The following is a 72089-nucleotide window of genomic DNA, read 5'->3' on the forward strand; positions in this document are numbered from 1 at the left end:
AAGAAGGAGCATTGTGAGCAAACTCGTAATGCAATCCAGAAGGAGGGTCAAGTTGACCTAGATTTGTGTTGAACTTTGAAAGATTGAAACCAGCACAAGTTGCTACATTGAAGTCTTGGGGAAGGGAACCCTGAGACTGGATGAGGGAACCCTGAGACTGGATGAACTGCAAATACTGTCTTGAGGACAGAGCCTCAAGACCCCCTTTTTGTTTGAACTTTGTTGCATTGAACTTGGGGAAGGGAACCCCCGAGAATTGTGTGGAACTATATTGCCTTGAACTTGGAAAGGTAATCTTGAGACTTTTGTGGAACTGTCTTGAACTCGGGTAAGGGGAGCTGAAGAGGAAGCTAAGAGCTGGAAGAAGCTCAGAACTTTGGTTTGATCACCATTTCTATTATTATTGACATCCATACACATTGTTTAGCTTTAGTTGTGAGAGCAAGGATAGGTTTTTGACACAGACAGACTTCTAAGTTGAACTCTTTGACTCAGACGTTCCTTAGTTTCGTTCAGGTAGGGAAATCCCACATTAGGATAGGGCAAGTTAGGCCTTCAACCATCTTACATTTGATTTAATAAACCATTTAAGTTTGAACTTTGAATCTGTTGTCTGTGTCTAGCTTCATGATACCTTCACACTTTCCACCTTCCGAGTGTTGTTCTGTAAGACTAGTACCTGCAAGGGTCTGAAAATCCAGACACGTGTAAAGCATTCTGGAAATCCCTGCTATTTATCAGCCCTCTTGTCTCTAATGTCAGCGCTATTGGCTGTGTTCTCTCTATGACGATAGAACTGCTCCCTACACACTTCTTGCTTGACAAGTGCTCAATTTAGGCCTCAGTTTACGTCTATTGTCCAGGCATTTCCGACACACTCACAGTGATAGAAATGTACCAGAAAAGTAGTGGAACTGTTACACTGGATGGGAATAGGGTAGTAAGGAAGGGAGCAAAGTGCAACAAATTTTTCAAAGGTGCAGTCATGCTGGTGGACAGCCAATTGATTTGAAACAGATTTCACTTCAGCTGTAACTGATATCTAGTGGTAAAGTGGAGATGCATTCTTTAACTTTACTATAAGCAGATACAGGGAACAGCGATGGGGGCTACTTTAGCCCCAAGTATTGCCAACCTATATATGGAGGCATTCAAAAAAGACATCATCGATATGGATACCAATCCATTCAAAGAGAACATCCAATTGTGGAGAATGTATATAGATGATGTCTTTTTGATCTGGAAGGGGGAAGAAGAGGAAGCACTACTGTTTGTAACATGGACCAACCAACAAAAATCAACATCTCAAGTTCACATTGAATTATAGCAGGGAAGAAGTGAACTGCCTTGATATTACGATCAAAGCAGACACAGAAAATGGAGTACTCTTTGTGAAACCATACAAAAAACCTACAGACCGCAATGCTTTACTGCACTATAAAAGTTTTCATCTGACCCATGTACGTGACAATCTGCCCTTCGCGCAGTGTTTGCGGCTTAAAAGATACAGTACCAACATAGAAGACTACAGAGAAGGAGCCAACAAATTGAGGGAAAACCTACATTAGAGAGGTTACCACCGAACCTTACAAAAAAGGCAATGAAAAGAGCAGACAATAATCATTGTGAAGCCTTACTGGAACAACAGCGGAGACCTCTGGACAAAAACAAAGAGAGTCTTGTCTTTGTGAACACGTATACTAATTTATCTAATCGGATTAGAAAAATTATATAGTGGAATTGGAAGATCCTGTAAAAAGGGACCGTTCCCACAGAGAGACTATTAATTGCATTTCGGAGGAGTAAGACAATTAAGGACCAAATAATGCGTAATGACATAACGAGGCAAGTAAGGAACCAGCCAACATTGACAGAATCATGGGGAATGCAGGCGCCAAAAGGACATTACCCATGTGGTAATTGTACGTGTTGCCAACAAACTAAAAAAACTACAGAAATAGATCTGGGATTGGAAACCAAATGGAAGCAAGAAAGGTTGACAAACTGTAACTCGAAACTTGTAGTGTATGCAATCTGGTGTCCCTGCAAAATGACATTTGTAGGAAAAACAGACATAAAGGTTAAAACGCGAATCACGGAACATAAAAGCTGTATTAAAAACAGGACTCAGACTGCACCTTTGGTAGGACATTATAGCAAAAATGCATAAGGCAGAAGAACTTACGTCGTCTGTAATATATCAGATAAAACCAACTAATGATATCAACATGGATAAAAAGGAAACTTCTAATGAAAGAAAAATAATTAATTTTCCTAACGAAGAGCATGGAACTTGGATTGAATGAGAGACCAGAATAACAGCAATCTACAATAGTTCTAAAAAGATGATCAGTAACCCCCGGACTAACGTCTTATTGGGAATAGAAAGCTAGTATCTAAGTTTATTTTGGAGTACCAGTGACCTCAGGGCTAGTAATAGTAGATTAACAAGCTTTTAAGCAACACTTGGAACTATGTACAACAATAGGGGATAATTGTAAAGAGGACGGCAAAGGAAGCACCTATATGAACCCAGAAGACAGAGAAAAATTGTGTCTGTGAGCACAGTCGCACATCTGGAATTTATAGACACAAGTATCCTGGCCATGTGCTAGTGAATAACATGGTCCAATAATCGTGCGGATAAAAAAGTAAATTTAGTAAATTTATGAATACTGGGATTACGATTCATAAACCTGCTGTTTTACCCTGACAACATATAGTAAGACCAGCTAGGATGAGAGTAGAGGATCTTAGACCAACGTATGGTGACGTGGTGACATCACAAGAGCGACAACACTATAAGGAAAGATTTGTCTGAAAGCCGCAGTAAAATCGATGGAGCCAGAGAGACTATGACTAGAGGCGGCAGAACAGGAGAAGGAACTAGAGAGAGCAGGATTTGGAGTAGGATCTGAGATCCGAGATGAGTGTGTAACCACCTGTAAGCCTCAGGTAAGGACAGGGAGCAGGGTAAAATAAGATAAGCGCTTTACTAGATGCAGGAGAGTGTCAATGAGGAGGCACGAACGCAATTGGGAATAGAGAAGTGAAATGCTGTCATATTTTCACCCATTAGATTGTGACGCCATGGAAAAACAAGCGGTGTGGGACTAGGAAGCTAGTTGTATTATCTGAAGAGACCAGACAGGGATACAGAGTCTATTGGTTGGAGTATAACAAGGCATGAAAAGAGATGTGCTAATTAACCAAAACGTAGAGGTAAGGTGTTAGAGAATTAAAGGGACTAAGACCGTAGCCTAACAAGTGAAGGAGAAAGGATTAATGGAGTCCTTTAATTATCTTTGTACTCTAGGACATTGCCGTATGGGAGTAGTTAAGAAAAAAGAAAAAAAGAATCCAATCTGCGGACGTAGATGAGATAGTCTACAAAAAGATAGGGGTCAGCAAAAGAGTCACAGAAAAGACACAAGACCGACGATTCAGAATAAGGTAATTCAGAGATAGGTGACACGATCCCCAATACCCACCAATGCCAACGGTGGCGATAGGGTTTAGGATAAAAGTGAAAATAGAACGTTGGAGTAAAGAACTAGTTGAAAAGAAAAAAGACATATTGAAAGTGTCATATTGAAACTCGTTCCTGCACAAAGTTGGGGAGATGTAAGATAAGGGTGAGGAGGGAGGAATAGAGATATCTGTCCCCCTCCACTATAATTAAGATATAGGAATGTTGTATTAATGGAACTATACAGGAATACTGGTTACTAATTAAACCGTCTTGGTGTTAACTTGCTTTTCACAGACCATCATCCGCTGTCTGGTCTAGAGCCAAGATAGATGGGAGTGAGCTAGATTATCACATCCCAACTACGAATAGAAGACAAGAATGGTTTACATATAAACAACTGTTGTGTACTAACCCCTGAAGAATTTCCTGGTTAATTGTGTGAGACTTGAAATGAGGAATGAAACATGTAGGGTGTGTTGTGAATGTAGAATGGTTTGATGATTGATTGATTACACTAGGAAGATTGCAGGTGTGTCAAATGAGACAGGTGCATGGATAAGATCTTTTGCTAATAGGTTACTCTAAATTGTGAAAGAACTGAAGTACCATATGACAGATTGTTTATGTGATTGAACTGTTAAATGTACAAAGCTGTTGTTTCTATTTCGTAATATTTGAGTATGCTTGTAAAAAGAAAGAAAAAAGATGAAATGTAATTAATTAATTTATGTATTTATTTATTCATTTCTATTGCGCCGGTAACTCGCAAGTCTCGGGGTGCAGATACATGGACACATGAGACAAACAAGAATCAACGAGACAAAGGCAGGGTGCTTAGAGAGTGTGTCTGAGTAGATTTATGTGATAGTTTAGTTGAAGAAATGAGTCTTCACCAGTTTGCAGAAGCGTAGGTAGTTAGCTACTTTTCTTATGTTAAAGGGCAGGCTATTCCATAGTCCTGCTGTGATAATCAGAAAGGATTTAGCAGTCCTAACTTGCGTTTGTGGGTAGCTAACGCAATCCTGTTTTGGTCCACTGATCTTAGTCTGTGGATGGGTGGATATGTGTGTATTTTAGATTTCAGGTACCCTGGTGCCTTCCCGTGGATGCATCGGTGGGCTAGAGTGAGAGACTTCAATTGAATTCTATTTTCAACTCTGAGCCAGTGCAGCTCTTTCCTGGAGTTACTGATATGGTCGGAATTTGGATTTGTACTTGTTAATCCTGACGCATTATTCTGTATGATCTGGTAGACTTGGAGACATTTTTTGTTTGCCCCTTCTATCAGGGCATTGCCGTAGTCAAGGCAGGATAGAATAGTTGCCATAGTGGCACAATTGCCCTCCGACAGATATGGTCTGATGGCTTTGAGAAGTCTAAAATAGTAGTTGCATGCTTTTTTTTTATATATTGTGTCTGCGCTTCGGCCCCTAATGATGCTTCCATCATCATGCCTAATGTTTTAACTTTGTCCAGAACCTTACTCTGTGTGTTTTCAATCTGAAATTAGCTGTATTCTGGAGAAAGGGAGTTTCTGGCCTGGTGGGATCCGAAGACCATTAACTCTGTCTGCTTGCCATTCAGGCACATCCAATTTGTGTCCATCCACTGTTCTATGATGGAGTAGATCCTGAGTAGGTTATTGTTATCTTTTTTGTGATCCCCACAGAGTTCCATCACTAGCTGAGTATCATCAGCGTAGTTCGTAAAAAAGATATTTATGTGATCTAATAATAAATAATTAATAATAATTAATGTAAGTTTTTAGAAAGTGATTTGTTTTTGTAAATGACAATAAATTGATATTTTTTATATAGAAAAATTAGAAGTGGTATGTTTGAATACAATAGCAAGTGGCATACAGGTTTGGCCGACCATGGATGGGAATGGAAAAGCAAGGGACACTTTAAACATTTTTTTGTGTGTATTTTTGCTGTCTAAAGAGGGCTGTTGTAAGGTGGTTTAACTAAAGATTTCCTCTAGTCTCCTTAAGGTGTGTGAGTTTAACTTTACAAAGAACAGAAGGGTGAAAATGGCTGACAAAAGTAGTGGAATTGTTAACAGTAAAAAATAAAAGTAATGGAACAGTGTTCCAGACCGCTACCGCTCACTTCGACCATTGCCCACTCACTTACCCGGTGTGCCTTGTACATTATGGGATGTTCTGGGAGGGTGAAATGGTCTGTTCCAATCATTCTCTGGTTCTTGTGTGACTATGTTAGTTGGCCCTGGTTTGAGGTGCCCCAAACTTTGTCATTTTTTTGGTGAGTCAGATGAGAAACGTCAGGGGTTCAAAGCAGACATGAGCCATATGGAGGAGGGCAACCGGGCATTCATGCAGGGCCATTTTGTTCTATTTCCAGACCATGCAAAACAGAAAACATATGCATCCATTCTTTTCGTTCTGCCCATGGATTCCCCAACCCGTTCCTTGCCTCCAGCTGGGCACCCATCTGCCTCCCAGTCCCGCCCTCACCTTTTCCCCTGCCCACCAATTCAGGAGCAGATTGGTCCATGTGTCCCTCACATGTGACAGAAAGATCAGCAAAATGACAGAGCCTTTTTTCCGCGCTGAGGGAATCCCTCTGCCCATTCTGCTTGCATAGGAACAACACATGCTCTCGGTCAGCATTGGAATGTATCCATTCTTTTTGTTCTGACCATGGTTTCCCTGACCCATTCCTTGACTCCGCCCATTCAGCAGTGGATTGGTTTGTGTGTCTCTCTCACGTGACCGGAGGATCAGCAAAGCGACAGAGCGCTTTTATACATGCTGAGGGAATCCCTGTGCCCATTCTGCTCACATACAAACAAGGCGACACACGCTCTCCGTAAGCGCTGGGATTTATCCATTCTTTTTGTTCCGCCTGTGGTTTCCCCAACCCATTTCTTGGCTCCATCTTGGCACCCAGCGACCCTCCCAGTTCCCGCCCTCGCCTATCCCCCGTGCCTTCCCATTCAGCAGCGGATTGGTCCGTGTGTCCCTCACATTTGATCAGAACATCAGCAAAGCAACAGAGCCCTTTTCTCCACACTGAGGGAATCCCTCTACCCATTCCACTCACATACCAACAAGGCACAACACGCTCTCGCTAAGCACTGGGATTCATCCTTTCTTTTTTTTGCCCATGGTTTCCCTGACTGGTTGCTTGCCTCCAGCTCAGCACCCAGCTACCTCCCAGTGCCGCCCTTACCTCTCCACCTGCCCACACATTCAGCAGCGGATTGGTCCGCGTGTCCCTTTCTCTGCGCTGATGGAATCCCTATGCACATTCAGCTCGCATACCAACAAAGCACCACACGCTCTCGGTAAGCACAGGGATTTATCCATTCTTTTTGTTCTGCCTATGGTTTCCACGGCCCATTCCTCACCTCCAGCTCTGCACCCAGCTCCCCCCCAGCCCTGTCCTCGACTCTCCACCCTGACTGCCCACTCAGCAGTGGATTGGTCTGTGTGTCCCTCACACGTGGCTGCAAGGACTCCTTTTCAGAGGCTCACCCAGAGAAGCCTTGCCCAGGCAGCTGGCCAAGGGCCATGGCTAAGGGCAGCTCCTTTGGAAACTCCCCGCCCGTTTGCCTTTTCGCATTGTGAGCCCGAGCCCAGCGCAACATTTGGTCTACGATACAGGTAAGAGGCATCATTTCATAATATACTGTATTGTTTCATAGCTGCATAGTTAAGCAAATCCACCTCTACTTTCTTCGCCAATGGGTATCAGCACTATTAATTCCTGGAGTGAATATTTCACTTGGGCTCATTTAGTGTATATCGGTAACTTGCACTAGAGGCTTACTACATTCACTCAGTTTACTAGATGTTAGCTGCACAGTACTGCCTTCAACTAGGTGCCATTCAACGGCATATTAGAGTGGTGGCTTGAATGTAGGTGCCTTTTTAGACTATTGCCAATGTTTTGAATCTAGATGCATATTAGAGTGTAGCCTAAGTATTGTGAGGAACCAGGAATGAGACGCAGACACAGAGAACTCATGATGATTGGTATAGACTTTCATTAACTAATAAAGGGGTTGGAAAATGCCTAACTGTTCCTAAACTAGGAGGTATTTCCCTACCTCAGCCAAAGACTAAGGCTCTGTCCTTTGTCAAGATGTCCAAAGCAAAAATGTCCTGTGTCCGAAATCCTATCCTAGTCCTTGCATTCTAAAAGTAGCTCTATGGTGTTAAGTGTATTATTTTTGGCTTGGAAAGTGCACACATGTTCCAAATGGATAATGTTCACAGTTCCAGGGAATGGCTCCCTTCCCCAGGTTTCTCTCCACCAAAACACAAGTGCAAAAGAATAACGAAGTTCTTTATAGCCCAAGAGGATAACGCCCTGCTCTTGGTTTTGCAATCCACCCAGGTCTTTTCCACGTGCAATGCAATTCAAAATCCTAAGGGCATGAATCTTCCTTGGGATTCTCTTTTCAAGATATCAGAACTTGGGTGCGGGTCACAAACTCGAAAACACCTGGTATACTCTCCTGCCAGGCTCTCTCATTCATTTCCTTTACACAATTTGGGTGCAGGTCCCAGACTCGCAAAACACCTGGTATACTCCCCTGGCAGGTCTTTTGTAAAGTTCTTCTCAAGAAGAGGTATTGCTCTTCCATTCTGTCTCTCCAGCCTGCCTGTTATACTCTGCTGTTGTATGTCTGCAATGTTAGCTCACTTCATGCAGAACAGGGCATGTGTTTTTCCCAGGTTCCTCTTCTGTTGTGTTCTCTACTTCCCCAAGTACTCGGACCATGAAGATTAAGTGTAAATACATATAGGTATACTGTTGCTTCACACATGTACACGTGCCACAAAGAAGCTGTTTGATACAGAGATATAGTTAAACCCAACTCAAATTGTATTGTTGAGTGGTAAACATGTAATTCAGTTGGCCCTCTGTGATAACACGTGTTTCTGCATACACTATGCCTTTGTCAAATCAGGGCAAATCAAAAGTGAACCAAATTGTTTTATTTAGTGTTCAAAATAAAGTTGAAAATAAAACGAAAAAGAAAAGATTGTATACAAATTAGATAATTACATTTTTGAAAAGTGTTGACAAATTGTTTTCAATTCATTATGTCATTTGATCAGTACAAATATGTTCAATACAGTTACAGAAGTATATGCCCAACCACGTACCATATGTTCCATTCAACCATCCTATTATTCCATTTCAATAACCATATCATGTGATGAATATTCAAAGAGTGCAGTATTTCACATTAGTAGGTAGATAGTCCACAGAGAAGCGGGAGGAGGGTCAAGGTAAGGTAGTTTGGGAATTGCTAGAAAAAAACATTGGAAAAAAATGGGGAAAAGAAAAAGAGAAAGCATCTATGAGCAAAGGTGGTGAAATGTAAATTCAAAAAGTATCATTTCTAGCAATGTGTCTATTTGTAATGTTATGATGAGTCAAAATCTCCATCTTAATCAAATACCATTTACAGCTACCAAGGGAATAAATATATGGTATAGATGTCTTAGGGTGGGTTGCCACCTCTTACCCAAATTCTTGTTACGTATTGTCATCATGAAATCAAGTTTATTGGTCTTAAGAAGGTCAGCCTAGGACCAAGAGGCGGTAACCAAGAACTATGGTTAAGACAATTAGAAGCCAAATTAATTTGTAAATTTAGAACAGTGGAAAGAGGACTGAATTCGTCATTACCTAATTTGTATACAATCTTTTCTTTTCTTTTTCGTTTATTTTCAACTTTGTTTTGAATACTAAAGAAAACAATTTGGTTCACTTTTGATGTGCCCTGATTTGACAAAGGCATAGTGTATGCCGAAACACGTGTTATCACAGAGGGCCAACTGAATTACATGTTTACCACAATAAAATTTGAGTTGGATTTAACTATATCTCTGATTCAAACAGCTTCTTTGTGGCGCGTGTACATGTGTGAAGCAACAGTATACCTAATTATGTGACTCGGAGTAGAGGAACTCATGTCTCCGTTTATGCCATCACACATATGCAACACTTTCACAAGACTCTAAAGGAAACATAGGGCGCAGAGGCCAAGGAGTTGATATCCCCAAATAAGTTCCTCATATGGTTTTAATATATATAGGCATGTATCTTCCTCACTCTCGCACATCTTTCAGTCTCTTTCCATCTTTCCCCGGTATCCCATCCCTTCACCATGGGCTCACCAGCAGACTGGTCTTCTCCTGGATTCGCCCGATTTTGTTCGGGTCCAGTCTCCGCCTTTCTCGGAGTTTGGGTTCGGTCTCCAACTTTCTCAGAGTTCATGCAGCTTTCCTCGACAGCGGTCCGGTGCTTTCCTAGCATCCCTGCTAGTACAAAGCTCACATTGGCTTCGTGCTCCAGCGGCGTCTGTCGCTCCTCCTGCCTCAGGGCTCCGCTGTCTGCCAGCTGTGTTTTCTTGTGCTGCCGGTCCAAAGCCTGTGACGGCTTCACTCCTTGCTTGCGGCGCTTCCGAGCAACGGTTCAGTGTCCCGTCTTTTTCCTGGGTCACTGTTCTGCTAAGGAATCTTTGGGCTGGACTTCCTTCTCGTCACCTCCACTCCAGAGCCCTCTGGCTTCTGTCTCAAACAAAGACACCGTCTTTCTCTCGCCTGCTGCTTCTGTACCCTTCTGCACACCATTCACCATCTTCCCAGTTAGCACTTGGGGGGGTTACTCTAAGGCTCCGAGCTGTATGGGATTTAAACTCCTGTGCTGGTAAAGGAAGCCGACTTGCACCAATCAAATTTGTTAAAACACTAGGCTGCTCACTTTCGGCTCACCTGAGTGACCTTCACTCTGGCAGTCCTCTTTTTCGTCTCAGTATGTGTTGTTTTACTTAATATAAGATGTTTAAATGTTTGTCATCAGCTTTTGCGGGATATTGTGGGACACTGTCACAGTAAGCCATTAACTTTGTGGAGAATATGCCCTTTGATCCCAGTGAGGATTGGTTGGTAACCCTAGATGTAGAATTGTTGAACATCTCCATCCCGCAAGAGGAAGCTATCATAGTGATATCTCAAAGCTTCAACCTACGTGAAACACCTCATGCTGTCCTCACTGAGTTTATTTCCAGTTTGGCGACTGTAGTTCTGACTGAGAACTTTTTCAACTAAAATGGTACTTTTTATAAATAAGTACATTGCACCTCAATGGGTGCTGTATTTGTGCCAGGTTTAGCGAATCTATATGTCCAGCACTTCGAAGAGGAATTTATTTTTTCCCCAGCAAATCCATACAGTACTAACATTAAAGTATATCGTCACTTCATAGGCAATATCCTCATTGTGTGGCAAGGAAATTTTGCATCCTTGACAGTGTTTACCCTCTGGCTTAATTGGTTAAACACAATCTAAAATTCATGGTGACATCTAGCCAAAAGAACGTTTCTTTTTTGGATCTGACTGTAATGGCAGTCACCCATCACTTAGAGGTGACATTATTCAGAAAACCAACAGACAGAAACACTATTCTACACCATACTAGCCAGTACCCGACCAGTCTCAAGAACAACATTCCATTTAATCAGTTCCACCGCATTCGTAGGAATTGTTCTACGCTGTCTGAATTTTACCACCAAGCGTATATATTGTTTGATCGCCTTAAGGCTTGTGGCAACCCCAAGAAGTTGTTAAAACACTCACTGGAACAAGCGAGGTTCGTGCCGAGAGAAAGTTTGCTTGAACAACCTGTGAAAATACAACAGAAGTAGTTAGTCTTTGCAACTACCCTTTGTTATCGTGGCAAACCCATTCGCAATTTGGTATTAAAAAATTGGCATATTTTATAAACTGTTGAACCTGAACTGTCACACACGTGTTTCGCCTTCAAAAAGGGTGTCGACCTTGGACAGTCCCTTGTGCATGCAGCTAAAAGGGAAAAAAGTGACTACAATAAGACAAAATGCATCATGCTTGGTTTACCGCCCCTGAAAGGTCGCTATAACTGCAGTAATTGTGCAGTATGTAAATGCACTAGACAAAACACTACCTTTAAAGTGAACGGTAAAACATGGGTGTTGGATCGTTTTACAAACTGTAAAACTGCAAATGTTGTATACGCAATAGTTTGTAAATTTGAAAAGCTGTATGTGGGTAAAACAGCTCTCCCTGCTCACATTAGAATAAATGACCACAAATAAAGGATCCGTAATAAGTTGTTGACTGCCCCACGGTGCCCCATTTCTGTGACATGAACCACACTGAAGAAGATTTTGTATGATGGATTATCGAGAAAGTGGTGGTGGATAGAGACAGTGAAATATGTCTGGCCAGAAGGGATCAATTCTGGATTTACAAACTTCAGTTGGATGTGCATGGCCTCAATGAGGTGTTGGATTGGACGAAATTTTTGTAGGCATCGCCAGCCATAGTTATGAAGGTACACAGATGTCGATTAGTCCGTGCTATATGGCTAGATATAACTTTGTGGTTGCACCTGTTGCACTCGGATAGTGGCATATTTTTCAGTGGGCTTTTAAATTAATTTCAACTTCATTATAGTTGTTGGGAACCTTGTTTCCTTTTCTGTGTGTTCTGCCTATTCATTGTGAATATGGGAAATGTATGTGTTAAGATGGCCGCCGTCTGAGTGAACCCCTGTTACATAATGGGCACTGCCTTCAGTGTTCATGACTCTTTACAGCAGGCTAAATTATACACCTGCACTCTTTCACATGCCTTGAATGTTTACCGGCAAGCAGTGTACTGTTGGAGCAGTCAGCTGTGTGTAGGCAGAGACTTTTCCAAACACAGGTACTACGAGACATGTTGGTGCAGCCTTGCTAGCAAGTGGTTGTAGATCTGATCTACACCTCCTTTATATAGCCATATGTTTAATAAACACTCCGTGATCAGCAGTAGCATTACCAGTCACAGGTTATCTTTGCAGGCTACCGTTTCAACAAGGAGCCGTGCAGCGAGTGAACCACAATTAATGGTCGCTCTTACAGAACACGTTTTCCTTCAGAGCATGTGCCCATTTGAATTAACCGATATATAACTGTAGAACATGTGCCATGACCTACTGCTTTGGCAGAGTTGGAGGTTCTTCTCTGGGTGTTCCATTACGCTCTATTCGTGTATGTGAGCATCGCTACAGTTCTTTTTCCCCATGGCGGCACGCAGGCTTAAATATCATTCCTGCGCGTCGCTCGGAGTGTTGCAACCCTTTGAGCTGGTTTGGGTAATTTACGCTCCCTTGTTTTTCTCTTTTGCCCTCCTGTGCTCCCTCTCCAGTTTTCCCCTCCCTGCTTCTTCGCTTCATACCTTCTGCCTTACCTACCACCTTGCCTCTCTGCTCCTTGTCTATCTATCTTGCTGCTGCTCATTGTTTCCGCGAGACCGGTGCCGCGTCTCCTTCAGCCTCAAGCAATTCCTCTGCTTCTGCTCTTTCTTACTCCAGCGATCCTGCTCCTTCAGCCTTCTGACATCCGTCCCATATTGTTCTTTGGATCTCTTCTTCCCCTACTGGACGCTCTATCCTTTTGACATTTCCATCACCTTCCAGTTTTCTGTCCTGTTCTTCACGACGGTACCCTGTTTACTGGAAACGCTTTTCAAACACCGGATCTTCAAAAGGAACCCTGTTCCAAGAAGGTTTTTCTGCCTTTGTGGCTTTTCCTCCTTCACTTGATATGTCTCCTCGACAGCCCCCCGGTCCTGACTGTGGTATACAACGGTCGGGCAAGCTGGCTGCTGAGAGGAACGGACCCTTTCTCTTCAAGGAACGCAAGACAACTGGAAAAACAGAAGAAAGGGAAGAAGCCAGGGAAGGAAGAAGCTTTGCTAAGTTCTGCTGAACTTTCAGGTGAGAGTCAGGAAGAATTTGAGGAATGGCCTGTTATTGAGACTGTCCCAGCACGGTGAATGGCAGTCAGCACAGGTGCAATAGCACTAGCAATAGTTTACTTCAATAGTGTTTTGATATGTGGTCAACAGTTTTACTTGTGCTGCATGCCAATATTGATGAGAGGTTTTGGTTACATTATGCCATTTCAGGCTCTCGCGCAGTGCTAGCAACCTGATTTGCATTGAATATTGTTAATATTTGCTACCATTTAGAACCTTTTGAATAATGGGGCTTCAGATGCCTTCGATACAGGTACTTTTCTTTCCTTTAGTGCACAAACCTAGTTGTCTATGTCCTGTGTCTTGTGTTTGGTGTACGGTTGACCTTTCGAGTGTAACTCAGTAAAAGACTATGGAGGAATTTACTTCTTTCCCTAAATGAGAGGTAGGTTAATTGTTGAACAGGTATACACACATAGAGTTCAGAAATATTCATTCTGATATTTATTTTATTTGCATTACAGTTGGAGTTCTTCTGTCCCTGAGGAAGATGTTTTCATTGCTTCTGTCCGTCGAAACTAGGGGGCTTCTCCTGGCTGATATGATCTGTGGTTCATTGTAACCTCTAGGTTTAGCCCGAGTTGTAATAACATTGCTACTAAGGAACACTGGCAGGCCATAATGGCTATATGATCTGGTGCCATCCCCTGTGATTGCACCATCATTATAGCCATCTTGCCCGCCGGCTTGGAGTTATCACTTATGCATTTGCACTTTGTACATTTTATGCATTTGCACTTTCTTGATGTCTATATGGTGTTTTTTTTTATATTGGTGAATACATATTGCTATGTTGATGTGATGTGCATTACCTATGAATGAATTATAGAGAGAACCTATGTTCCTCACTTGTAAATGAATCTGAATCATACATATGTACATGTGTTTTCTCTAAGAGGACATACGTGTTTGCAATTTGTAGTTAGCCTGGTCTTCATAGCTGTTACAGGATCCCTGGTGTTTTGTATATACAGTAAGCCTTAAAGGCATGATGGATTAAGGGAGTATACTTAAAAGGAAAGGGTCCCATGTCTCATCTGATGATGTCCTTCCACCCCCTTGAGTGTAGCCTCCCCCACGTGGTCCTCCATCAATGGCCGCCCCCAGTGTCAGGATCAGGTGGCGGCTGCCATCCCCTGGCCACATGGGGAGAGGCTATACCTGGGAAAGGAGTGATTACATCATCAGATTCATCACAATAATAAGACCCAACTCACCCAATACAAACTTCACATTTTCAGAAATTAAACCTCTACTTCCTAGGGAATTATTTAATTCCCCAGTCCAAGATTTGGTATCATCACACATTGATGGGGACAGTACTCATCTGACTGGTATTCAAAAAAAGTCCCTTTATCCTCTTTGGTCGGCACCTCATTTTGTTGCCTGATTAAGTTCAAGGATGCACACATCTAACAGTATCTCCCTTGTGTTGACTACTCTCCACTGGTTACCACCCAAGAGAGGGTGTAGAATTCTCTTCACCCTTGGAATGCGCGATCCACAGATCTTTGAGACATGGCCATCCAAGCTACCTTGCTGCTAGGCTGCACCTCTTGGCTAAAACCCAGGTTTTGCAAAGTTGTTACTGACTCACCGTTCTGATCCCCAGAGTTGCTAAATCCCAGACTCAGAGGCAGGTCTTTTTGGTGGCCACTCTGCAGTTCTGTAACTATCTTCCTATTTCTCCCAGACTGGTTTGGACGTGGGAGGCAGGCCAAAACGGGGAAGGCTGTGTGTGAGACCCCAGGTAAAGCTACAGTTTTGGGCCAGGGATTAACAGACCCAGTGAGGGTGTGTTTTGTATGCAGGTTGACTGGGTCCCCCCTATGGCAATAGAAGGCAGGTTACCACAAAGAGTGGAAGCACCAATGACTTTACCAAAGTCTTTGTTCAGGTCAGAAATTATTAACAGATTTATAACAGGCAGAGAAGTAAACTTATTGCCGGAAGAGTACGTTAGGCACACTTGACACAGTGGTTTGTCTGTACAGGGCTGCGGGCACAAGGCAGGGCTTCAGTGGCAAGCATAGAAGCTTGGCCTACCCACTTTCCTATGTCCCAGGGGGCCTGCGGAGTACCCTTAGATGCAGGGGGGTCACGTCAACAAGGGAAGGAAAGGGTTGGAGAGAGAAAAGTTGCGTGGGGAGGCTGCTGGGAAGGTGAAGAGAGGGTCGGAGTGACTTGGGAGAGGGGAGAGAGAGAGAGAAGAAAAAATGGGCAGCTGAAGAGTGAGAGAGAGAGCACAAGGAGCGAGAAAATAGCCAGTGGGGAGGTAGTGGGAGAGGGGAGAGATGGGCTGGTAGAGAGAGTGGGGACTGATAGAGGGTACAGAGACTTGGCTTCAGGGTGGCCAAAAGATAGGCAACAGGCCGGTGGGGGGAGAGGGCTGATGGGGGTGAAGTGATAGGGAGAGAGAAAGAAAGAAAAAAGGAGAAAGAGGAAGAAAGATAATGAGAGAGTGAAAGAGAGAAAGAGAAAGCGAGAGAGAGAAAGGACGAGAGAAGGAGAGAAAGAGAGAATGAGAGCGAGAAAAAGAGGAGTAAAGAGAAAGGGGAGAGAGGAGCAGGGGCAGAGGCAGCTGGGAGGATGGCCGGTGGCAAAATAAAGTAGGTTGGGGAGAAAGGGGTACAAAGGGAAGGAAATGGGAGAAGGAGAAGTACAGGCAGGGAGAAGGGTACCTTCTAAAGGGCCTCTGCAGCTTCTCTGCCCCCCACCTATGCATCCAGCACACCACTGCCAGCAACCAAAATGCAAGTCCTGTCTCCACATGCTTATGAGGCTGTCGCTTCCCCCTCCAGAGCCCGCCAACACTCCAAGGAGGCTTGGTGGGAGGAAGGCAGAGGGCAATCACAGGGAGTAGGGAAGTGGGCAAACACAGGCCAGGACAGATTTTCTCTCCACAGTTGTCGCTTCCCCCTCCAGAGTCTGCCCACACCCACTCCCCATGATGAACACAACTGTTCCCATGGCCCAAGGAGGCTTGGTGACAGGAAAGGAGCGGGACATCACAGGGTGTAGGACAGGTTGGCTAACACAGGCCGGGACAATAAATGATTGTTAGGTTGCTATTACTGGGGAGGCGAGGAGGTTCTCAGGAAGAGAAGAAAGGGCCAACCCTAGGCTGCATATTACAGTGGCTGGGCTGGGAACAGGTTTAGTTTTCGGTGGAGGTTGGCCGGGATTGGGAGGGAATGGAGTCTCTGCATCTGGGCAGAAGCATGGCTGGAGTTCCACCCCACCCACTTACCCATGCTTACATACACAGATACACACAGTGCAGGGGAGCAGGAACTCAACACACGTACACATAGCAAGTTAGGGTCCCACATACACCCACACTACAGACACAATGTGCCTCATTATAAGTTCGCCAGTCTGGAACCAAGGGTGTTGGTAAACTCACTAGCACCCTTGTTTCCTGACCGGCAGAATTCAAGTCTGCCTGCCGGGGCCGCTGTGCCCAACAGGTCTGACCCTGCCGGGAGCAGCGGTCAGGGTAGGCCGACTTTTCACTGGAACACTGGCACCGTTAGCAACGGTGCTGGTGCTCCTGTGTCCCCATGGGAATGGGGATTAACAAATATATCAGCGCCTGACTTCCCAGCCGCTGGAATCGGAATGAGCCAGTGGCACTGGGAGATCAGGCACCTGTAAATTATTCAGAGTCCGGCGGCAACCCACCAGTAGCACCGGCAGGGTTACCGCCGGACTCAGAATGAGGAACAATGTCTGCTATCTATACAGTGTAGTTACACAGGGTAAAGGATTGCAATGTCCAGTGTGCCTGGAGACAAGCAACTACAGAGATCATAAAGTAAAAGTACAAAATGCAGTGAGCAGACAATGTTGAAACCAAGTACAATGAAGCATCAATGCAGTAACTAAATACAGATTCTGGTCTGAAGTAAATAAATGCAAGCACAGAAACTGTAGTCAAGAGACTAGACTGTGTGGATTCATAGGCAGGGGAAAGGAAATACACAGCCAGGATTTGTGAACTCATGGGGTATAGCTACCATGCACTCATGCATGTTTCCCTTGCACTTCACCATGGACACAATCCAACCAGTATACTGTAATTCTAGTGTGTGCACAGTCAGCCTGCTCATGGTACTATACAGACACTTAAAATACCAATAGTGTTAAATAATATATTGATCAAAAACTTTGTGGTAAACATTTATGATACGCAATATTCTGAAGCATGCCACCTAAATTGGGGACTGGAAATGGCATGACAGGTCACGCACCACCAGAGTATAATAGTGCTCACCTAAATATGTGTATGGAAATGAGGAAATGAACTTAAATGTTTATATGTCTACTCTGTTTCCTTCTACAACCCCCAACTCCCGTCAATGGTACGTACTTATGTATTTCATTTGCTTTGGCATACTAATTAATGGCACACGATTTTTATTATTATTTGTGGTTTCTTTAATAATTGTTTTTGCATGGCACTAATGTGAACTGACTCAATTATTGTACAAACAGCCTTGAGAAAGACGTTAATCGTTGAAACATGTGTTGGCTGTTCAATTAGGATTTGATCTGGAGAGAATAAATTGATGGATTATGAACATTACGAATTGTGTTATCAATAGTTGTGAAAATTAATGATGTACTAAATGGAAGTTCAATAACAATTTTGGGCGTAGGTCGTAGAGCTGGCGGTACGCACACATTCTACTTACTCTATGGATTTGGGGTTACCAAAGACCACTAGCCAAGCAGCTGCCCATGCATCTTAAATCAACGTCCCAGCGCAATTGGACATATTATAAAAGTGCTTTCATAAACATAAAATTGTCTGATCAGTTTGGTGACAAATTAGTTGATCTCTAGAAGAGTGGGTCGCGGATTCCTCCTTTACACCTCTGCTACTGTTCTGTATCAGAGGAGATGGCACACAGCCTAATTAGAGTTACGATTTGAAAAATACAAATACACAAACTGGTGATAGTGTTATATTACTGAGTAGCTCTCGTGATTTTTCTATATTTATATGGGCAATGGTGAAAAGGACTACACCACAAAAATGCAGTAGAGTTGGTGACCCAGTCACAAAGGTTCGCGTGCACCTGCCTCGACGCACGCCAAACAGCTCTGTGGAGAGAGAGGCCGCCGCCCACTCGATCATCATTACTGCTGAGACAGGCACCCTGCGAAGGAACGCTCACATCCCACCAACCAGCTCTGAGCTCACAAGGGCCAATCAGCACGCTGCTTTCACGAAAGCAAGACTCATTTCCTGGTTGGAGCTGCAGGAAGCAGCTAGGCTCTTGGAGAACAGAGTTGGTTTCAAAGAGGGAGAGGGGTGACAGTCAACTGGCAGGAGCGTTCTTAAACTTTTTAAGGGACAGTCATACGGTGTCGCAGGCAGCCTCCGCTCAGCCTAAAAAGGCATATGCCTAGAATTATAAAGGTAGTGACTGGAGCGCGAAGCTCGAAACCAGGGAGTTCCGAGGAGGCGATGTTAAGCAGCTGTTAAGTACAGTATCGAACCTGTGTGACCACTTAAGAATTAAATCGGCAGGGGGTGAAGAAATGGATCGGAACTCTATTTGGCTAGTACAACAGTGTTGTTTATGCTGTATTAGCTGCAATTCCTTTGCATGCTGCCCTGTACTTCAACACAGGGTGTGCTAACTTGTTGGCGCTTACTCTTGGACCCCTTCAAAACCATTCCATTGTTTGAGTACATGTTTTTTTCTATAAAGCGTACCATGACCAGAGCCCTTTCATCAGATCGCCTAACAATATGGCAGTATGGCGGAGCAACCAGTGTCACTTGCTCTGTAGAATTAAACAATACTAAGCCCGCGACCGGTTCGCCGGTAATCGGGCAATAGGGCGATCTATAACTAGATTCAATCTACACATTTGGGATTGCATCTGCTACCATCTGTGTCGCTCGTGAAATTGTAATGTTAAACCTGATACACACATGACCGTTTGTACAAGTCGTGGAGCCAATGGCAGTTTTGATAATTTGCCGAGAATCCTAAAGACATCTGTTGTTATGGGCCAAGGACGCTTCAACGAACACTACCCGATCAGATAGAATCAACCTATAGAGAAGGTCTTCGGGAGTGTGTTGGCGACTTCCGAGCAATGTCTGTGCTCTCGCCACTGCAGATCAAGGAGGCCAATGCCCACCTTGCGGCAGTCCACCGGCAGGTGGCTGAGTTGGAAAAACGCCTGCGAACCACAGAAGAGACTGTGAGGGAGCAGGCAGAAAGCCTGATCCGGAAGGACGAACAGTTCCGCACAGCGCTCCAGGAGATTGCAGAAAGCAAAGAAAGGTATGTTCTGGATAAACAGCTGACCCAGTTAACAGCTGGACATAGCAAAACTAGGACATTTTTAAATGGCATCACTGGACCTCCAAGCAAGCGTATGAACGCATCCCTTCTGACGCTTTCTTAGCTTATTCATTTGTGATTAGTTTGACAGACACGTACTTCCTCTCATTAGCATCATTTAGCTAAAGTGTGCACTGCATTGTGCTTTTGAGTTATCATTTAATAGGTTGAAGTTATGGGATTTCACTGGAATCCCTTGAGCAAAACTGTTCTAAGAACGTGTTCACTAGCAGTGACTTTCTTGAAAAATTGTAGCATCAGTGATCAATATTTGTAGTGATGGGGGTGGGGGGAAACAATATCTAGACTCACAATTAACCCTATTGTAAACACTTGTGTATCAGTTATTTCTTTTTAACTAAAGATATTAGAAACTAGCATGGGCACAGCCGTCCTTACCCTATGGTCTGGCTAATATTCTGCACATGGGAAAGGGAATCATTATCTGCAGACAGCACTTGGGCCCAAATAGAGTGACGGAAGTTGCAAGCTCGCAACCATTCTCGCATGCAAATCCTGTGGCTGTCTGAATCAGTATGTATGGGTTAATGTTACAGACATTTAAATGTTAGGATGAGTGTGGTGTATAAGTTAAACGAGCACCAAGCTCAGTGTGCAGTATGTACTTAGTGATTCAAGGATACAAACCCTATATCACCGTCAAATAAAGGTATGTGGTCATTCCTAGGTTTCCTTAATGCCCTCCGATTTTTTAGCACAGCAGGTTTGTACCCTCACCAGTGTTATTTGTCCCCTTCCCTTTTGTACGTGTTTGTGTGTGTATATATGTGTATGTATGTACACAGGTTCACCCACACACAGCTCTATACACCACCGCCCCTAGACACACTCACCTACAGATACAACCCCCCCTCCACACACATCCACTACAGCTAGGCACACACAGCTACACATACACATCGATAGCCGTACACTTGAACGCACACCCCTGCACATACCTACACCTGCACACCCCCTTCCGACCTACACCTGCTCACACAGACACACACGCACACACACTTGCTACACCTTAAAAGTCCATACCTGAATTGGGCTAGCACATGCTTAATATGGTCTTCATCGTTGACTCCAGCAAAGATGAAATTAAGCATTTGAAAAAATATTGCAGTTTAAGTAGCCCCTTCTGAAATGTTTTATCTGTGTAGCTTGCTCAGAGAAGCATTCGGTTCAGATGTTGAAACCCTTTTTTCGAGGTTTGAATGGTACCGTGTTAAGTGAGTCGGGCATCAGTGGAACTAAAGAGAAGAAACGCACATGCCACCCTGTTACTGTGCTTTCATGAAGGCAGGAGGGCATGGTTGGGGTAGTCTTGCTGATGCTTGGTGTGTTAGGTCGGTCCCCTTGCCAGATAAGTGGTGGTACAATCATCCACATATTACGCATGTGCAGTTCTCCGGATAAGATTTTGAAGTGGGAGTATTTTACTCCCTGTTTTGTTAAATTAGGAGTATAATGATTTTTTAGGGGGCGAAAATAAGTCCCATTTCCAATGGGAGTTTTTTTTTTATAAGCGAGTAAAAATATGTTGTAACTGTAAAACATCCATGTTTTTGTAATAAATACTTCCTTCCACCTTGTTTTTTCATGCACATTAAGAGATACATTTTGACATCTTCACATAAGGCAGTAATAATAGTAGTTTCTTTCTGTGGCCAAACCTATTCATGCATCTGTGTGGGTGAAAGCAGGGGCACAGTGTCCTATGTGTCTGTTTCCTATTGTTTGTTGGGTGATTTGTACTCCCTATTTTTTTATTTTTTTGTATTTGGCAATTTTTGGGGAGTGAAAGTGGCCAATACACTCCTTACCTCTAGGGCTAGGCATGTGCCTCTAGTAGGCCAGAATGGAGGCACAACTAGTCATGTGTTAGGCCTTTCATTAGAAACCATGGAATGGTGAACAACTCCTATATCTACAAAAATAATGGGAATATAATGCACCGTACAAACTGCCCAAATTACAGGTACTATATCGCTAAGTAGCCAACCCACAGCTCTCGGGTTAAGACTGCTTTTAGTAATCCATGGCGAAAGGTCAATACACACAAGGCTGGCATTTCTTTGGGTGCAACCAGGATGATTATTTCTCATATATTTTTTTTAACATGAATTTTTATTAAGCATTTATTGTTTTCAGAAAACAAGACCCTGTAAGGGAACATTGAAAGGAAACAAAGTCAAGGAACCCCCAAACCCACCTCCCTCTAAACCCAAACCAAACCCAGAGGAACTCGGGAGAGAAAGGCGTCTCACAGAATCGGGACCAAATATGCAATCAAAACTGGCACAACAGGCTCAAACCATGGAAACAAAGGATGTCCAGTGGCAACCCAGGTGGCCTCACAACTTTTACAGGCAGATGAAAGTTATCATCGTTCAAAGTCTCATTGATTCACAATCTTCATGGAGCAGAACCACCATCCAGTCTTGCAAAAATGAGTTCATGGTGTCGTGAGTGATCGCCGAGAGTTTCTCATACGTAAAGATCACCCAGAGTTTAGCTAACCAGTCAGCTTTAGAAGGCATCACAGAGCATTTCCACTTCTGAGCAAAGGCCAACCTCCCCACCCGCAACATGGCCTGAACCACACGTGACAAAGGTTCATCACCCTCATCCGAGGCCAGCACACCAAAGAGAAGCACAAGGGGCTGCAAGGGTAAATCAGACCCCGTAATCTCCTTAATCCAGCTCAGGAGCTCAGAACCAAAAAAACTGGACAGAAGGACATCCCCACCAAAGGTGGAACCAGGACCCTCGTTGACCACAACCTCTCGGGCAGAGCGGGGAGGACCCCAAGTACATTTTGGCAATTCTCTCAGGTGAAAGGTGCCACGCATGCAGCATCTAGAAATTATGTTCCGCTGCCGCCGTGTACAGGGATCCCGAAAAAAGGACCTTAAAAATGGCCGACCAAGTAGCCGCACCCATTTCCCCCTTCACCCAGCCCTCCCAATGTTTCATAAAGGACTGCCTGGGCTCTACATCTGCCGTGATCAGCGCTTTGTAGATCTTAGAGATGGAGCCTTTCCTACTTTTGGAATCAACTATCACCTTCTCCAACGGAGTGGGGGGGCGGGTTAGGTCTTCAACCCACTGGGGATCAGTCATAATACCCTTAACTCGTATGTAGTCAAAAATAGAAATTGAAGGAGCACCCAGAGATTCCACAAGGCTATCATAGTCTATGAATACCCCCTGCCTGAATAACTGGGCTGCACGTTCCAAACCCCCGTCCGACCATCTCTGAGTTCCCCGAAGGTTTCTTTTACCCAAATCGAATGGGGGGTGCCCACACCGAGGACAGGGGGGAGGGCCAAGAAGAAAGGGATGCATTCCCCTTATCCTTCGTCCACAGTGACCACAACACAGACAAGGTGGGATGCACTTTTACTGCCCTACGAAGGGCGGTTCCCACTGCCCACAGGAGGTCTCTCACTTTTCTGGGATGGGCATGGACATGGACATCCTCAATGTATGACCAGTAAGTTCTCATCTCATCCCTCAAGTGCTCCAGGAACCTCCTTAACAGAGCCGCCTTATGGTACTGACGAAAATCAGGCAGGCCAAAGCCCCGTACGAATGAGGGAGAGTTAAAGTATCAAATCTAACCCTCGGCTTCTTTCCCCTCCAGATAAAGCGAACCACCTCCGACTGGAGAGCCTTAAAAAATGGTTCTGGGATAACGACCGGGAGGGAGGAAAACAAGTAAAGCAGACGAGGAAGAACATTCATCTTGATCGACACCATACGGCCGAACCAAGAAAGCGTCAAGGAAGACCAGCGCCGGAGATCAGCGAAAATCCTCGCCAGAACCGGAGGGAAATTGACCTCAAAAAGCTTTGTCAGGTCTCTCGGGATCCAGACCCCCAAGTAAAGTGTCGCCTCCCGCTTGACCCTGATACCCTCCCAAGTAGTCCTCTCCCCCACCTCTAGGTCAGAGCTGCCCATAGGCATCAAACACAATTTTGTACGATTAATTTTCAGCCCGGAAAAGGAACCAGAAGCGCTCATCAGATTGAAGAGACTCGGAAGCGATTGTCTAAGATTAGTCACATACACCAGAAGGTCGTCAGCAAAAAGCGAAAGTTTAAAGACCAGCTTGCCACACCTGACCCTGATATACCCCTATGTTCTCTGACCGCTATAGCTAGAGGCTCAATCGCCAAAGCATAAAGCAAAGGTGATATCGGACAACCCTGGCGAGTGCCACGGGAGAGACAGAAAGGAGACGAGGACACGCCATTGACTGCCACCCTGGCCGAAGGGCCATTTATACAAAGTTGCTATCCATCTACAGAATCTAGCCCCCAGACCTATTTTCACCAGAACCTTGCTCAGGTAGGCCCACTCGACCCGGTCAAAGGCTTTTTCCGAGTCCAAACATAGCAAATAAGCCTCCTCCCCGGTCAGAGCCACCTCATGTATCAACCCGAGCGACTTCCTAATATTGTCGCTTCCTTGCCTCCCCGGGACAAAACCCACCTGGTCACCATGAACAAGGGCAGGAAGGTGAATCGCTAACTTGTTCGCCAAGAGCTTGGCTAAAATCTTCATGTCCGTGTTAAGCAAAGAGATGGGACGGTACGACTGACAACTTCTCGGGTCCTTCCCTTCCTTGGGGATTACTACAATACCGGCCGAAAGCATAGACAGGGGGAGCTGACCCGAGTCAAGAACACCATTAAACAATTTGGCCAAGAAAGGGGCCAGGGCACCGCAAAATTCTTTATAGAAAAAAACAGTGAACTCATCATCCCCCGGGGCTGTACCCGATTTCATAGCGCCCATAGTGTCTATCACCTCCTGGGGCGAAATGGGGTTCTCTAGGAGGGAGGCTTTCTCGAGGGGAAGGGAAGGAATTGGCAAGGCCTCCAAAAATTCATCTATGTCGGCCCCATCTCCTTTATATTCAGACGTGTATAGGCTTTCATAATACCTCCGAAATTGGTCAGCTATCCCCGGGTCCTCTCGGCAGAGCTTACCATCCGGAAGGGTAAGAGCCTCCACTCGCCTACTCTCCCTAAGCCCACGGAGTCTCCATGCTAGGATTTTGTCAGCTTTTTCACCCTTCTCCATATACTTTTGCTTAAGGAAGGACAGCTTCCTTTCGGTCTGCCCCACCAGGAGAGCAGCTAACTTCGCCTTAAGCTGTTGGAGCTTGGCCAACTTCCCTGGGAAGATCTGGGATCTCAACTTGCCCCTCGGCTGGATGGCCCCAATCTTTTCCCTAAGAAGCTTTTCCTCTCTCGCTTCCTCGCCGCCCCCAACCCAATAAGGACACCCCTGATCGTTGCCTTGAAGGCTTCGCAGACCCCCTCCAGGCTCACCAGCCCATTATCATTAAACTCAAAAAACTCCCCAATAGCGGTCAAGACAGTCTGTGCTAGCTCCTTATCTTTCAGCAGGAGGTCATTGCAGGTCCACTGCCTCGGCCCTGGGAGTACCAGGGGAATCCCCAATTGGACCCTTACCAAGTTGTGGTCAGACCACGGAGTCACCTCCACTCGAACCTCCGAAATTCTGTCGTAAAACCCCCTATCGACCAGTATATAGTCGATTCTGGAGAATGACAAGTGGGGTTTTGAGAAAAAAGTTAAAAGGGGTTCAGGATCTTCCCAGGCCGAGTGCGAGTCCAAAAGCCCTAAGTCATCATTGGTGTTCTGGAAGGATGACGCAAGGTGCCTTTGCAGCTGGGAATCCATAACCGGGCAACCTATCACACAAGTAATCGAGAACCATGTTAAAATCGCCCCCCACCATTAACGCCCCTTCAGTAAAGGTAATCATTTTGAGCTTCATCTCGGACCAGAAGCGATCCTGGGCATCGTTGGGTGCATAAACGGAGATCAAGGTCACCTTGGTTCCTCTACAATCGCCCTTGACCATAAAAAAATGGCCCTCGGGATCGCTGACCTGGGCTCGAAGAGAGAAATGGGCCCTCTGGGAGATCACTATCGCCACCCCTCTCTTCTTGACCTTGGAGGACGCATGAAAAACTTTATGTATGGACCTTCCCTTCAAAGCAGGTTCTGCTTCCCTCACCCAGTGAGTCTCTTGAAGAAACAAAATGTCGACTTTCAACCTATTGAGCTCCTTTGCCACCAGAGACCTTTTATATGGAGAGTTGAGGCCTTGCACGTTCAATGAGCCCAGCGCCAGAGGGAAATCACATTCACCCATTCAAAAAATAAAGTCTAAGCATTGGTCCCTGAAAGAGTAAACTTGCCGAAAAAAAATCTTGACAGATAACTCTCTAATAATTCCCCCAAGCATAAGCAACTACAATAACCAGTAACACCCCAAACCACTTGGAACCCAACTGACCCCCATGACCCACAAAAAACATACCCCCCGACCCCCCCCCGCTTCACTGAGCACCTGGCTAGACAGCAACATCCAACCGCTGCCACACCAGGCAACCATTGGCCGCCTCTGCCTGGGCCGCCCAAGATATAAAAGAAATACCACATCCTTTTGAGCCCCCCCCGCACACAGTGCTCGAACTCACTCACTCCTTGACCCCCATTCACCGACACATTTTCCACACTAGCTTAAGTCACCCTCTTCAAGACGTAGCCAACACCAGTGAGCCCCAAGAACCCCCAGGACCTCCCCCCTATTGAATAATGAAACCCGGGGACACCTCGGAGCACCCTATAAGAAACAACCTTCCCAAATAGGTTAAGAGGCCGGCTGGCTCGGAGAAGGCGGTGTCACCCTTCTAAATTTCCTATGACCTCGGACGCGGCGCCTCTCCACAAATCGAGAGGGCTTCCGCTGGTCAGCGACCTTTCCAATTCCGTCTGAGTTTCCAGCACCCCCATCTGAGTCTCCTAAGAGTTTGCCAGTCACCCTCTGTATGTCGGCTTCCGTGACGAGGGAGTACTTATAACCTTCAACTTCGAAAGCGAGAGAAAAGAGATGACCCCATCTGTATCGCACTCCCTTAGACTGCAACCATTTAGTCAAGGGGCCACAAAGCCTCCGACGCGCCAGAGTAAATGCCGAAAGATCCTGGTAGATCATTATTTTAAAACTCTCCCAGGCAATGTGGCCTTTCTTCCGGGCTAAATCCAGGATCTTGAACTTCTCGGAGAAATAGTGAAACTTGACGAGGACTGACCTAGGGGCTCCAGCACGACCTCCTGCTCTATGCGCTCTATCAATTGTCGGCTCACTAGTATTACCCCCGTCAAAGAGCTTACTTATAATTGCTTTGACTGCTCTCATGATGTCAGCCTGTGTTTCTCCGTCCTGCTCCGGAATGCCTAGAAATCTGAGGTTAGAGCGTTGTTTCCTATTTTCCAGATCGTCCAGTTTAAGGGAGATCTTCTCCTCCCTTCTCTCCAGCTCCGCTAGGCGCATATCAAATTGGGTTTCAAAGAGATCTGATGACGTTTGATTGGCCTCCAAGGCTTGGACTCGATCATCAACAGCGTCTAGCTTCTTGTCCAGGGAGTCAAGTCTCTTGCTGATGTCTGCTCTGAAACCTCTTATCTCCTCCAATAGAGCAAACATATTCTGACTCATTGTTTGTGCTTCCATGGCATCCAACTGGGACACAGGCTGTGTATCGCTCCTATACATACTTTGCTCAGGGGAGCGCCGAAACCTCCGTAAAGATTGAGACCAGTCCATCAGAAGAGGGGAAGAAGGCACTGAGGAGAAGCAGCTCTAAATAGCGGGCCAACCCTCAGGTAATCGCCGTCGCCAATTTCTTGTCCGACTTGACCAGCAGCTTCACCCCAATGCCAGCACTCCAAGGGCCCCGCACCAACCCCCGGGCAGAACCTCCCACCAGCACAGCCAGGGAGACTGCCGGGCCAGCCGACACAAGTGACCTTGGGCCCTGGAGGCGTTCCTTGCCACACCACCTCCGGCGGAGGGTGCCAGGGAGCCCAAAGACTCTCCCCTCCACACTCGAGAACAGGGCCGACCCAGGGCACCGCAGGAAACCAGGCCCGGGGGAACAAGCTCTCAAACAGGAAGACACTGCAATGGAAGAACTCGATCAGCCCAAGCAGAAGGGGGCCGCCACCTCGCACAGCTTACACCTCACCGGGCCAGCTCCCCCAAGACACAAGAGCGCTACTGCAGCGTATGGAGGTATGTTCGCCAACCAAAGCAGTCCCTGTCCTGTTCCAGGTGTATATTGAGGGTTTGGTGGTCTACAGTATTGTAGGACACAGAGGGTTCAAGGGGGTGTGCACTATGGGGCGATCGTGGCATGAGGCTCCTCTGACGCTGGTGTTATTGCTCTGCCTGTCTCTGGATGGCCTGAACGCTGAAATCCAGTCGTATGGGAGAGACTGTCTGGCTCTAATTATGTAGCAGGTCTATGATTTTGCACTCATGATGGTAATGCAACAGGCATCTGCAAATTGTTTCAGGTCAGCATTGGGCAACCTGCCAAAGGGGATGGCCAGGGTTTTCTAAAGGCAGAGATGGGCACTCTGGATCAGTGAAATGAGCTACCAAGAGTAGAAATTGGAACAGCCAGAGTACCCAGGTGCATGCAGGCTTCCAAGCAACAGTAGGCGACTACGTCCATGGAAGAAGCCCCAGAACCAGATAAGCCAGTGCTGTTTCGAAAAAAGATGATGCCCAGAGCTAGTGTCCCAGCCACTCCGACCAGTGTCTCACAAGGCCCCCTTGCGCCCCCAGGGGCGGGCGGTGCTCACCAACGGTAGGCTTGGCTTTCTCCAGGCATCCTCCTCCTGTGCCAGGCACTCCAGTGCCAACCAACGTGGACCACGCAGGACACACTACTCCACGGGCCGGGCCAACAGCGTTCCCCAGAGTGCACTTCCTCGCTGCTTCACTGCACCCCAGAAGATCCGTAGGCGGCCAAAGGGGGGCCGAAAACCCCTCTCGGCCCCCGATCCACCAACGAGCAGCGTACCCAGGAACAGCTACGATCGCGCCGGCGAGGAGGACATCACCTCCCGTGATCGTAAAGGTAATCACACGGTGGGGGGAGCTCCAATCTCGTACCTGCACTCCCACGCCACTAATTCCTTAGAGGATTGCAATCCCGCACGGGATCCTCCGTTGACACCCTGCTCTCTGCTTGGGGCACCGACACACTTCCAATTAGGGAGGCTTGACCGCCAAGGCAACGGCCGCACAGGAAACAGCCGCCCCTCCCCCACCGACCACTGAGGATCACGTCGCGGAACACTTCGGCGGGAGCAGTCCCTTCTCAGGCCCCGCTCGCCACCAAGGAAGGTCTTCAGACAGGAGTGGCTGCACTTTCGGGTCCCAAAAAAACACACAACTCGTGCTCAAGGGTAGCAGCAACTCGCAAAGGGGGTCATATAGCCGCTATCAGCGTGCTGGGGGGCCCAAATCACAATTTTAGGCGACCGGAGGCGGAGACAGACCGAGAAGCATCAGCACATCTCGGCGCCCCCTGGTGGCTCCTATTTCTCATATTTAACGACCGAATTGGCCGGGATATGGGCATATATTTTTCTTTCTCGAGTATAAAGTGACCAGCGTAAAGACGTGGGGGACATTTCCTAGGACATAAAGCTCGCTGACTGTCAACTGACTGTTTTAACTTCTTAATGCTGTTGCTCTGCTTAATCTCAATCCTTCAGCATTTAATGGCGGGTAGTGCTGGACTGGTCACCTTGTGTCTCACTTTGTTTCACTGTTACCCAGCCCTTGTGTTCACTCACCCATTCCGCGAACCACACCAGTGGCCTAGATTCTCTCCCAATATGTGCCAATCATGTACTAATCTTGGGACTATAATGTTTTTGTGTTGTTTAGTATAGTGCTACTACTAGTATTGGTTCCTTGCTTGCATTTAAAACTTGCTCTCCAGATACATTCCCAATGATTGTTGTTCTCATGACCCAAATTAAAATCTCACATTTATTTTTGATCAGTGGAGCTTTTGTATCAAAACAACAAAATACATGAATGCTTTTCTTACTTATTACTTTCTTGCCTGTCTCCATTCTGTACCCGTGACAAAAGTGGTTTATAATCTGCATTTAATATTTCCCTAAGATTCTGCCAATGCTCTTATATATCTATTATTTATATTGCTTATTGCTTGTGTTTAAGGATCTTGGAGGGTGGCTTTGTGTGTTAGATTGGGGGGGGCTGGGAGAGAGAACCTCCCACACCCTTTAAAAAAAATGAGACGAAAACGACTGAGGATAAAATGCATGAGTAATGTGCAAAATGAAGAAACTCGCCACGTTAAAAGCATGTACATCATCAGGCTAACATGTTAGTTTATGTCACTGTAAAAACAAAGAGGTGATGGCTGAAAGGTTTAGACTGAATCTTAACCTCTGGCATTGCTCTGGGAATGCCCCCCCCTCCCCCGACCACTGTGCTTCGCTTGCCAAGCCATTACAGAAGGGGAAGACCATATGAAAACCGGGCTTGGTTTCACCCCAAAAGGGGCAGTCCAGCCCGAACTGCTAGGTCACATCCCTTCTGCATGAGACCACAAGCATTCCCAGACGTGTTTTGACCTTGTTGGGCCTAATCAGTGAGGAGTAGCTTGAGTCTCTAGGCCCAGCAGGCACGAGACCCACGTCTGGGCATACCCGTCCCACTCAGGTTGACGAAGCAAAAACAAAGGGGTGGTGGCTGGAAGGTTTAGACTGAATCTTAACCTCTGGCATTGCTCTGGGCAACCCCCACCAGATCATCATTCTTCACCTGCTAAGCCATTACAGAAGGGGAAAGACCAAATGCAAATCAAGCTTTATGTGCTGTTACAGTAAGTTCTTATAGAGGCATATGGGTATAGGAATCTCTTCACAACTACCTATATGAAAAACTTTACATAAAAGCATATATTCCATGTGTTTTATTTTTAACCCTTTTCCCCCAATAGTATCATAAATGAAGCATTGGGGTGGGTCGATGAGTCGCCATGTATGATACTATGTTGGGCGTTCAGAAAAACAAGTCTACCTTTTAGTCTTCTTCAGTTGGGCAAAAAGAGTCTACACTTTGGAATGAAAGAGACCCACACAAGGACCAGATGCCATATATGTTGTGCCTTTGTTTTAAACAATATAAACGTTGAGAGTCATTAAAGAAGAATAAGGTAAGGATATATTTTTTTAACCCTCCTTTTTGTATAGACATGACCTGGAAATTGTCCTACTTGGTCCTGGTCAGAAGGTAATCCAGATCCCCCTTTTAGATAGTAGTTTTGTATACAGCCATCATATCCTTGTTCGGTCGGTGTACGTGGCTAGTAATGACCAGCCAGCCTGTGCCTAAGGTAAGACCGAGTTAAGTGAGGGCCATTACCAGCCCTGTATGTCCCTTAATGCATTGGTGATCACTATTCGCACCCCATGGGCTCCCTCCAGGTTGCGAATAGTTAAAATGTATTTAATTTTAGGACAGATGTGCGGCACGTGTAGTGCGCATGCCCAATCTCCCATCAGAAATAGAAAGAAGGCTGCTGACACATGAAATAAGAGATTTGAATAAGTGACACAAGAATATTCCTGTCCTATTCTATAACAGTGGTGACGTTGTCTGGTGGCCAGTTCGAAGCCCACGTAAGCAGGTAAATTGGTGGGGCGAGGGTGTGGAATGCCATGGGGGCCGTGCAGAGTAGGGAGGTGCTTGGTTGGCTGGGAGAATGTAGGTGGTCACTGACAGATTCCACTCATGTTCCCAGCCACCTGAATGGCTGTGCGCCCTTTCCCGTGAGTGACTAGTGCTTACATTTCACCTTTTAGCCACTAGTATGCAGTGGGACTATTGCACAAAGACAAATTGGACAAAAAGATGATGTGATCTACAAAAAGGGCATGGAAGGCTGTCAAAATATTGATTGAGAGAGAGAAGGATGGTTCGGAAAGCAGTTATCAAATCACATAAATAATGGAGGAGTGAGGTAAAGATGCTGCCCTTATTTGCACCCAAGTTCTTCTATGGATCCTACCTAGCACAATCCCGATTGCCTGAGCAGCTGTTCTTTTGTGGCCTGCCGGGAGCCGGCAGGCGAGAGCCAGCCCCCAGCACAAAGGCCCCTGTCTGGCCCTGTCCAGTGCTGGACGAAGCCCCTCCATTGCCGCCGCACCTGCTATTCCATCACCTATCCTCCCTCTCTCACTAAATCTGGAGTGCAAAAAAGATATCCTTTCTTGTAATCCCAGTTTACCTATGGCAGGCACCTATGCCAGCGGCACTTCCAGACAGATTATCACTGATAATCTCTTTTTTTGTCCCCTTTCCAGATCTATGGACTCGGCATCCAATCTCCACTCTCTCCCCTTCCTCGCCCATTAATGGTGGCACTAGAATGGGAAGTACTCTTTGCTGGCTTCTCATCCTCGGGGTGCATCATTAATGTTTATCACAATGGCACTATCGTGGCCCAGGGTCCTCAACCCAATCTCCTTCTCTTTGACCGGTGCCTGCCGTCTCTCATCAACTTCCTTCCTGCTCCTTCCTTTCTCTCAGCACGTCCTTCACCACCTCTGACAGGTGTGCCCCCCCCGCCCTCCTCCTGTACACCACCTCGGAAAACTTTCAAGGGTGGTGACTGGCTTCACTTAGCTGAACGAGCATTGAGTGTGGCTATCAAACATTCTTCTGACATCTACCTCCTCCTTGAAGACTGATCTTAACGTCGTTGCTCTCACCAACCGTGGTTTAATACCAGCTCAGCCACTGCTTTTGACTCCCTTCTTCCTAAGGGCTACAAGATCATCTTGAAGCCTCAGCCCAACTGTGCAGGCAGTGGAGTAGCCTTGATCTTCCCTCGAGTGGGTCCCTTCCTCCCTCATACCCACCTAGTCATACTCCTCCTTTAAAAGTCTGGTCTGCAAGTTTGGCATCTCTCCTACTTCCTCTGTGACCATTGCCACTCTCTACAGGCCCCCGGGCCCTATCTCTTTCCTCTCAGAATAGGCTAATGGCTCCTCTCTCCTGTCCTCTTCCTCTTAACTCCTCCTTCTGGGTGACTTCAACATCCACCTGGATTCCTCAATCACGGCCTCAACTCTCTTCCGTTACCTCAGCACTTCTCCATTCTCCCCTCTGGTCCTACCCACTCGGCTGGACACACTCTTGATGCCTCGATCCATACTGATCTATTGCTCTCTACCCCTCTCTCCACCCTGCTCTCCTGGTCTGACCACTCCCTCTTCTCCTCCCACCTGGGAACTGTTGACCAAACCTCCCCCCAGCTCTGCCAGCCTTGTTTGCAGACATCCGTCCGATGAAACAAGTGTCAGCTGCTGCATTTTCTTCCACCTTCACACACCCCCCATGCTCCCACTAATGACTTAACTATTGACTCTGCTCTCATCAATCTCCATCTCGCTACCACTAACACTCTCGAGATCTTTGCCCCTGCCATGAGGATCTGTCTAAAACCTGCCACAAAATGTAACACTTGGTACGATTCTGATCTGGGAGCCCTGAACACAAGTGCAGAGCTGTTGAACGGAAGTGGCAGACCTCATGCTCATCCTCTGATAAAGTGGCCTGTTGTTTTCTCCAAAGGCAATACCGTCTCTCCATTCGCTCCAAGAAGAGGGCACACATCCAGGTCTGCGACTCTGGAGCTTCTAACAGCATGGCTGAACTCTTTAAAATCTGCAAGGAACTAGCCAATCCTTCCGCAGTCTCCACCTCGCATCTTCCTCCAAGGCCCTCTGCACTGCACTGAACACCCACTTCACTGCTAAAACTCAGGACATCCTGAGTTCTCTCTCTTCCTTTCCTCCCTTCCCCCTGGCCATGCCGGCCCCTGCTCCTCCCCCATCCACTCTTTCCTGCTTCTCCCCTCTCGCATCGGATGAGGTCACTAGAGTTGCCCGCTCTATGAAGGTCTCTTCCAAACAGGTCTCCCCCTTGTTCTTCCAGAACTATTAAGGACAACATCGGCTTCCTTGCCCCTGCACTCGCTGATTTCTGTAATCACTCTCTTGCCACTGAGTCTTTCCCCTCTTCCCTCAAGCACTCCCTTTGTGTGCCCCATTGCGAAAAAGTATTCTGCCGACCCCCTCGTGTCTGGCTAACTACCGACCCAGCTCTGTCATTCCATTCTTCGGGAAACTTCTGGAAAGGTTCGTCTTCCCCCAACTAACCCAGCATACCGAGCATATTGGTTGCCTGCACAACCATCAGTCTGATTCTGAGCATTCAGAGGCAAGGAAACTGCTCTCCTGAACACCCATGAAGAACTGCTTGCATCTCTTGACTCAAACTCACCTGCTGTTCTCATTCTACTCTCTCTCTCCTCTGCTTTTGACATGGTCAACCACTCCATCCTCATAAAACGGCCCCATGATACCCTTGGTATCTCGGAGAGGGCATCGGACTGGCTGACCACCTTCCTCAGTGACCGTCCCTCCCAGGTTATCCTGAGTTCTTTCTCCTCACCCACCTCTATCTCCACTTGTGGCTTTCCCCAGGGCTCTGTCCTTTCGCCTTGGATCTTTAACATTTAACTCGCTCCTCTTGCTCACTTTATCTCCACTTTCTCCCCATACTTCCAGTGTTATGCAAATGGAACCCAACTCTTCTTAAGACCACCTTCCGCAACTCTTCTGACCTCCTCTGTCATTCCTGACTGTCTGTCCGCTCCAGTCTTGGTGCATCTCCAATGATCTGTCTGAGCGCCAGCATGATCGAGATTCTTCCTATCGGGACTCCTGTTCCCTATTTTCTTTCTTCGCTCTGGCCACCCTCTATGGGCTCTCCCCCTTCTCCTTCCTCTGAAATCAGAAACCTGGGGGTTATCTTCGCCTCTTTCTCTTTCTCTTTTTCCATACATCCTGGACCTTGCCAACAATGCCCATTTCAAACTCTACCTCCTCCAACGCCCTGGTACACTCTCCAGGTTGGACTAGTGTAACAGCCTCTTCCTTAATCTACCTTCTTCTCTCTGCCCCCTCCAGCTAATCCAGAATAGGGCTGTAAAACATATCCTTGGCCTAAAGCCCAAAGACTGCATCTCTTCAGGCCTAAAATCTCTCCACTGGCTCCCGGTTGCTGCAAGGATAAAATTATAATCCCTTTGTATCATCCATAAGGCTTTCTGGGGCCAGGGATCATGCTATCTGCAACCTGTTCTCACCAAATACTCTCCTTCGAGATCCCTTTCATCCTCCGACTCCAACACTCGGCTTTTAAGTGCTTCCCTAAGCAGAGAGTGGGTGGCTGTTCTCTTTCCTCAGCTGGCTCTATCCTGTGGAATATCCTTGCCCTTTCTCTCCGTCTTGAGACGGATCTCCTCAAGTTCCGCAACACCTTAAGACTTTCCAAAACACACATTTAGACTAACCTGCATTCGACTAAAACAATATACTCTCTTTACCTGGCATATCATACACTGATCTCTCTCTTCTGCCCAACTTCACCCCCTTTATAGTGGGAGTCTTATTTTCAGTTGCCCGTTTGCTAAAACCAACCCAACCATTGTTGACGGAAGCATGACTAGAGAGAAAATGTACGTTTCCTGAGAGAGGGAGGTGGCCTGTGTTTTGTTGTAAAAGACGCTATTTCAAAGGGAAATTATTTTAATTTGCTAACATTATACAGTTGCTCTTTTTAAAAATTGTATCATTTACCTTTTCTAATGCGTTACTTTTGCTTTACTAAGAAAACACATTGTCTTGAATAATCTTATACATTATCTTCTGGAAGAAGGTTTTCATTCCAAGATAGACAGTCTGGTTCACTCATATTGTACTATTTTTAAATAATCCAAGAGATAATGAAGGGTACAAATAGAAACAACGAGCGTTCCTGACATCTTGGCATAATTTGGGAATGAATGACCCCAGATGTTTATATTTGACAAATATGTCTGTAATACAAGGGTCGTGTGCTTCAATCAACACACTGTGGACTTGGTGCTCATTAACTACCTTAAGATAACTATATAGGATAGCAAAGAATCTGGGTGAATTAATCACTAGTGACAACAGCATGGCACTTTCTGAACACGTATTCTATGAAACGAACCAAGCCTTCACAGTTTACTTAATTAGAGCAGTGCCAAGAAACACTCACAGGGTAATTCATAGATTTCAGCGCATAGGCAGCGCACGCGAGCAGCGCAGAGAGGTAGCGTGCGCCAGCATACGCCAGCAGTGTGCGCTAAACAGCATTCTGGCGCACTGCGTATTCATGGAATATCAAAGCCATTTTGAGCGCTGGTGCAGAGAACATCCCTGCAGTGCCAGTCACGCCCCCAAGAACGCCCCTTGCGCAAGGATAAGGCATTGAAATCCCCAATGCAGCGCAAAGTGCCGCGCTAACCCTGCACCAGTTCACAGGGCCGAGACAGTGCATTTGGGGGGTGCGTGGGAAGTTTCACACGCGATAGGCCTTGGGCGAGCGGGGTATGTGTATTCTGAGGGGTGCGCAGGAAATATCACACGCGATTTAGCTGGGTGAGCGGGGTACGTGTATTCGGAGGGGTGCGCAGGGAGTATCACACGCGATAGGCCTTGTGCGAGTGGGGTACGTGTATTCTGAGGGGTGCGCAGGGAGTATCACAGGCGATAAGCCTTGTGCAAGCGGGGTACGTGTATTTTGGGGGTGCGCGGGGAGTATTACATGTGATTTCGCTGGGCGAGCAGGGTACGTGTATTCTGAGGGGTGCGCGGGGAGACTCGCACGCGATAGGCCTTGGGCGAGCGGGGTACGTGCATCTTGGGGGTGCGCAGTGTGGGACCTCCCAGGTGTGCCCTCTTCTCCCCTCCCCAGGCCCTGCAGGCAGCCCACACCACAGGGGACTACCCTGCACCCCAGGCCATGCCCTGCAGGCAGCCCATCCACCTTGGGCATGCCCCGCAGGTAGCCCATCCGCCCTGGGCATGCCCCCCAGCCAGCCCACATGTCACCATGCACCAGTGAGCACCGACTCATGTCCCCCTGCACCCCCACCCACCCAGCAGTGACAGGCACCTACCAGCAGACCCCAACTCATGTCCCCCTGCACCCCCACCCACCCAGCAGTGATGGGCACCTGCCAGCAGGCCCCAACGCATGTCCCCCTGGACCGCCACCCACCCAGCAGTGATCGGCACCTGCCAGCAGGCCACGACTCATGTCCCCCCCCCCCCCCCAACACGTCGTCATGATCCACAATCATGGCCCTCATGGCCACCCAAATCCCACCACACGCCACCCCTACCCAAAGAACCAACCAAGTATTACATCCACCCCACATTGAAATGCCCATTACATGAAACAACCCAAATGGGATGTATGTACATCAACACATGTCCGCCACACACACACAATGGGTGCCAGTGAATGTGAAAACCCACATCGACATGCATGAAACCAATGAGAGAATACCACACATTGAAGTATGAAACAAAAATGTATTCAACACAACACAAAATGAAGTGAATGAAATGAAAACGCAATAATGAAAATAATAAATAAAATGCAGCATGTTCCAAAATGGAAAAAAAAATATGAAATCAGAATCCAAATAAAAATGTGTCCAAAGTCACCGTCCAACAAAGCAAATCCAAAGGGAAGAAATTAGTAAAATCCATTGCTCCATGGTGAAAAATAAAATGACGATAAATCCACTGTTCAACTATATACAAATAACAAATCCAGGGTCCAATAGCCCAACCATTGAAATGAAACCTACAAAAAAAACGACCTAATGAAGAACTATCTACAAAAAGGTGGGGCATAGTCCAAGCGCCCCAAATGAAAGAAAAATATAAATGAAACCTAACACTAACTAACTATTTACAATGGCCGCGGCATGTCCTACGGCTCACTTGCCGATTTCCCGGGCCAGGGCATCATCGAACTCCTGTTGTATATCCTGGAGGCGGGCCTGTTCCATGGCCCCGAGGTTTTGCAGGGATAATGCCATGTCCAACTCCCTGCGAATTGCCTCGAGGCACTCGGCCCGCCTAAGCACCCTGCGCATGAAGTACTCCGCCCTGACCATAGTGAGCCGTGTCTCTTCTGCCCGCCGCTGCTCTGCATCTATGTGCTGGCCCAACAGCTGCCATATGGAAGACACTCCCAATCCAGGGTCCTCCGGCCGATGCCTGCCACTCTGATGTTGATGGCCCCGAGCCATCATCGCTCCCACCTTGAGCCTGCTGCTGCTGTGCCTGTGCCCTGGCTCTTGATGCCTGCATGTCCTCATCCTGCTGGGGTGCAGTTGTTGGTGTGGCCACCCCTCTGGACCTCCGACTCCCGACTGTGGCAGGGATGTGTCCTCCACCAGCCTGGCCGCTGGGTCAGAGGCAGCTCCACAGAGTACCCAGGTGATACATGGACCGGAAGATGGCACGGAGTACGACTGGCGCATAGGGGGTTCAGGTGAGGAGGGGGTCGGAAGAAGGTCCAGCAGACGGAGGAATCCAGTCCTGGTGACCCGTCCCAGTAGGTCGACGCGGTCAAAGAGGCATCCGAGATGACATGCAGTGTCTTCACGAAAACACTACAGGTCACCTCGCATGCCCCGTTGACGCAACGCCATCCCAGCCAGGACAGGCTCAACCCGGTCCTGGATTTCCACATCCGCAGGGAGAGGAAGGCTAGTTGTTGTGCGCTCATCCCCTCCCTGAAAACGGGTCTGGACGTAGGCATCCCTGCTGGTGCGGGATGATGCAGTCACAGGATCGGGGACAGGATTACACACGGGCACCTCCGTGGCAGCCTGTGCTGCCTCCTGTCCCTGCCCCTGGACTGCACCAGTGGAATCCCCCCCCCCCTCCAGACCCTGTGTGTGTCCCTTCCACGGCCTCCTCCTCAACCAAACCCCCCACCAACCTGGATGACTCCGTGCCATCTTCCTCCATCGGACCCTGTGGGGTCTCAGCTACCCCTTCTGCTGCCGAGGAGTCCACCTCCGCCTCTTGGACCTACCCTCGGCAGCTGCGGCCACTCCCCGACGAGATGACAACCTGGGAGGGGAGCTGGGCCTCGTGTCTCCGGCTGGTGGTGCGATCCCTGCCGCTTTGCTCCACAGCACCCTCTCCCCCCTCTTCATCAGTTGGCGCTGCAGACAGGGAGAGATAGAACACAGGCATCAGGGCACTGTACAATGGTCTGATACACATATGACAGTTGTACATGAGTGGCAGTGTCAAACCTCAAACATCGCATCACACTCCCCAACACACATGTCATTTCAACTCGCACACATGAGCACATCAACAGGAATGTTGCATAAGGCAGCACCATCCATACACAAACAGCATGAGCAGCCGAAGGTGAGCCTGACGTCACATGCAACACGGGGAGTGCAGAACACATGCACACACGCCACCAGACCTACATGCATCTGTACATCTCCACCACCTGTCACTGTGATAACATCCCCATCCATGTCACATCTGGCAATCAGCCTCCTACATGTCAGTGTCACATGCAGTCAGTGTCACATGCATCCATGGAGTATCACAGTTGCACACTTGTCAAATACACACACATGCAAATGCACATGGTGCAGATACATGCAGGTGGAAGCAGCATCCATGTTTGACACCACAACCATGCCACAGTACATACACAGGATTTCAAAAATGTGTGCACCCACACCTGCATTTGCCAAGCATGCTTACCAAGACATACACCATAGATGTGTCTCACACATGAGAGGACTCACATGCAGCAGTCTCATTTCCCTGTACATACACATGCATACATGGCCCTACACAGACATATGTACAACCTGGCCACTCCTGCTACACCTCAACATGCACAGCGTCCAATCAGTACACATGTACACTTACCGCTCGACTCCAGACGGGTCTGCCTCTCAAGGACCTGGTGGTGGAGCGCTTGGTGTATACGTTCAGGACCCTCATTTGGTTGTTGGTTAGGCGGACCCTGCACCCCTTGGCATCCGCTGCCTTCAAGAGGCGCTGGGCCTTGAGGGTCCTGGACCTGAAGTCCTACCAGCACTTCCGGACGTGTTGAATGTCACAGACTGCCACCCCCTCCTCGTTGAGTCACGATGTCCATCCAGATCCTCTTCCGTCCTTCATTGTCGACGCGCAAACTTCCAAAGAAGGCATCATACTGCCCCAGGACTTGCTCCACCAGGATACCAACTTCACTGGCATTGAAGCTGGTAGCCCTCTGCCTCTCTGGCTGGGGGTTGCCAGCGGTGCCAGATGGTGTTGTGTCCGACATGGCAACCCCAGAGGCAGGTGTGGGTGGGCAACTGGGTCCTGGGTCCTGGGGCTGGGCTGTGGAGCGATGGTATCCCAGTCGGGAGTCTTCAGTTCCAGCAGGGGTGGTCACAGCAACTGCTCCCATGCAGATGGCTGACGTGCAGGCACCAAACAGCATGGCACGTGGGCAGCAGGCAGGCAGCAGCAGCAGGTGGGAGGGTGCTCGGGGCTCTGCGGGGCAGGAAAATGGCCTTCTGGGCAGGAGCGTGGTCTTCCGTGTGTTGTTGCGTGGCCAGCTTGATACGGAGTGATTTGGCACGTGAAAAAACTGCACGTCAGTGTGTAATTCGAGGAAAGGCCCTTAGCGCGTAAGTGCGTCTGTGACGTGACGCGCAAGGGCGTTTCCCTCAACACAGGTGCATGTTGATTGTACACGTGCAAAAACTGCATGTCCGGGTGTGACTGCGTGCAATTAGAGGAAAGGGCCTTAGCGCGTACGCGCGTAAGTGACGCTGCACGTGTGGGCTGGCTTAAAAGGTACGTGTAGGATGCCATTTTCTTGTACGTGCTTTTTGTGGAGAGCGAGTGGGTGATTCTTGTACTTCTTGTCAGTTCACACGCGATAACTTCACAACGGTTCCAGTTCGTACTCCCTGTTTACTCATACAGCGTTCAATTCTTCTTTTGGTGGGGGTGTTGCCAACGCGCGCACATGCGTCTTTTTCACATTCTTTTTCCAGGCAGACGGTGAGTCGCGCACGCATTTTCCAACTGTGGTTGCCCCCGTGTGTCGCATACCCGTTCAGAGGTCATTGTAGGCTGTGTGTACCACGCGTACGCTTATTTTTGTGTATCTGGGTGCCACAGCATAGTGCGGGTTCATTTTTCCACGCACATGCTCTACCAGGGGTTGCATGCACGTTAAATATTGTTTTCGGGGTGCCTGTGCATTTCATGACCCGCCATCTTCCCCCATGGGTCACAGACAGCCTTGCTAGAGCACTAGGGTACGAATTCCATCTAGTACCCTACCCCTTTCACCCCAATTGCCTAGGACAATTGTTTACTGCAACTCCCATACGCACAACAACAGCAGTGCTATGGTTGGGAGGCGACCAAGCAGTAAGGGAAGCAAAGGTGGCCGACCTCAAAGAGGTGGGCGCAGTAGGGGACATGGCCAGGATGTGCAGGGTGTCCCAAGAGGCCAGTGTGTGGAGGACCAATCAGGGACACCTATGCCCCCCCCCCGAATGGTTCAGGGAGATGTAGCTGATACCATCCAAGCTCAACCCTTGTTAAACCGGCCCATATTGTCAACAGAACCGGCACAGGATGACTGCCAGGCTGACTTCCGTGTCACCAAGTCTAAGCCACGTGTGTCGGTGAAAGTTGCTGTCACCAGGCTATGTGGCTCTGGGGCAGCAATGTCATCTGCTGCCCCAAGTAGCCAGGGTGAGGAGGCTGCAGGGGCAGCTGCAGCTCAATCCACCCCAGCTCCGAGTCTCCCAGCCAGGACAGTGTCGGTCCAAGTCCATCACACTGAGGGTGGTCCTGCCAACATCACCCAGTAGCCAATGCTTGCAGTGAGACCTTTGGTCATCGTGCCTTTGGCAATTTCCAGTGCCCAGCCACCTGCGCTTCTGCCCCTACCAACCAGAGCGGCGTAAGCCACTCAGGGTCCGCACCACCTTCCAAGAGGAAGAAGGGTGCTCTTGCAGTACAGGCTGGGACCCCAGACACGGCTACCCACACTGCCACGTCAAGAAAGCCTAGTTTCAATGATGCAGAAGTAGATGCACTTGTGGGCTATGTGTCAGCCCATGGCCGCGAAATGGTGGTGACTGCAGGGTGCAAGACTACGACTGCTCAACGTAGGGCCCACTGGCAGACCATCGCGGACCACATTAGTTCCCTTGGATTTGTGAAGCGCACAGCTGATGATTGCTCTAAGTGCTGGAATGACCTGAAACGCAGAGCAAAGAACAAGCTGGCTTCAAATCATGCCTCTACTCTGGTGACTGGCGGTGGGTCTCCACCAGAGGAGGAACAACTCACTGAACATGAGTCTGTCGCTGGAACATTCATCACAGAGGATCAGATCCAGGGCGTGGGAGACCTACCAGATCTTGAAGCAATGTCCGGTGAGTGACCATGCATGTGTGTGCAATCCATGTGTATGTTGCTTGGGTGATGTGTTCTGATTGAGTGCCAGGTGAGGCTGTCTAGTCATGACTGCTATGGGTCACCCATGTGGTCCCTCAAAAACATTCACCAGCCTTGTGTTTCCATTTCATAGTATCCCTTCTGACCACAGTTCACTTTTTGCACATGATTAATCCACTTGGCCTTCATCTGTCCTCTTGCCACAACATTTTTCACACTCTTTTCCTCTTCATTCAGCCTGATTGATGAAATGATTACCATATTTACCAGACATTTTTGTGGCCCACTGTCCCAAATGTGACATACGTCTGTCATAGATTACACCACACAATGGCCCACATTTCTTGACTTATTAGGGGAAAGATTTCTACAATCAGGCTGATTGAGTAATGTGCACCTACATATGGCCTGCACACTATCATTTTGGGGTACAGTTTGAATGTTGAACATGACAATTGTATCCTCTCATGTCGAAGTGACCAACCATTGATGTATCCATGTGCCTGCCATCACTGCATCAGTGAACAATGGCTTTGTTGCAGCGTGTGGCACATGTGTGTGTTCTCACTCTTATTTACATGTTTTATTTCATGATGTCCATCTCACATGGAAGGGTGACAGTACTGATTTGCTACCATCTGGGTGTCCTTGTCAAATCTGCCATGGCTATGGTACGTGCCGTCTGTGTGCTGGCATGTGTCATGTATGTGGATTGTCCAGGCTAATGTTTGATGCCAGTGCTATCCAGCATGCAGCACATGTGTTGGTTTTACATCTTGCAGTCATCAATGTGGGCTTTTTCTCTCCCCTTCCAAATCATTGACAGTGCATGCATGCCAGAGTTATTGTCATGTGGGACATGTCATTTATGTACTGGATCTCTGCCTCGTCATGCCTATGTGTATGTGCTATGGTGCTCATGCCTGTTTCCATTTGTTATCTTTCATGTTTTTGCAGATGATGAGGCACTTGATGGTGTTGAGGAATAAGAGATGGTGCAGACCCAGGAGGACTCAGCCACAACCGGGCACCAGTGGAGGACGTGGGGTGGTGGTGGGTGAAAACACATTACTCCAACAGACCATACTGTCCACGGGTGTCTCTGGGTACACCACCGGAGACCTCTATGAATCAGGTGCTGAATTGGACATTGAGACATATGTGCCGTTGCAGGTGAGTGTTTCTGGCAGGGATGCTGTTCTGTCCAACCCACCTGCACCGGGGGTAGACCCCTCTATGGGGATTTCAGTGTTGGAAAGTCCGCCTGTGGCGGTTACGGATGCAGGGTCACACTCCACAATATTTGCTCCTGTTCCTGGGAGAACTCCATCTACACTATAGCAGCACAACAGGGGGCATCGTGTGAAATGATGGCTCGGGCAATGGATAGGGTGGCCACTTCCATTATCCCCCCTGAAAGGCAGATGGAGCTCCAGCAGCACGCAACAGACTCCATTTGCCACTCACACAGGGAGGACATATTGGCGTCCGACAGGGACCGACGGGCTGGACTGTAGACTCTATGCACAGCCATATCTGTAGAGTCACAGGCCCACAGGGAAGCCCTCAGGTTAGAACTCAGGTCCCTCAGAGATACTCTGGGTGAGCTTGAGGTGTCCCGGAGTACAAGGGCAGAACAGCAGCTGGAGCAGCTGACACGTACACCCTCAGCTGAGCTCCAGGCAACCCGTCAGGAGATCCGGGCATTAGGCGAGGCCATGCAGGCAGAAATGTGTCCTACCCGTGAGGTGCTGCATGGGGATCTCCGTACCATCATCCTGCAGAACCAAACCTTTCACACCCGCATGCTTGCTGGCATGGAGGAACATGCCAAGGCTTTGCGTGGGCTGCCTCCCATATCTCGGCCACCTTCTGATGTACCAACAGAGGTTGGTGACAGCGACTGCAGTTCTCCCACTGTAGCGTAGCCGTGCAGGCCATGAGCCCATGGAGGTATTTTTGTTTTTTCTCAACATCCACGCATGTGGGTGTTGGGGTGCACCCTGTACCTTGTCCCTCCTGGGTGGCCTCCCCCCTACCCCCGGTCCACACATGGCCATTTTAGATTATTATTTTTTTTTTAATTCTTTTTTTTTTTTTTTTTTTAACAGTGTGGTGCTTTGTGTGGCTCCCGTATGCATCCACTGTGTATTACAGCTGGGCACATGCAGGCTTGTCCTGTCTTTGGGTTAGATGCTTGGGTTCCTGACACACATACCCCTCCTGCTTCCCCTTTCCATGGGCTTGCAAAGGGTGTGACCAAGTGACAGTAACTTACACAGTGACATTGGGCTCCCATAAGTTGTGTGGACAGTCTGTAGTCAAAACTGTGTATACAACCCTAGTGGGTATTGTTGTAGAAATCTCCACTGCATGGTGGATTTATGTATGGTTCTGCATCCCTGACTTCTTCCTTTATATACATGTACCTTCTTCATGTCTTAATTTGATTTAATGTATTTTGACATAGTGTGTATTGACAAGCTGTTAAACAGTGCCAAATCTATCCCCGGTTTATGTGCTTCTCTTGTTACTGTATTAAATTACCCTCTCATCTCTAATCTCCCTTTGAAAATATCGTAGAGTGTTGTTACCCAGCAGTCAAGATGGACTCAATAACCATGAATCAAATTATTGACCTGCTTCAGGCGCTGAATCTATTCAGGTTGATATTGGAGAGGAGCTATTAAGAACTCTGCATGAGGCTCTAGTACCTGCCATCTTTCTACTAGAGTTTTCTCATGCCTAGGACGGTGGTCGGTCAAAATCTCGGAAAAAAAATCTCGACTAACAATAAGGTCGGAAAAAAAAGACCGAAAAAAAAAAAAGTCGAATTTCTCTTTTTTTAATTATATATTTATTTTGGGGTCCGGGATTAAAAAAAAAAAATGGTAAAAAAATGTTTTTTTAAAAAAGGGGGGGGGCGGGGGGGAACCCCCCCATTTCGAATAAAAAACGTCATTAAAAAAGAACTCGACTTTTTTTTTCGGACTTTTTTTTAGAGATTTTTTTTTCGGTCTTATGACCATAAACCGCCTAGGACATTGTAGATTATTCCATTGTACGGTGCTTTCAGGATCAGAAGGGAATGTGTAATGCATCCCTTTCTCCCTTTGAATACGTTATCCCTTCAGCAATGTATGCATTGAATACAGACTGACCCCTTCCTCTCCATCTTTTAAGAGCGAACCAATGGAGAGCCATGAGACACTGCCTTATTGCAGTAGTTATTCAATATATACATGTGCCCAAATGTACGCAGATGATTCCCATCATGCTCCGAATTAGAAAGGACCCAGATTGAGACAACCAGAACACCAAAACGGAGGCACAATGCTATTGCAAACCCACATGTTCATCTCTTTCTATCCAGTAATCATGGGCAAACACCCTCCGTCATTAAAGGGGGCATTTATGCTTGCCAATTCACTCTCACTTATCCGACAGGTGAGTGCGGTGACAGAGTGACTGCTTTTAGTTGCTTGTGCTATGCACAATCACCCACTTACGTTTGGCCACAGCTCTTGTGCTCTCACACCTGGACTACTGCAATGGCAATATATTTGCCTACTCAGGAATAATCTGAAGCTGCTATGTGTAGTTTGGACCCGTGGATCAGCAAGACCCAGATAGTCCTGTTAGCAGTTGCTCCGGATGGAGCAAAGGTTGACCTGCAAGGCTCAGCCTCACAGAGCATATTGGTTGAGCAGTTATTTGTATTCAAGGCCCTGCACTACATATCTCCTCCGAAAATGTGGTCCGTGCCCTAAAGCAAAATCTGATCTCCCTCCTTTTATACAGAAATACATCAGCCAGGCTTTGGGCTCAGTGGGTCTTGAAAACTGCTATGGTCTGGCATTGCCCTACCTACGTATGGAACGGGACAATATAACATTTCATTAAGGGTGGAAGACTGAGCTCTTCTTTTTTTTTTAAGCCTTCACTCTTCTTGGCTTGTTTGCCACTCTCTATGGGTTCTGCTCCTTGGCACATAAGACATTTGGCTTAACCTTTCTCCAGTGTAGAAAAACATTGACTGTTAATGCCCCTTCCAGGGCAACTGATTCAAATCCCCTAACCCCCGGTGCCAATTTTCTTTAGCAACCACAATGTTGCCTTCGTATTTCCTGGGTGTCCTACCCCTCTCTCTGTGGTTCCTCCATTGTTTCTTTTCTGTCCATGAATAATTCCTTCTTTTCGCTTCTGTTTTCACGCTCCGGGCTGCTAAGCAGCACTAAACCAGCATTGGACCAGCTTTGGAGGCTTTGATGGCGTTAATGTGAAATTGGGCAAAGTAATTGTCTGCTGGTAAACAGTTAATTATTGTCATTCTTTGTAGCATTACATTTGAATCCATTAAACTTCATTCGCGCCATAACCTAATGGGCCTCACTTTTACAAAAAGGAGTAGATTCCACAGGGGTGACGTCCCACGGATGCCCTTTTGTGCAAAATCTGTTCCCTTCAAGCAATTTTAATTTGTACTTTTAAAATACATTTCCAAAACACTTTTTTTGCACTAAATTGTAAAAAAAAAAAAAACTATATGCTGCCCGCCATTAATGCAAAGCAGATACATTTTACAATTAAATCCACCTGCTTTTAGAAGGTCGAAAAAACTAGCCGGATTCCAAAGGAATACATTACTTTTACGGTAGCATGAAAGTACCAGGGCTCTCGTAAAGCCATGTAGTTTCTGAAGGTACAGCTGCATGGGGGACATGGTGATTCCATTCCGTGCCGTCACTCTGCCTCCAAAAACCACAACAAAAATGCATCACAGCACGAAATGATGTTAAGCAGGTGTAGCACTATTACCATTGTCTTTTGCACCAAATCCTAGTCCAGCTAGCGTAGAACCCTGCAGAACACTGCATTATTCCGGAACCAGAGGTGTTCTCCCCACTTGGTTACTCTAAGACGGGATCTCATGTGTGTATGTCTCCCTGTCTTTCCAAAGTGTAATTGCTTATCTCCTGTTGAAGACGTAACTCAATTAAAGTTAAATACGTCGAAACCGGTTGAGAAACCAGAGATGAGGTCGACTTTGGACACCGATGTGACCCATCCCAACCCATGACCACTTGTGCAATCTATTGTGGTCTCTCATATATTGATTATATACTTCTTTTTCTTCTTTCTTTTTAATGAGGACAATAATTAATTGATTGTTATGACTTTATCCTAAAAGGTTTTAGCTTATATTTGTCACTGTTTGGTTTGTATGTATGAATGGCTCACGGACGCATGTGTATGAATGATATGAATTGTATGTAAAACTATGTGTTCTTAAATTTTTCCTGCGATGTAAATGAGTGCTATGATTAAATCATGATTAAAATTCTTATATTTAAATAATGGATCAGGTCTAATAATATTCCTTGATACCCTATTTTCAAAATTGTATCCTCTGGATCCCTTTTTCTGAGATTAGTAGTTATACTAATACCCCGACCCAGAGTGTGGGGTCCCGTGTGACTTTCAGATAAATATACATCTGCATGATGGACATGCTGATTCCATTCCGTGCCGTCACTCTGCCTCCAAAAACCACAACAAAAATGCATCGCAGCACGAAACGATGTTAAGCAGGTGTAGCACTATTACAGTTGTCTTTTGCACCAAATCCTAGTCCGGCTAGCGTAGAACCCTGCAGAACACTGCATTATTCTGGAACCAGAGGTGTTCCGATGGTCCCAGACTTAACGTGGAAAATACTTGCGAGTACTGTACTTTTTGTCTTTTTTTTTACTGACTTTGACCCTTTTCCTGTGTATGTCCCCGGACTATGACCCATTTCATGTAAGGGCTACTTTTTTTTTTTTTCTTGGCAACAAGGCACCTGTCCAAATAGTCAAAGTTCAAAAGTGTAGAGTAAATTACAGCTAGGATGAAAAGGTGCATTCACAGTGAATCCACACTGTTTGTGTCCTCCAGTGGCAGAATAAAATGTTCACAAAGATTTAAAATAAATAACTAGGCGCCCTCTGTCCGTTTAAGCCCTGTTCTCTGCATCAGCTGCTTTATGATGATGCATGTTCTTCCTGCGCCAAGGAAACTTTTTTGCACTGAGGAAGATGAAGCTGCACACACGATGAAATCGATATTCGATGCTGCATTTTACCAGACAGCCAACACATTTCCTCTCAATGGAGAACAGGGCGCCAAGGGATAGTTAAAATTGTGACGTTCGACTAGGTTTTCCTTAAACACGGAAATACTTGCAGCGGACAAGCAGAATGTGCTACAGCACACTTAGCAGAAGGGCCTCTTATCCCCAGTGCCCAGAAGCCGTGTTTTGGGGAAACACCTGTAATGCAGGCATGGTATCAAATCGTGAAGAAGACACAAGTGGTCACAGTTCAAGGGTGTTTATTGAATTTCAGTGGGTTGGTTGAACGCCTACCTAATCCTAAGGTTGGGAGCAAACTACAACAATCAAATAACACAGTGCTAGTGGAGTCTCTGTCAAAATAAAAGGGCCTATACTAATAAACCCATTGCCAATCTTTACTTCTAAATACAAATGTTGTGGGACAGCAATGTATGCAAAAAGAAAAGTGAAATTATATGTCAAATAGTTGAGCAGTTGGCTTCCTTTCCCCATGTTTTCAGAATGGGACAAGGCGGCATGCTCGAGCTTCACACACACTGGATTCTCTGCCACAAGGATACAGTTCAAAGCAAATTCATAATTGGTCATAATTGGTCTCCCTCGTTCGGGCTCAGACTATGTAATCTAACTTTCTAAACTTTCCTCTTTGTATAAAAAAATGGAAAACTTTCAATGGTGCGATGGATTTTGCTTAAACCGTCGCAGGACCACCTCGATTCACTTAATTTCGCATCTTTTACTTTTGCTTCTGCCACTTCTTGACTGGATATCTCGGAGACCTTCAATTGAGCACACGTGTGGTGCCGTACCACTCAGTCACTCGTATTGTAGCTTTCTCTGTTAAAGTACAAACATCCATCAGCAATTAAGCTTTCCTCGCGTCTTTCATCATACGTGTTACAATCTTCGTTCTTGCTCTCTAAATGTTGCCACTTGCAACCTTGACTTCAATACAGACTGGTCTTGCATCAGTCTCCCCAACTCACTGGCTGTGTTGATCTCTCTGGTGCTGTTTTGATCCTGGAGCAAAGAACGGTACCACAGCGGCTGCTGCTCCTCCCCGACTCTAGTCAGCCATGCAGGAGGGCCCCTGGTATCGCACAATGCAGGATTCTTCAGTCTGATTTCCTGGCTGTACGATTTGTAATCTGAAGGGTTCTAGAAAGCATCTCCCTCCTTGCGCACACTTCTTGCTTTGCCGTCTTTCTTCCCTCGTTCAGCTGTCATATGAGAATTGCTGTTCCTTCGTGTGCTTTACCTCGCTCGGAGTGTGCTCTCATGCTCTGGCTTTTATCAGTGTATGGAAACTTGATGGAAATCAGGTGTGAGTGGTTAACAGTAATTGCCTGACCATAATAGTGGGACATGTCGGGTACAATGCTCGGTGTGAGTCTGTTTTCTCCCAGAGCGGGCTGTCCGTCTAAAAGTGTTGGTGAAGGGGAAGGGGGCAGGGTGCTGGTAAAGTTCCCAAATATCCTACTGGGTAGGGTGGGGTGAAGGTGTTACAGGGAGGGGGATACCGCATCTCGCCATTAGGTCTCCCACTCCCGAAGACCGCTCACCGAGGTGATCCTCCCGCACTGGCCCACCTCCAGGAACTGGATCCAAAAGTGATGGCTTTGTCCTGGCCACCTGGATGACAGATCCCTGAGGACTAGCGGGTGAGACACCTTCTGGTTTCTCACACACCCCTCTGGTACCAACAGGTAAAGATAGCGTTTATTCTGCATGGTCACGTTCCGCCTTGACTGTTTAGATAAGTGCATCCCATTTAAACTATAGTTCTTAAAACGTTTTTTGTATTGAAACTCTGCTGTGTACAAATGGTGAGTGGGAAAGTAAGCAAACTGCAAGCAGGTATTATGTATACCCACAACGTTTTGATGGCCAACTTCAGCTTCACCCAGCCCAGTTTGAACCAGTATAATTACCGTTTGCGTGTCTTTCCCAGCTATGCGACCCACTTTAAATTTACATAACCTTTAAAATGGCTAGTGCTGAGTCTTGTCATTATGGTTGTAAATTGAACCACAGTTTATACCTTGCAATCAAGGGTATTGTAGTGGAAGTAAAAACCGTAGTGTTCCACCCTGACTGGCTTAGTGTTTTGCAAAATAAAGGCTGGTAGTTCTGAAAATTCTAGTTTTAACTTTAACAAAATGAGTAAGGAAAATATCAATTTTGTCTGCTTATGTGATCTCCTCACGTCCTTGGGAGTAAAATGTACAAACTATGCAGATGATACCCAGATAGTATTCAAGCTCTCTGCGGTATACAAGGATGATGTAGACTGCATTTAATAAGTCTTTAAAGCAATCCAGAAATACATGACCATGAATTCCTTGGCTCCAAATGACTCCAAGACCGAATTAACTATCCTAGTAACACCACATAGATTGAAAAATCTAGACGCACAATACAAATGTTTTACGATAAATGGGAATATTATACCAGTATCTGACTCAGTCAAGACACTTGGAGTCTTTTTCGACTCTCAACTCCTTCAAAAAGCATGTTTATTTTCTAAAATCCTCATGTTCATACTATATCCACTTGCTGTGGCAGATTAGCCCATATTTATCAGAAGCCAACAGGGCGCTGATTGCGGCAGCCATAGTGAATACAAAATTGCACTATTGTAATAGTCCTTTGTTGGGTACATCTCAAGGAAATATTAAGGAACTCCAGGTGTCACAAAACAGAGCAGTTTGTGCCTTTTGTGGACTTGATTGTCGATCACAGGTCTCGGAATTTCACAGGAAACTGCACTGGCTTTCCGGCTGAATAGCGCATCCAGTTTAAAGGTGCTGTCGTGGTGTTTAAATGTTTTGTGGGTGAAGCACTGGGCTATCTTCTAGAGTGAAAAGAACCCCTGTTCGGCAGGCTTATAACAACAGGGTAACTCTAGATCAACCACGCGTAATCCTAAGAAAGATTGGTGGAGCAAGTTTTAATGCCTGGGCTCCTACTTATGGAACTCGCTTCCACTGCATATTAGAGGCTGTGTATCTACTCTACTTTTCAGAAAACGTCTAAAAACATCTATTTTTCGTAAGAAACTGGATTAAGATAACCACATGACCATAGGCTTTCATGAGGTATACATCCATCTCCTTGTGTGCGCTTATTCACACACTTCTGCTTTGTTTCATGTCTGTGTGCCATGTGAGCGCCCTGAGGCCTTTGAGCGAGTGGCTCAATATAAATAATGTTTAGATAGATGGGAAGGACCGTACTCCTTGTGCGAGTGGAATATTTAAAGGTCCTCCTGTGGTGTGATCTGCCTGGTCCTTTGTAAATAAAGGAGCTTAATATTTAAAGCCTTGGCCTCATCCCCTAGTTAGATCTTTAGCCTCTCTGTTTTAGAGAGGCCTCTGGCTTCAATCGTCTCAGCAGGGGAGAGTGTAAATGAGTTGGATTGATTGTTGCCATGTTTCGTGTGCTCCCCTTATATTGCTGATGTTGACTTTTAGAATGCAGTTTATGGCTGCACTTTTTCTGGGCTTTGCTACATTGAGGAGGTTATCAGGGCAGTACTTGCATGTTTTTTTTCTGTCATGGCCAGGTAACTTCTAGCAGGACTTCTCTTTGACAATCGGAATACCTGTGCATTTTAGGAAGCCAGCATCTTATTCGGGTTATGGCTAAACCCTCCCACTTAACAGTTTTCCTCCTTGGAGCAAGTCATCTGCTTTCACCCACTTCCTCACGCATGCATGGAGCACATTGGATGACCAGCGCAATCGGCCAGAACATGCAGAGCCGAGCTCCAACAAGACACGTCTTGCTGCCCTGTTCCCAGACCGAGGGCTTTGCCCACGACACTCACACCCGCGCTTCAATTAGCATGCAGCATTCAAACGACTTTGCAGCACTGACTAGTGTTCTGAAAGCTGCCTGGTCTGATGAAGCGCTGGTTACTTGTGCGTGGGACAACTTTGCTTCAGATCAGCACGAGTAACCCATCTTTCAACAAAGACCCTTTCATTAGACCTGGCATGGGCAACTGAAGACCGAAGCTGCCAAAGCCTCGCATGCTTGTAGCTGTGCAGATTGGTATAAACCCTGCAATGTAGATACATTTCTTTCTAAGGGTGAGTAGTGTGACCAATTAAAACTGCATAGCCCAACTTCCATTAGCACCCAGCATGGAGGAACCAGCCAGTCGGGTGGCTAGAAATGCGGGTCAAACCCTACAATCTCAGCCCATGTTCCAAGCCACCTGACGGCTGGTTCCACCGGCTGCCATCTTCCTACCCACCCTCCATCCCCTTATTTATTTTGTGTCCATTTGCAAACCCACCTCGCAACCCCACTTACCTGTGTGTTGCGGTGGTGCCCCGCCTTCCCTTTCTCCACGGTGACCATTTTAGCACAGCATTTTCAGTCATTGAACAGGGCTGAAAATACTTTTTTTGTGTTTAGCACCCCAGGTTACCGCTTCGCTCGGGCCATTAAATTGGGCTACCGGACCGTTACCTCACCCTCGCTCCCCCATTCCAGCAATTGGAACAGGGGCTTAACACCACATTATTCGCTCAAAAAGGTTTCTTATTGAATCACAAAACATGTTTCAAATTATGTTCCCATAATGCGCTTTGCTTTTATGCAAATCGCCAGGATTGCGTTCTATGAAGAGATCCTGTATAGTGTGTCGTGGACCAAGCGCCTTGGCCCAACCCTCCAAGGATGAAGTGGTTCCCCCAGTAAATTTTCCCCATTTCCAGCCCTGTGGATCACCTACTGACTAATCAGCTATAGCACAGCTGATACTAATATGCCTAAAGGAGGTTGCCGCTACTGTTCCACGCCAGGTGGAGTTGAACAAAGTTGGGTGATCATTTTGAAATGGCATACAAAACATGTGTTTCTAACGTAACTCATTTAAGACTTTCGTGAGTTTGCTGTTAACTGGGACAGAGATATGCATCCAACTGTACATAGTATGCAGTACGCCAAGCTGTTAACAGGTGTAGCTGTGCAGCCACCTACTCTAAGCACAAATCGCCACAAGCGCTGTGTGGGTAAAGGTGTAGTTCCACCACCTGTTCACCTGTAGTGTGCTAATACCATTTTTTGACAGAGGCTCAAGATTCATTAGCAAACACATAAGTGGCCAAATTTCCATTACTAGTCAAATTATACCCTTGTACACCCACTGCAGGAGTTTCTCTATAAGCCAAGCAATAGCCATCTTCCCTCGGTACACTAAGTCTTCAATCCCAGAAGATAAGGTTCCGATTTTTCTCCATAGTCACCTTCCTCCCTGGCTGTTGGAAAGGTGACAACAGCATTGTAACTCTGTTCTTTGTGTTCGATTTTGATGCTGTGAACAAAAATGGGAGGGAATGTTGGCAGACTGCTGGCAGATAATCTGCATTGCCACGATTCTTTGGATGATTTTCGTTTTTCTCTTTGTTTTTAGTTTTCCAAATGCGATCAAGCTGAATTGCTCCTCTTTTGATTCAAATGGTAAACTGTCATTGTGTATTTTCTCACTAGTGTAGTCCAGGCCATGAGCTCATAGACTGCAGCGGAGCTGGTTAAGAAACGCACTGGAGTAGGAACTGTTATTTTTAAAGTGACACCCTTTTTTCAAGGCCCCTCTTGACAGCAAATTCAGTTCATGTTTCAATGAAAATAAAGTAGTTGAAACAAATAGATAATTTGGTTCAAATTGTATGCAAAGGGAACAAGAGTAGGAAGTGTCCGAAATGGCACATATTGGTGTGTGGCGCACTGACTGTCTGATCTGCACCCTGCAAAGAAGTCCAGGAATGCCCCAAATTTAGTAAAGGGCATTACTTGGTAAGTGGGGCGTCTGACTGTATTCGCAACGTGTCGGTGCGGTACTTTGGTGCCATTTATGCAATGGTGCAGAGGTGGAGGCACAATGAGCAGTACAATTGGTTTTCTTAATTACCTGCAGTGCACAAATGCGCGTCCCTAATTACTAATCAGTATGACAATGTTCATGCTAAATACGGATTTGCATATTCTGGTGCAATAATAAACTGAAAAGCACATCTACTGTGTCAATGCAATTGGTGCTGTTTTCCCATAGTTTACATTTTGAAATTCTGAGCATAGTTGGCGGTAACTCGCAAATGTCCTCTTTGTGTATAGTGCTCTGTTACTTCCTAGATAGGTTTTAACTTTCTAAATCACATGCATACCTACATACATGAATGCAGTACATTGTCACATGCTCTTGTGGACGATCTTTATTAAATATCTCCCTGGCTATTAATGTATGTGTGGTGCTCTTGCAGCACTTGGGCCATGTGGTCTCTTTTACTTGCAACCGCTGTAGATCATTCTGATGGCTGAACATACCAGGCTGCTGGCTAAATGGTATGGACTGTTCCTCCTAAAACCCTTTTTTCTCTCATGTCTGGTCTATCCTGCTGACTGAGCTCACTTCCTTATGTCAATACTCTTACTCCTTCGCATTGCAATTGGACCCATTGCCAGTCTGTTCTGTAGAGAATGTGGATAGACGTGTATTGCTTTAGTTTATTGAAAAAAAATACACTATTTTGGTTTACCGCCCCTGGAAGCAGTAGATATAAGAAAGTGGATCCACTGAGAAAGTCCATCTTTGGAAGACTTATTTTATTGGGTAAGTAACCTGTGCATATGCATATAGTGTTTGTTCCTTTTGTTCCCTGTGGTGGACTAGAAGTCCTTTCTGATGTCGAACAAAGAGCACTTGAAACAGGTTATGGTAACCAGTTGACACATTACTTATTCTATGTGTTTATTTTTTAAATATATTTGCAGGGAAATTTCGGACCTCCGGGAAAAGTTCATGCGCTCAGAGGACACGGTTCAAAAGCTCCTGGGGGTTATCAAGGAGAAAGATGACGTGATTTCCCAACTGAAGCACCGCAGCCAGTTACTGAGTAAGATCTGCCAGAGCCGACCTCTTCTGGACAGCCTACTCATACACATGACTGAAGGAGAGCGACTGGGAGTTTTTCCGGGAGTAGAGACGGGGTCCGTCTCTCCCGTAATCTTCGGAGTGCCGCAGAGCAATGGCGGGGTCAACAGCAACAATTTCACCCTGTGTGAAGATGACGGTGAGGACCAAGAACTGGAAAAGACCCTGTTTGGTACCACAGTATGAGTGGTGTTCAGTTTTCTCTTCTTTGGACACTAACTTCGAGATGGGAGTACTCTGAGGGCTGTGCATGCCCAGTAAGGTCCACTAATTGTTGGAATATACGTCTTTGAAATGGTTCAGTGCCAGTCCCTTCTGTGAGGGGTCATCGATCCTCAGCACTATATCTCTCCGTTACTCGGTTTGCTTATTTGCCATTGCCTGTAGTAGACCGACTCGTAGCGATGAGTGGTGTGTGCCTTGTGTTGTGCTAACTGGCCCAGTTGACAGACTCATTGGGTCTCTTGTGAAATACCGTCTCTCTCTTTGCATGCAGGATTTTTTTATTGTTTCTTTTATTGCCAGCAGCCCATGAACTGTTTTTAAAGATGCTAGCGGATTTTAAAGGTGGACAGACTTTTTTCTTTTTTTTTTAAACGTGCAAATAGAATTAATTGTGTCTTTGTTTGTTTGTCTAGGACTATAAACTCAAGCATTTGAGGAGCTCTGGTTGAGCCACCTTTAGAAATATGCAACTTCATGAGTACATATTCCAGGGGATTAGTGAACTAATTGCCACAATTGATATGATCCCCACATTGTTTTAAAAGGTCCTATACAACGCCCAACCTCAGGTTCATAGGGCCAGCTGTCCTGATGCAATTACATGCTTAGTGCAAAGGAGGGCCTTGTTAACCCATGAGTAGTTAAATAACTGAAACACTGTTGCTGCCAGCTGTGATCTGTTTTAATATCTTCCCATTAAAATTGGTGTTGTAATCCTCCTAGATCCTGACAGTTGCCCTATCCCTCAACCAGAGCAGCCAAAGGGAGACAGTAGAGCCCTCTATCGCTTTGGTGCAAACTTCTCAGGGTCTGTCATGAACGTATTGAGAAATGCAGCGTCCTCATAGGACGTCTCGTTCATGTCTGGGCACCCCTACGACCCCATGAACAGTGTAGGCTCTCTGTCCAGCCACACAGGCCAATTGGGACAGGGACCCTCACTTTGCAGCAGCTACCAGGTAAGACTCTATAAACAAGGACACTCTTCCACCATTGAGAAGTCCTATGCTCTTAAAGGCCAAATATGCAAAGAAACCCCATTGTATTCAATATGCCTACACTCTGTGTTAATAATAATGATCTGCGACAGGAACTGTTTGAGGCAATATGCAGATTATGGGGCCAAAAAAAACCTTAAGGTGACCACCTATGGTGTCTGTTTTGGATTAGAGAAAAAGTAATCTGTCCTAAGGTTTTTTTGGTCCCTTGTTACTGGTGGAGTGTGTGTGTGGTGTAAATAGTAAGAATCTTATGTGTTACTATTTACAAAATGCAACACTTTCCCTCACTGAAAACATGGCTGGGAAAATCTATTTCTATTCACCAGTGACATTTGAAGATTTAAGACTAGTCCTACTATCCCAAAAGTATGCAGCTGCATGACATCTTGAATCATGCCATCGATGGTCAGCTGGACAGTATAAGTGATTTATGGCTGTGCCTTGCCTTTTCGTCTGTCTGAGTGTACTGTATTATTTGGCTACCTGTACTGTAAACGCACATTGGTGCCTAGATAGTTCAAAGAGGTGACTTCCTCGAATCCAGAAAGTGGCTGTGCATTTTGTGATGACAAGAAGAGGCACAGCTATGTATCGGCGATTTACAAAAGTTGCTTATTAGCGAATAGCTAAAACACCACGGGTGGTATTAAACCCCTGAGTGGCTGGTCTGCTCTGCTTTCAGACAGATGAGGCGTTTTATATAAACGCACATTGACCCACCCATTAGGTATATTTTGAGAAGGAGTGAGTGTCTGTGATTGTGAATCCCCATAATCCGACTGCAAAACCTGCATTTCTAACCGGACCCACGGCTTAAAGAAACTAAATCATGCCAACGGTCGTTTCATAGTCTTGGGATCTTGCTATGTGGGACTGACTGTCACTGAGTGAATGTCAGGGCCGTTGCTGAGCCTTTGTTTAGGTGGGGTACGATGGAGCTCCAAAATATGCTGATGCAGAAGGTGACAACTCACACCCCACCCAGAAAGTGTTTGAGTTTAGAGGGTCCTCTCTGAATGTTGGGACAGGTAGGGCAATGTGTCAAGGAGGACGTCTAGATTGTGACCGTCTGCACGAATTTAGAGTTTTCTATAAAAGCTGAGCCCGGTAAAGTTTGAGTGAGTTGTTTAGTGCTTTATTACATCTGCTGCTTGAGGGTAAATGTGTGGACAAAGCAGACAGAATTGAGGTCTAAGATGCTGTGTTACATGTGCCACATTAGCACCTTGCTTGAATGCAGGGCTGAGATGGGCATCCATATGTAATGAGATGCATGGGTAGGTCAACTAGAGCTATTTGAGCCCAAGGATATGGTTAGTGTTCCACACGTGGGCATCCTCTGAAATGTGGCCTGAACAGGGTTGCTTGGAGATAACTGGGGCAGTATTACGTGTGCAAAATGAGTATCTACTAAAGCCTGGTTGGTAGAATGAGATCAGGCTTTTCAGACAGTATCTCTGCTGTGCCACATTTGAGCGCCCTCTCTGCGTGCAGCTAGATAGGGTTGGGTGGTAAACATAGTTTGACTTGCAATTGCTGCTAGTGTAATTGACCCTTCTCTCAAGGGTGGCTGGAGCTTTTTATTAAACAGTTGCAGGCGTTTCATTTTCATCAGTAAGATGATTAATTGGTTACTTTTGTTTTACTTCCTCAATATTTAAAGCACAGGTTCCTATTTTTACACTTTCTCTTGCACTATTTTTAGAGAGCCGAAAAAGACGAGGATTTTATGGCATTTTGGTATTGCACACATCACATTGAAGCTAATTTGTACATGCACTCTAATATTGTGCCTACAGATATATTTTTCCTAAGCACGCATGTCATCAGACGGATAGTCTGCATTCTGATGTGAGGAGTAGGTAGTGTAAAAGTGAACCAAAAAACATTAAACTCCCGTGGAGGTTCTATTACATTTGTACCCGGGGAAGGGCGCTCAATTTGCTGGAACAGCAGGCGAGAATACACAATCCCTGCCCGCTGTTCCAGCCACCCGAGGCCTTTCCCCCGGTGGTGCTTTTTTTTTTTTTATTGTTCTCCATGTTTGTGGAGAGGCAACAGGGACACAGTCCCTGTTGCTCCCCATCTTAGATAACCCCAATTCCCCTTCCCTCCACACCAACTTCCTGTGGGAACAGAGCCATGCGCTCCTGTCCCCGACGCTCCTCCCGTCTGGCCGCCATCATTGAAATGACGGTGGCCATTTTGGAACATTCCGTGGCTGTCGTCATACATTTTCCCCTGGGAGATGAGCTCGCGCAGCACGTCTCGCATCCCAAGCTGAGGCCCAAGCTTTGCTCGGCCTAACAAAGTTCAGGCTGGTGGGCTGTTAAACTGTATGCCTGCCCCCCCCCCCCCCAGTCGAGTCGTGAAAGCCATAGGATTCCTTGCTACTTAGGAAGTATCAGAACGGTGTCTCTGGGTAATGTAGGCTGATGGTAAGCCTACATATTCGTAAGGCCTTCTTTGGCTGCTTGAACAGATTTAATCACAGGTCCAGCAACATAAGTGAAGTGGGCACTATATCCAATCTGATATTATGCTGAGCTGTTCTTAATTTTGTTCTGCATTACCTAGCACTGGATAGGATGTCCGAAAAGTGCACAACCCTTTGTTTACAGCAGTGACTTCAGTCATTGTGTACTAAAACGACTAATCCATGTTTACAGAATGGTTGTGCGTCTAACTGTGTAGCCACCAGCCAGAAATGTTTGTGAATGAATGAAACTTGTGGATGTGTTCAAGTTGGCCCACAGGGAGGGTAGCCATAGGTGATGACAAGATTCATGAGTTAACAAGATAGGCATTGTAAAAAAGAAAGTACCCAAACGAGAAACCAAGCCACCCTGAACAAAAATAGCAACGGAGCTACAAGTAAACCGTATATATTTACATTCTATTTGGGTCACAACTTTTATTGGGACGGCTATTACAATCCGGTGGCCTAACTTGAATACCAGTGTTATACAGCAACGGAATATACACTCCTCATTGTGTGTCGTTCCAACAGATTTATGCAGGTGCCCAGGCGAGACAAGGGCCACATTGGGACTCAGGCATTTATGGTAGATATATGTAATAATACCCTTCTCCTCCCCGAGGTGTTATCTACAAAGCCTTAGGGGAGAACCATGAATACGCGTGGTGTCTCATGGCACCTCCTCACGCAGCCTTATGTGCCTAAGTATAGGGGTTTGTCGAATTTTAAAATATGTGTAATCATCAGGAATTATATCTTTTATCTTGAGCTAAAAGTCACGCTAGCTTGCTAATGCTGTGCTCAGCTAGTATCTTCTGGCTCTGAGTTAATGGTTTATATATTAATTAAAACTTTCTTTAATTGCAGCCTATGCCATACAGATCATATAGACACATTCAAGTCCTGTTCGTTTTGTTATGCTGGTTACGTATTTGCAAAATAAGACTTTCTATTGCTTATTTTTGTTTTTTTGTTTTTTTTACTTTCCAGTAGCTTAATTGTACCTCTTCGAACCAGTGAATAAATGTCAATTTTTTCGAGGAAATGGAATACCCGTCAGGTGTAACTTTTTCACTATTGCATTTTGTAGTTAAAACAAGATCCATTAGGATATTCTTTGTAGCTTTTAAGGTGTTTGAGCCCGACGCAAATGTTCCTTCTTGAAACTTGCAGGATTTGTTAGGTGCATATTAAAGTCATGGCCATGCCTCGCACAGGTTCTAAATTAAATACTAGGCACAAAATGTTGGGCAGTTTATTAAACACCAGCGAGGACTTCCTTTATAAACATAGGCCAGTGTGTAGGTAGAAGGCCTCTGAATTGTCCTGGAAATACGCCATTGACTGTTACAAATCCAACATGCCTACTTTCTAAAGCACTGCTTAACCTGCAAGATCTTTAAATGTGCTCCTGAAAACAGAAGCCAGTGTATATGCAACAATATGTTATGACACACAGCTTATTCTTATCTATATCGCAAAGAAGTATATACATATATAAATATCTATTTTAAAATGCTAATATTTTGTATGAGATTATCTTTCTTTTAAATCTCACGATTGTGAGAAAACAAGTTCCGAAGCATTCAGCTTGCTTGTGTTGTGAAACAGAATGGAAAAAATAACTGTTAGCCATGGAAACTCATACACCTCTTTTTTGTAATGGGATGTAAAATGTTCCAACAAAGGTTAAAATAAGTGTATTTTTCATCAATAAAACTGAAGTTCACTTTTGAATGTTGGACCCGGCACAGTCTCGATGTGTAACATTCTAATAAGTAACTGTTTTCTATTTTTTCTAATAAGCTGGTATCTGTTTATATTGAGGTCTGTCATTTGGTTTACATTCACATTTACTTTTGTCCATTTTGGTTGAACGTGGTCATTTTGCGCTCCTTTCAGAATCAAAGTTAGCTTATTCAATTCAATCTAATGGTAAAGTAAAAAGTGGACACGATTCCACTTGAAAGTGAAGATATGTAAATAACAGGTGGTCCCTGCTTACACCGAGTGTTTATGGTGTGCCTTTGTGTGTGCTTGTGCAAGTACATGCTACAAATTGCGAAGTGTTTACAGCAAATCATGTTTTGTTGAAAGTATGAATGTCTTGTTTCTATTTCACACTGCTTGCAAAAGTGCAGTATTTACATTGGAGTGTGTTCGTATAGAGTAGGCATGCAGTGCACATTGTGCAGATTTTTACAACGGGTTTGCTTACACTAAGCACATGATACAAATAGTGCAGTGTTTTACATTCATGTGTCTGGCTGCACTTGGCGCATAGACGTTCTTAATTGTTGAGAGTGGTTGCCAACACTAATATGTTGCAGCTATATGATGCATTTTTTACAGTATGTCTACCTGTGAAATGATTATAGTCAGTGGTCGAAGTGTACAAAAAAGTAGTGGAACTATGTTCCCTGCTGGCATGCTCCCGCTCCCCACAAACTCCATCGCTGCATCCCCTCAGCCATAGAATCCAAGCCCCCAAACAAATACACCTGCTGTTTCTGGGAATGTTCAGTGCTGTGCACTGAAGTGGAAGCTTCAACTTTTTTTTTAATTCAAAAATGGTTCAAGAATGGTTTCTTTTTAAAATAAAAGTATGGGAATGGTGAAGCTTAAAAATAAATGAGCACCGCTCCCGCCCACTTCGACCTCTGATTCTAGTTTGGGTCAGACTGAGGTATAAAATTGGCACGAGCACATATGAAAAATTGGCCCACAATTGGATACCAAAGTGTTACTTTTCAGAACAGACTAAGTACTACACACGGGGGATTTGTTTGGTCAAATTTGTTAAAACTAATGCAATAACTTCAGGAATGGTCCCATGTTGGCCACAAAAAAAAAGCAAACTTTTAACTAAAATAACTGTCTGGCACTAGAATGTTGGGCTGGCTGTTCAGCCATTGTCGTTTAGGCAAGTACAACCCAAATGACAGTCTATATCAGACAAACTATTTGTAGCAAATAATTTTTACTATCTGAGTGCCATCCTACACTAAGCATATGATAAAAACCTTGTTAATCAAAGCCGGTAAGATAGCTCATCGGGTTGAGCGCTTGCTGCTGCGATCTAAGTGTGATCTGCAGGTCGCAGGTTCGAATCCCTCCCGGCAAGGCCAACTCGGCCTTTCATCCTTCCAAGGTCGATAAATGAGTACCAACTTCGGTTGGGATGATTAATGTATGTAAATATGTTCTCAGTACAGCGCTTTGGAGTAAGGCTCTATATAAATAACAAATAATTATCATCATTATGTGAAATTGAAGCCAGCTATTGTGATTTAGTGCAAATGTTTATATTAGTTCACCGTTGCTTCCTGTACACTGCACAAACGTACCCAGCTGATGATTTTCTAGCCTGTAACACCTCGAACAACCGAGCACAATAATCGAATTAGCAAGGGTTCAGAATTTATAAATAATAAAAATGTTGACCATGTCTTCCAAGGACATTTACCGGTCCGAAGCGATCAATAATCCATTGCTTCTGCTCTGCCAGATGGACTGGGATATGATTCTTTCCCACTGAATAGCATGCCACTCTAGCCCATAATACACTGCTCTGCTTCAACGCTATGTTCACATACCCTCCAACAACAATGGCTACAAAAATAATACTATACAAGGTAAAGAAAATAGTACAGAAATGACAAGTTAAAAATTAACTTGTAGAGATCGTTAGGAGGGCACGGCCTTGATGGCCACTTGGTAGAAGCGTTGCTGGAGCCCCCTCTGCCCACAACCCGGTCGTAATTCTTTTTTTTTTTTTAACCCTGAAAGAAGATCACTTAATCCAGCTCCATGTGAACAGAGAACTGGAAGAGCCCCATTGTACAGTGTCTGGTGTCAAGGAAGCCAGAGAGATGGAGTGTTGTCTTGGCACCCAAGGCCCAATTGGGAGTGCAAAAGTGAAGAATATGAGGCTGTGGCGGAGACCTGCAGGTTGGGGTGGAGGAAGCAGCAAACCCAGACGATTGAGGAGGGGGAAATCCCTGACGATTGGAGAAAGGTACTTCCGAGAAGCTGCATGGTGAAGGCCGGCCTCTCCTCAGGATGCGGAGAGGCATACAGATCCCTGTCCCCTCGGGGGCAGTGTTCAGTTCAGGGGCGGAGGACGGCTCAGTGGAAAGAGGCAACGTTTCTTCCCCTTAAGAAAGAGGCAAGACGGCAACATGGCAGAGCGAGAGGCCCCCCTCTGCCTGTAAATGGGTGCACCCCATGCCACCCAACCCACAGTGCCGAGAAGTCGACAGCTTTCTAGGAAGAGGGATGAACAGGAGCGGAAGACAAGAAACATAGGTGTGCTGGGCAAAGCTACGGGATACTACAAAATAGGTTCTGGATAACTTTGAAAGGATAATGGAAAGGGGAAGACCCCCCTCAAAACGGAGCATAAGAAAGGTGTGAAGAAAAAAGGGAGAACCAGAAAGAACAACTTCCCAGTAAAGGCAAAATATAATCCGGGGCTGGGTGGGTAGGATTACGTGCTGTGAATTAAGATATACTAACAGAGATTAGAGCAATGAGAATTAAGGTATAGCAGACAATCTGAGAACTAAAAGGTAGGACTAAGACCATTGAAGACCACTTGGAGGGCTTTGAAAACAATCCGTTATCAGACCTACTCGAAATTAAATATGAGATGCTCTGGACTGAATTGGAGAAACAGATCCCAAGTGCTGAGTTTTAGCTTGACAACATGAAAACACAGAGAGAAGATGAAATCTCAGAATCTTTGGGGTGGGTGAAGTAAATGGAGCACCAGTTTCGAGAGGTCGCGAGAGAGTTACTCTATGACTAACTCTGCACCACCTTAAGGCTTTTTTAAGAGCATACTGAGGTGGAAAATGGGAAAGAGGACCGAGAACGATTGGAGTAAGATGTCACATCTTCAAAGATGAAGGATTATGCAAGCAGCAAGAACCAACCACATGATTGAGTTCAAGTGGATGAAAGTGAGCATCTACCAGGAGCCATCAGCTTACAATCTATTGAGGCTACCTTGCCTCTTGGCTAAGAAGTAGAGGGGTGAAGTCTAGATGGGCCCACCCATTCGCTCTGATTTCTTTTTTTTTTTTGTGTTTTTGCTGAAAGGAGAGATGCACTGCTTAGCAGAAAACAATGAGATCAAACTGATTCCATGGATCGATAAGGGTCAAAATGCTAATGTACCCACACCACACTTCCCCCAAACGAGCAACCAAAGTAGTTCAGACTAAAAGTGGCAGAATCTGGAAAAGTGAAAAAAAATAAACCCGCCGCTCACCAAGGAGAAGGTACAAAATGAACCTGTTGTGGTTTAGTTCCAAGAGGAAAGAGTAAAAAACGGACATAGGGAGAAGACTAAACCAAAGATCACATGGTGGATGATTAGGATGACTTGTTGGCCCTGTAAATAACAAACAACCGTGGAGACCAGAGAGGGAAATGAAACCTTGAAATTTGGTTGAGTAGCTGTCAAGGGTTTTGACCCATGTTGAATCCTTAGACTGGGTGGATGTGGGAATGAGCTATCGCCGCCCACATTCACGCCAGAATCCAGGAGAACTGCGCAGTTGGCACAAGACCACTCCAAAGATACAACCTTCTTGTGGGGGGTTCCACATCACCACTCTACTGTAAGGATGCCATCAAAACAATGTTAAGCAAGGGTCCTATACTATCAAGCAAAAGACCACTCTATTGAAATGCAGTAATTCAAGACAGATCCCAAAAATGGATGCAATACCGATACTCACCACTATCAGAAAGCCGGCGTTTTAAAAACACCAGACTTTTGTGTAAAACTGAACAAATGAACCGAAACCAGGCTAAGGAAAGACTTGCTAAGAGGTGGATACAATGTAAAACTATATTCTGAAATGACTTGAAGGAAGTAATTATTTAATGTATATGTAAAAATTGTAAGTTTGATTTAAACTGGGAACTAAAGTGACATTTAGCTGAATTCTGCCTGACAACTACCCCCGACAGGAGAAACCTGCTCAGCCCCTCTTCCCAGGCCTGGCTACATCCTGTTGCCCCATCAAAAGGAGATGACCCCTCGCTGATTAGATTAGGGCAGAGACACAGAACAATGCATTGTCCTGGGCTCAGGCAAATGTTATATTGGGGGGGGTCGTAAAATAGCTTCCTCTTGGGAGAAGTGGGAGGAGAAGTGACTCTGCTAGCAGCTGAGCTTGGGGGAAGTGGATAAACCAGTTATTCCACCATGTGATGTGGGAAGCCACACCCCTTTTTGACCAGGGCATAAGTTAAAAAGATGGATAATTCATAGTACGGACTTGTCAGAATTATATAAGTAATATCATTATTCTTGTGAGTTTTCTGTGCACGTTTTAAGAGGTGTTAGGACCCTGTGGTGTATTCTGGGGGGTTGCTAGCAGAAAATAGGGTCTTACTCCAATTGTCTGCACGTTAAAAATCTGACACTTCATCAATTAATGTCCATACTCCTTGCGCACATGTGTGTAATTTTTGGTAAATGTCCGATATTGGTAAACCAGTCAAAAAGCGCAAAATGTTGTCATTTTTGAATGCAAGCCCCCAGGAAGATCAGAGGCGGACAAGCATGGACCATAAGGAATATATAATGTGTACATGTAAGGTCAACCACTTGTGTATCTGGGAAATATGTATTTGAATCAAATATAGATTTGTGGGCAAATTGACCAGGGGAGGATCCTCTGACCCATAAACAGACCTCATCATGATGACAATCCATTTCCTTCCCCCAATCATGGGAGAGGGGAGAATTGGGCCAATGACAAGTAGAGAGGGGCAGGCTCAGTTATGCCACGCACACACCCACCTCCAAAACACATAAAAAGAGACTGCTGGGACAGGTAGAGGGATTCAATTCCATTTTCTGCGGGACGCTCTGCCAGGAGACTCCAGACTTCACATCCATCAATCTCCAAAGACCAGAACTTTACTTCAGAACTTAAAGCAAGGGCCTAAACCCACAAACTGAGAACTCTTCTCAGCAGGCCGGGCGAGCTGTTTGAATTCTTTGCCAAGAACTTTTGCCGGAACCGCAGACCAGACCCAGACCGCTGTGAGCAGAACCAGAGATCCGGATCGCTGTGAGCAGAACCGGTGCCTGATTGACCCGCCGAGCAGAGAGAACCGCCGCTGGACGTGTTGACCAGATCCGTGATGAGGCCTATTTCAAATTTATATTGTGAGTACCTAGCAGAACTGTGCAGAACCAATCTCTTAGTTAAAATAATCTAATCCAAACTATTTTAACCTAAGTAGAACTGCCTCCTAGTAATCCTGTCATCTGTCATTCTAAAGCTGCGAGCTGTCACCTGTCATTTTGAGTTTTACTTTAAATCCGAAAATCTACCTTTATTAAATCGTCCGTATCTCTTGAACCGTTTGGGCTAGGAACGCACTCGCGAAATTTACCGCGATTTGCGATTTGGCTCAATTTCTCCACTTGTCAAAATAGCAGCTCCATTCCTCCTTTAGTTAAAATCCGTTTGCAACCTGGTAATAACTCATAGAGCATTGCTAAAGTGAGCCTGAACTAATACCAACAAGCATCTCTCACTCACCCTGAATCTCTAGGGGGAATTAAAATCAGTTAGCACATTTTCCCATCCATTGCCATCACATTTAAAAGCATTTTGGGCCTGTGTTTCAAACTTCTACCTGTTTCCTCTAAGGTTGCTGGGGGGGGAACTGAATTTCGTATTGTATTTGATTGCATTCCTGAGAACTGTGTGATCATCTTTCCATCTCCTTCCATTTCTTACATTAGATAGGGGGAGGGGGGGGGTGAATTGCCAGAGAAAAAGTGATTATCTTATCTTTTGCTAAAATCATATCAAGTATTTCTGTACTGCATTTTATTCCTCATTGCTTTTCCCTTGAAACCATAAAAGTATTTGCTACCTTATCCATCCTATACTAACTCCTCATTGATTGTAAAGAAGTGTGCTAGTGCCAGATTACCCATTGTTGATAAACATTATATCCATAAGTGTGATATCAATTATTAATTTATTATAAAAGTGTGATATATATCTTGTTAATTTTTCAAATAAACCTTTTAATTTGCAAAACAAACCTACTTCTTGGCTCAGTGGGGTCAGGGGGATTCTAAGAGGGGGGTGTTATACAAGGGTTGTCATCCAGAGTACTGAACTGGACATAAAAATACATCAATAAGGGTTTTCCTCAGCATCCCAGACTAGGCATTGACTTAGCTGTAGTGTCAAATCGCTTACAAAGTGGGGGCTCGTAGCCAGAGATTCTGGGTTAGATTTAGCACTTGTGCAGCTTAATACAGTGTGCTAACTGACGGGATACATACATCCGGTCGGATCACCACGCTGTGGTACGCTGTAAAGCACTCCTCAAAGGAACGCTCTAAGGAGAAGGTCTGTTTTGCAAAATAAAATACAAACTTCTGTAAGTCAGGAAGGAACTTTATCAAAATAGCCAGAGAGCACTTCTTACATAAGCTATTTGTGAGAGGTGAGTGGAGTCATCAGGACCAAACGGTCTGGTTGCAGGCAATCGCGCAACAGGTCACTGAAACAGGGTCAGATATATGGAGAGATCAGGGTCCCCTACATGTGGCCCTGAGTGAACTATATATGGCCCATAAAGCCAAAGATGAACACAATAAGATTGCCAGGATAGCGGCATATTTGTACCTATATATGGGAGCCATACAGAATAAATGTGCTGAAGGCCAAGATCTGGCAAATAGGCAACAGATGGCGTTAGAGAAGGCCCAATCTGATCTGGACCCTTCTGAGCAGAGGCTGCTCAGGAGCCAGGAGTCAGAAAATGACAGCAGACAGTACATCACTAAAATAAAGGAGGATATGGATGTGCTGCAACAGGAAAAGGCCGACCAGGATACCAGATTTCTGGCCTTACAGAGGGAGTACCAAGAAGGTTTGGACTCCCTACTGCAGAGCCAGAAAAAGCTGGAGCAACAATTAGATTTCAATAGGGCATGTGCTGAGCAGGTAGTCCCCCTGCAAAGCCACCTAGATAGGGAAAAAGAGGAAAGCAATAAATTGATTCTGAAAGACCTGGATACCCAGGCAGAGTTTGATCAGGAGCGCCAGAAAGCTGGTGCCTTCCAAAGGCAAAGGGACGACCTGGCGGCACAGATGCAGGCCCTTAGTCAGGAAAGGGATACCTTAGGCCAGGAAGTCTGCCACTTAAAAAGGAAAATGGAAGAAAATCACCGGGCCCTCTAGGGACTGGGTGACCTCCAAAAAGAACACCAGAACTTGTTAGAGCACACCAGGAGGGTGGAGGAGGCTCTGGCAAGAAAGGAGCAGGCCAGTAGGGATGGGACTCAGGAGGTAACCCTCCTGCAGCAGAGACTGGTCCAGGACCAATCAGGAGGCACAGAGAGAGAATGAGGCTCTCTGCCAGCACAATGATAGGCTCCAGCAACAGGTAACGATGCAGGAGAGACTGATAGGTCTAGTAAGGCCTTAACTGAGGAACTGAAAGCGCAGGCTCTTGCATTGCAACAGGGAACAGGGGCGGATAGAGATGAGGTTCGCTGGGAAAGAGAAACTCCTGAGCATAACCTCAGGAGCCCTAGTACCAGAGGCCTTCATCTCTCCCAGTCCCTGGACTCTGCCACCCCCATGTCCCCTCACGCACATGAGCCCAGGGCCACTGGGATGGCAGATTACTATCCAGCTAGAAGTATGGGGCTCATAGGCCAGTACCTCCCAGGAATGGATGGGCGGGCATCCTGGTATGGGCACCCAAGCACAGTGCAATTTAGTGGGGAACCCCAGGAGAGTAGGCCCATTAAGGGCATCCTGAAAACCTCTGCCCAGTTAGGTCAGTGGGGGGGGTTACCCATCAAATCCTGGCAGCAAGGAGGGATCTGAAGACTCCTCTGAGCATTACAGGACACAGGAGACCAGGTCCCCACATTCTGCCAGCCATTCCCAGGCTCGCAGAATCCGGGAAAACCTGGAAGATCAGACGGGCACCTCTGGGAGCAGTGCCTCTGAGTCAGAAGATGAATGGACCAGGGTTACCCGAACCAAAAAGGCCAATAAGGCAAAAAGGGCCTTGCTTAAGGACCCATTGAAACAAATAAAGGCAATAAGGAGTGTCATCACGCCTTATCATAAGAACGCCAAGTATTCTGTTTGGGAACACTTGGAGCTCTATGAGCAAATGATGGAGACTTTCCATTTGAAGGACAGCAGTAGCTGCATCCAGTACGTCAAATGGACCTTCTTACCAGAATACTCCAGTTTCTTTTCAGGGCTGGAGGATCAAAACCATTCAAGGTGGTCCACATACAGGGCGGCCATCTTGAAACATTTTTCTGTGCACAGAAATCCTCAAGAGGCTCGCAAGGCAGCCTACAATTTGCAATGTGGGGAGGATCAGGCCCCACAAGAATTTGTACAAGAATTGAAGCGTGCCTTTGCGCAGACCACCAGAAGGGTGCGCACGGATAGCAGAGAATTTATCAATACGTTTTTCCATGCCTTACCCAAATACATAATGACCCAGCTCGTGAGAGATTTTCATGAGAAAAGATCTTTAGACTGGGTCATTGAACAGGCTACCCGGATCTATGAGGTGCAGAAGCCCATCGAAAATAAAAATAATGCGCATAAAAACCCCAAAACCAACAGCACCCCTGCTGCTGCTAAGGTGGCAGAGGTAAAGGTTGCCCCCGTTTTAGATTTGGAGATGGGGGGGGCCTAAAAACCTGCCTGCACCAAATAATTCACAGCCCAGAAGGCCCTCGGGCCAGTCACAGACAGGGAGTCGAGGAGGTAGTCCCACAAATGGGGTCCCTCGCTCCCCTGATTATGTAAGTCCCCGCTACAAGGGAAACCGACCCATCCTGGGTTATGTGTGGACTCCTCCAGCCCAAGGGGGGGGATCCAGCCAAGCACCTGACCCAGGGAACGTCCCTCCTAACGTCCCCCAGGAGGGCAGAAATTCACCAAATCCTGGGCAGAACTTTTCCCCCAGGTATCCACCCAATTTCCAGCCCCAAAATCATCCATCCTTCTTTCCCCAATTCCCTGAGCCCAGACAACCTAATCCGGGAGAGGGGAGGCTAAGGGTGGAGGGGTACCCAAATCTTCCCAGTCCGGGGTATTACCAGAGAAGGGATAGCTACCCTTCCCGGGATCAGCCCAGGGGAGAAAATAGAGCCCTGTATCAGCCTGAGCGGGTTTCACAACTTGAGCGCCAGGTCCAAAATATGGCACGGGATCTGGGTCACATACTGAGGGCTCAACAGAACCCTCAGATGAGCATGCCACCACAGAATGCCCCAAACTCTGGACCTGGTGCTCCAGAACAATGACGGGGGCAGCACCCCGATAACCCACCGGTTCCCAGGGAGGAGGCACAAGGGGAAGGGGGGTGTAAAGCCTTGGAGGAAGCTTCCTTCCCAACTTGCAAACAGCCCCTGGAAAACCAGGAACCGGAAACAAAATCTCCTGCCCCTGAAAGCCTGCCTCCCAAGGAGCAGAGGGGGGTAGGAGAAACAAAGGACCCAAACAGACCCACTTTGTGGAGGAGGTACAGGTCTTCCAATTTGAGGGAGAGGGATCCTCAGAAGATCCTGGGAAAAGGATCTTCTCCTTCAGAGATGGGGGAACTCCTACCAAGGAAAAATGGGTCCCAAGGGATGCCAATTCAGACTGGGGAGATGTGGAGACTGAGCTACCGCCGCCCATCATCTCATCCCAGAACCGACAATACCAAAATCCCATGGGTCAAACCCATCCTGATGACTGTCTCCAAAAAGGGGGGGGCAGCCCAGAACCCGAAACCATTTCCAGTTGCCAACTTTTTCTTTCAGATTCCCCAGGCTCTCCACAGAATTCTGCCCAAATCTCTTCGCTAGCAATGCCCAAAACTAGAAAGTTAGCCCACCAGTTGTCCAAAAATTTGCATTATCTGTGCCCCCTTGAGGAGAAGGAGGGAAGATATTATGCCCCGGTACAAGTACAGGGCCAGGGTACAATTTTGGCACTGGTGGACACTGGATCCCAAGCTACCCTTCTGTCCAAAAGGGCTTTTGATGAACTAAATGCAGGAAGGGGGGAGAATTACTGTATTCCTCTCACCTCTCTTCCTGGACAACTGCAGAACCTTGATGGGAAGGAAATTCCTGTCGAGGGGACTGCAGATTTGGACATCAAAATTGGGCGACACAAGGTAAAAAACCTGGTCATAGTAGTGACTCCAGAGGGCACCCCTTGTTTACTAGGGAATGACCTCCTGAGAAGGTTGTCACCCCTTATAGATTGCGTAAACAAGGTCCTCTGGACCCTGACTAGCCGACCAATGAAATTAAAACAGAGTGTCAACCATGTTAGTTCAAACGGCACCTGCCACATGGTTGAACAAAAATCTGACCAAGTAGAATTTCACTTCCAGAACAACCAAATTCCAGACGTGATAGTAATAGCAGTAGGACAACAGACTGGTGATGGGGGGTCCTCTCTATTTCTGAAAATCAACCTTCCTTCCAGTTTAAGGTGGTATTCCACACTGGAAGGAAACACCCTGAAATTCTTTACTAATCCACAATCAGAAACTCTCACTCCTATAGTCCAGAAAGAGGTGAAATCAGCTCAGAGCCTGGCTGATATTCAGCAAATTGGAGAGCAGTTGTTCATCCCTGTTCAGTTAAATGATGGGAAGGACTCTGTTCTCGCTCGAGTGTGTGTGAACAACGGTAAGAGCTTCATCAGCGAAGCCATGTTCCGCCAACTCCCAAAAGATCCAGCCATTCCCACATTCAAACTGATAGACAAATGGGAAATGGACCTGGAAGCACCTAATTCCAAACATCTCCTGCCAAGCAGGTGTATGCTCAAAATCTCCATTGGCAACAAGAGCATAGTCCATAATTGTTGGGTCGTGCGAGACGTCACTGCCGCCTTTTACTTGGGCAGTGACATTCTCAATCGCTTTGCCATTAGTTTGGACCTAATAAACTTCAAAGCTTGGTCCCGATTAGCGGATAATCCCATGGGCTTTGATGATTCAGAAAAAGCATTTAGGTCAGCTCAATTGCTACCTTATGCAGTTGAAATTCAGATTAAAGAGGAAGTCACCATCCCAGAAAGGACCCGACAATTCTCCCTGGAAGTGAAAGTTAAAAGAGGACAAAAATTGAAAAACCCTCATGCTTACATGCATCTAAATGCTTCTCTCCAACAGCAAGGGTTGGGGGTAAACCCAACTCCATTAGTCAACATAGAACATGACGCCATTCCAATAGAGGTGGATAACAGCGACTTAAAGAGTATCACTCTAGCCGCAGGCACCATTATTGGAATAGCGGTTGATGACCGACATGTTTCCATT

General features: G+C 46.2%; 1 protein-coding gene across 1 annotated transcript; it reads left to right on the plus strand.

Annotated features, from left to right (window-relative positions):
- The first annotated feature begins 18553 nt into the window (after window positions 1–18553).
- LOC138576842 (vimentin-type intermediate filament-associated coiled-coil protein-like) lies at window positions 18554–60467 on the plus strand. The gene is made up of 2 exons (XM_069649588.1): window positions 18554–19606; window positions 54866–60467. Exons 1-2 carry the CDS (start codon window positions 19416–19418, stop codon window positions 55209–55211), a joined length of 537 nt encoding a protein of 178 aa, XP_069505689.1. The 5' UTR covers window positions 18554–19415; the 3' UTR covers window positions 55212–60467.
- Window positions 60468–72089: the final 11622 nt, after the last annotated feature.

Source organism: Ambystoma mexicanum, chromosome 1p (genome assembly GCF_040938575.1).
Source record: "Ambystoma mexicanum isolate Mex_15411 chromosome 1p, UKY_AmexF1_1, whole genome shotgun sequence".
Taxonomy (NCBI): Eukaryota; Metazoa; Chordata; class Amphibia; order Caudata; family Ambystomatidae; genus Ambystoma; species Ambystoma mexicanum.

Coding starts and splice junctions, on each gene's coding strand:
- LOC138576842 (XM_069649588.1), top strand. CDS start 19,416: ATGTCTGTGCTCTCGCCACTGCAGATCAAGGAGGCCAATGCCCACCTT. Junction 19,607..54,865: donor ATTGCAGAAAGCAAAGAAAG/GTATGTTCTGGA, acceptor ATATATTTGCAG/GGAAATTTCGGACCTCCGGG.